This window comes from Melitaea cinxia, chromosome 15, assembly GCF_905220565.1.
Source record: "Melitaea cinxia chromosome 15, ilMelCinx1.1, whole genome shotgun sequence".
Taxonomy (NCBI): Eukaryota; Metazoa; Arthropoda; class Insecta; order Lepidoptera; family Nymphalidae; genus Melitaea; species Melitaea cinxia.
The window spans coordinates 944,908-1,016,996 of NC_059408.1; the positions used below are offsets into that span (position 1 = coordinate 944,908).

The 72,089-nt window shown below is 35.0% G+C and overlaps 5 protein-coding genes across 5 annotated transcripts; 3 read left to right on the plus strand and 2 right to left on the minus strand.

The window, feature by feature from the left end:
• The first annotated feature begins 1,250 nt into the window (after window positions 1-1,250).
• On the plus strand, window positions 1,251-7,494 carry LOC123660282 (U5 small nuclear ribonucleoprotein 40 kDa protein). The gene is made up of 6 exons (XM_045595377.1): window positions 1,251-1,451; window positions 1,744-1,870; window positions 2,174-2,377; window positions 2,676-2,918; window positions 4,129-4,307; window positions 7,256-7,494. The coding sequence occupies exons 1-6, from the start codon at window positions 1,335-1,337 to the stop codon at window positions 7,433-7,435; spliced, it is 1,050 nt and encodes a 349-aa protein (XP_045451333.1). The 5' UTR covers window positions 1,251-1,334; the 3' UTR covers window positions 7,436-7,494.
• A 774-nt stretch (window positions 7,495-8,268) lies between these two features.
• LOC123660280 lies at window positions 8,269-9,453 on the minus strand. Its single transcript, XM_045595375.1, has 2 exons — window positions 9,167-9,453; window positions 8,269-8,991 (listed from the first exon to the last, which is right to left on the minus strand). Exons 1-2 carry the CDS (start codon window positions 9,258-9,260, stop codon window positions 8,345-8,347), a joined length of 741 nt encoding a protein of 246 aa, XP_045451331.1. The 5' UTR covers window positions 9,261-9,453; the 3' UTR covers window positions 8,269-8,344.
• Window positions 9,454-13,115: 3,662 nt separating this feature from the next.
• Window positions 13,116-22,513, plus strand: LOC123660555 (stimulator of interferon genes protein-like). Its single transcript, XM_045595611.1, has 7 exons — window positions 13,116-13,371; window positions 15,789-15,830; window positions 16,162-16,400; window positions 17,708-17,968; window positions 20,139-20,307; window positions 21,592-21,705; window positions 22,422-22,513. The coding sequence occupies exons 1-7, from the start codon at window positions 13,302-13,304 to the stop codon at window positions 22,511-22,513; spliced, it is 987 nt and encodes a 328-aa protein (XP_045451567.1). The 5' UTR covers window positions 13,116-13,301.
• A 14,443-nt stretch (window positions 22,514-36,956) lies between these two features.
• On the plus strand, window positions 36,957-44,401 carry LOC123660444. Its single transcript, XM_045595525.1, has 3 exons — window positions 36,957-37,251; window positions 38,440-43,141; window positions 43,320-44,401. The coding sequence occupies exons 1-3, from the start codon at window positions 37,047-37,049 to the stop codon at window positions 44,335-44,337; spliced, it is 5,925 nt and encodes a 1,974-aa protein (XP_045451481.1). The 5' UTR covers window positions 36,957-37,046; the 3' UTR covers window positions 44,338-44,401.
• A 21,658-nt stretch (window positions 44,402-66,059) lies between these two features.
• On the minus strand, window positions 66,060-67,781 carry LOC123660556. The gene has a single exon (XM_045595613.1). The coding sequence runs from the start codon at window positions 67,779-67,781 to the stop codon at window positions 66,060-66,062; it is 1,722 nt and encodes a 573-aa protein (XP_045451569.1).
• Between the last annotated feature and the right edge of the window lie 4,308 nt (window positions 67,782-72,089).

Here is a 72,089-nt window from a genome sequence, read left to right on the forward strand (position 1 = left end):
GGAAGTTTACAACCTCATAGCACAATACTCTGATAAGTTCAAACAAGTTTACACAGATGGATCAAAAAATGATATAAATGTTTCCATGGCCTATTATGTACCTCATCTGAAGTTTGGCCAAGGCGTCAGATTGAAAAAGGAGATATCAATATTTACAGCTGAAGCTCTAGCAATTACTGCTGCCCTAGAATTCATTAAAAAACAAACTAATCAATATTGGCTGATCATTACTGACAGTATGAGCGTTCTAAAGGCTTTAGATAATTATCAATTCAGTGCTAATACAAACTTCATCATTTTAGAAATAAGACATCTCCTTTATCAACTATCCAGAAGAAACTACAACATCAAATTATTGTGGACACCTTCACATATAGGAGTAAGGGGAAATGAACATGTGGACTTTCTGGCACGTTCAATTGCTGACAGTGACAGCGGCAGCCCTGTTGATGAGAATGTTGCCGTACCATACACTGATCTATTAGTTGCTATTAAATCAAAAATCCTATCTGATTGGCGTGATCTTTGGCGACAAACCTTGTTAAGAAAAGGATCTTGGTATGCTCAGATAAATCAAGATATTGGAAAAAGTCCTTGGTTTACTAAATCGCATCAACATAGAAGCAGAAAATATTATACAATACTATGCCGCTTGAGATTTGGACATTGCAGATTTAATGCACATTTGAATCGTATGCGTATCATCTCATCGCCCGTTTGCCCACATTGCACCAACAACTCTACACAGTCTTTAGATCACATATTTTTTGAATGCTCCGCTTTTAATCTGGAACGCCTCTTATTTATAGCCAACTTGTTATCAACTTCTGGACCAAAAAATGTCCCGCGCAATACACAAGATTTATTGACTAATTTGGATAACTATACTAGTATATTTGAATTTATTTGCAATACTATCAATGATATTTGAAACAGGATCAGGACCTTCATTCATCGGATGTGAAATTTTATTTTGATATTTCAGGCTTCGGCCTATTACAGACTTGGTTTCGACCTCGCCTATCACTTATAGACAAAGAAGAGTAGACGAAAATATGAAATTTCAGACTTGGTTTCGGCCTTACTCTACCAGTCATCGAATCAGAAGAACAATAAAGTTACTTCAGACTTGGCTCCGGCCTTTTGATATATCAGAACGAAACTTACAAATTCAGACTAGGCTGTATGGATTATAGTCCTTTGCCTTTCCCTATTGGGGATAAATTTTAAAACAACAACATTAAAGAGTTGAACCACAAGTCAAAACAAGCCGCATTTCGCCTATTCAGTAACTGCTGTTTATTTAGATATTTTGTTATAGAATATAAATAAAAATGCCCGAAATGGAGATAAAACGAAAAGGGGAAGAATATTCCGTGGTTCCAGCGAAAAAAACACGCCATGAAATAACAGTTGTCGGTACGAGAGAAAAGGCTGTAGTCACATCCTCGGTAAGATGAATCAAATAACGTAATATTACCGGCTGTTAATACCTAACTATCTTATTCAAAAGTTTCTTACCATTTTACGAAGAAGGATTGAAGCATAAACCATGAGTACTACCTCGAAATGGCAGATATACATGTCCAAAAAAATTGCAAATATTCATCACCATTCTTCATCGCTAGCATAAGATAAACGCTAACTAGCCAACTTTTAATTAAAATTTATAATTCAGTCTTACTAGCCCTAATTCGAACCCACAATATGTTGATTTTATCTCCTAAATTCTTGTATATACAGGTGCCGAGAACATCAAATCTCTACGCACCCATTATGTTACTAGAAGGTCACCAAGGAGAAGTATTCACAGCTAAGTTTCACCCTGAAGGAAAACATTTGGCATCTGCTGGTTTTGATCGACAGATATGTAAGCATTTAAACTTTTACTGATGCTATTTAACTCAAATCAAATTAAAAAATTTACAAGGTGCTTTTATATGTTCATTTTACAGATTAATTATTTATTATTTAATTTGTTTGCGTAATTTTTCTATTTTATTTAATTAAATGGGAATCTACCGCCATAGTACTACACAATCTGTCTGTTTCAGTTAAAATGTCTATTTTTATATTATTTTTATATTATAATATTTATTGATCTAAAAACTCTTCTATCTCTACTTCTTGCAAAAAATAAAATCCTATAAACAATTTTGTATCATTATTTCAGTTCTTTGGAATGTCTATGGGCAATGCGATAATGTTATGGTGATGAAAGGCCATACGGGAGCTATAATGGAGCTATGTTTTTCCCCCGACGGAGCCCATTTGTACACGTGTGCGACGGACAACACCGTGGCCGTGTGGGATGTACCCACTGGTATCAGAATTAAGAAATTGAAGGGACATGCTAGCTTTGTTAATTCTGTATCAGGTATTTCTATTTTTATTTTAGTTCACTTCTTAACGTTTACCAACAATTATAGTAACTTTGTAACAACTACTTAAAGGCTACAAATTCTAATAAAAAATAACAACATTTACAACTCAGTAAATGCAAGGAGACTTGATAACTCAACCAATGAAAAAAAGAGAAAATTTTATCAAAAGGGAGATATTTATGGTACGCGATTAACAAATATTAATTTTATTAAACATAATTATATTGTATACTTTGTAAGTTTTACTTCAATCGTGTGGTCTAAAGCACACTCGTTATTTAATTATTACAGGAGCAAGACGAGGTCCAGAACTCCTAGTATCAGCATCGGATGACAACACAATAAAGTTATGGGATGCGAGGAAGAGGAACCCCGTAGCCTCGTTCGACAGTACATACCCTGTCACATCAGTGCTGTTCAATGATACAGCAGAGAAAATTATATCCGGTGGCATTGATAATGTGATCAAAGTGTGGGATATCAGAAATAATCAGATATCATACAAAATAAAAGGACATACAGATACTGTGACTGGTAGGTCTGTTAATTGTTAACTGACTTATTACAAGGAGGTTCCTAATTTGACTATATTTTTTTTTAATGTTTTCATTATAAATATAACACATTTCAACTTATATACAAATCTAAGATGCAAACGAAATAACAAATAACATTAAAACATTATTAGTTACAAACAAACGGCAAATACACAGTACAACAATAACCAAGTAAATGGGGTTCTCAATTCGACTGTATTTTTTTTGTGTGTACGTTACGCCATAACTTTTTAGTGGGTATAACGATTTTGATGTTTCTTTTTTTTTTTAATTAAAACCTTGTGCATATCAGGTGGTCCCTAATATAACTAAGGCAGTCAAAACTCCTAGGGTACGCTGTATTGACAACAGGTGGTCCTAGTATTGTAAGTGACTATAGACTGCAATGACCGCTTTCCAAACATCAAAGACAAAAATTACTTTATTCAAGTAGGCTGCAAAATCACTTTTGTCGTCAATTTGCAAAAAATAGTTATAATTAATTTTATAGTTAAAAGTGAAGCTACCACCGACGTGGAATGTTGATTCTGATTGAAAGAATGGGCAAGAGACTACAGTTACTCTTTAAAAAAAAACGAGTGTGCTTTAGACCAGACGACTAAATTAAAACTCCTTTAGCAATAGACCTGCACTCTCTTAGATATACGAAACGTAACTGGCTATGAGAGTGAGAGAGAAAGAAAATGTGACCTCGCACCTCTCTCTCTTGCTCCGTTCGCCTCGCCCGATCACACTTTTCGTAACGCTCTCGTCATACATTCACCAGCTTACTCTCTAAGTCAAGCGTGTGTAAAGATTTACTTCAAAATCGTGTTTATTATAAATTAATGCAATCTTCAATGAAAAATATGGAGCAGCTCGACTGGGGTAGTACCTCGACCTTACAGAAGATCACAGCTAAATAATACTGCGTTCAAGCAGTATTGCGTTCCTGTGGTGAGTAAGGTGACCAGAGCTCCTGGGGCGATTGGGGATTGGGTCGGCAACGCGCTTGCGATGCTTCTGGTGTTGCAGGCGTCTATAAGCTACGGTAATCGCTTACCATCAGGTGAGCCGTACGCTTGTTTGCCGACCTAGTGACATAAAAAAAAATACACACATCTTTATCATTATTATAACTCTGAACCAAACAATATGTTTTAGCTGAGAAATTCTTTATATAAACATTTGATTTTTGTTGTGACCAGGTATGGCACTATCATACGACGGTTCATACTTGCTATCAAATTCAATGGACAACACACTGAGGATATGGGACGTGAGGCCGTTCGCACCGTCTGAGAGATGCGTTAAATTGATGTCTGGCCACCAACATAACTTTGAGAAGAATTTACTGAGGTGTGCCTGGTCACCGGATGGATCTAAGGTAACAACCTTAATGTTAATCTATTCATATGAAATAGTTGTATATTTATAGTAATTAACTATTAACTGACTTAATTTAAAGAAAATAAAATGAAAGACATGTAACCGATTTGGAGACTTTAATGTCTCTGCTTAACTACTACAGTCTTGGGCCCAACGGATGTCAGGGGGGCCGACCAGACGCTGAGTTTGTATCTTATTCTATGTACCTTATTCTATGTATCTTAATCTATTTATAATATATAAGGCGGATGGATGAGTCGTAATTATAACTATGTTGTGTGTGTGTGTCAAATAAATGGTAGTGTGTGTAATATTTTTTATTGATTAATTTTTTATGCATAATTTAAAAAAATATATATTAATAATCTGCACTCCTCTATATAAACTATAAGTGTGCGAAATTTCATACTCCGCCGTCCGCGTAATTTTCGTAAAAAGGGATACAAAGTTTTTGCTTCACTTATTAATAAATTACTAGTGGTCGCCCAGCGGTCGAAATTCGACCATAATTAAAACTTTAAAATACAAAAACCCAATAATTGTGTTTGCTCGCAAACGACAAAAAAAAACCGACTTCAATTACATCGACAAGTAATACTACGTAGATTGACGAAAAAATAGTCAAGCAACTACGCGTATCAGATCTCGATAAAATTTATATGTGACCATATGATAAACATCAGCTTTCGATTAAATTAAAAATTATTAAAATCGGTACACCCAGTAAAAAGTTATTACGGATTTTCGAGAGTTTCCCTCGATTTCTCTGGGATCCCATCATCAGATCCTGGTTTCCTTATCACGGTACCAAACTAGGGATATCCCCTTTCCAACAAAAAAAGAATTATCAAAATCGGTACATCCAGTAGAAAGTTATGCGGTATAATAATACAACGTAGGTCGACGAAAAAAGCGTCAAGTAAAAACGCATTATTAGATATAACTCGAAAAGTAGTTGTTAGATCTCAAATAAATTTAAATGGGACCAATTGGCACACACCACCTTTCGATTAAAACAAAATTTGTCGAAATCGGTCTACCCGGTCAAAAGTTCTGATGTAACATACATAAAAAAAAAAATACAGTCGAATTGAGAACCTCCTCCTTTTTTGGAAGTCGGTTAAAAAATAATGAAAATAAATAACCTTTTTTAATTTTTCAATTTCACTACAGACTGACAATCAACAAAATAGCTAGGTAAGCAACTTAACACATTGAACGCCTGGGGGACACCAGTTGGGCCTCACTTGTTTAGTCAATGGGGTCAGTTTAGGAGGGGTACTCCTTATTTACAAAATTTTTATGATAAGATTTTATTGTACTACCATACCCCATTCTTAAAGGTCTTATTTATTTTTTCTTCCACTATAGAACATATTTTTCTAAGACATATTTTTTTATGTTGACTCTGGCTCGGGGTCATGTGGTATCCCCCATGGTGACAACATAGTGTACCCCATGGCCCAAACAGAAAAACTAAAAAATCTAATACTTTTTTTTATTCTAAATACTTTTTTTATAAGAATAGATAGAAATATGACATATATAAATACAAATATTACACCCAGACTAAGGCGTAAATCGAACCCACAACCTATTGAACAGAAAACACTACAAACTGCGCCAACGAGCTAGTCAAATACAATACGACACACAATAAGAGCTAGTCATATAAAATTTGTAATATTGTTTTAATATGTTTCGAATTCATCACTCATCATCATCACTTCAGCCACTCACACATCACTTAATAAAGTCCACTGCTGGACATAGGCCTCCACCAGTCCGCGCCAAAAATGGCGTAAACTCGTGTGTTGCCCATATTCACCACACTGGGCAGGCGGGTTGATGACCGCAGGGCTGGCTTTGTCGCACCGAAGACGCTGCTGCCCATCTTCGGCCTGTGTGTTTCAAAGCCAGCAGTTGGATCGACATCCCACCATCGGTCGGCTTCTTAAGTGCCAAGGTGGTAGTGAAACTGCGTTATCCCTTAGTCGCCTCTTACGACACCCACGGGAAGAGAGGGGCTGGCTATATTCTTACTGCCGTAATCACACAGCAATTTTTCGAATTACAAAGCTATAAACTTGAAAGGAAATGAAGGTAGATCTGTCTCGCTCAACGTCTCTGAGTACTCGGTCTACTGTGGGCTTTAGTGGGCAATGTTGACACAAGTAAACATAATTTATGATATCGACAATTTATTATGACACAGGAATCACTTAACAGATGGGTAACGCAGCACGGAACGCGCTATAGTTATTAGTTAACGAGGGGAAAACGAACTTCATTGCATTCGATGGATACACCATGCGGGTGCCGAATCCATCGTGTGGCAGAGGGAGTAACTCAGAGCAGTGCCAAGACTTGCGACCCAGGTGTAGGTTTAAGCCTTAAACTTTAAGGAGATCCCCTTTGAGATGTACATCAACGCTCACCTTCACTGCTCGAGTTGTCCGCCCTAATATGTAACAATTAATAAAAAGTAAATAAATAAATAAGGCTAACGCTAAGAATATGTCTGCCAATTTTAAGTGTAGCAACCGCTCTGGTGTAGTAGTTTCGTTTGGATGGATCTTTGTATTTGTGTAAATATTTCTTTCCGAATTGGAGGCCTGTCCTTGTGGATCTCCCCAGCGTGCTTCGAAGAGCACGTTAAGCTATCGATCAAAGTTATCATAAATACCTGAAAGCGATCTTTACTCATAGTAGGAATATATCCGCCAATCCGCACTGGAGCAGCGTGGTGGATTAAGCTCCGACCTTCTCCTGCATGAAGAAAGAGGCCTATGTAGTAGGCCTCAGTAGTGGGATTTACAAACTGAATCGGTTTGTAATATTAAATTGTGAAATTTCCTGTCATTGTCTTCATGCGCAGTTGAGAGATATAAAAACTCCTTATAAGCTATGTGAAAATAAAAATTAATATTTTTTCTTAAACTCCAGGTGGCAGCGGGCTCCGCAGATAGATTCCTTTACATCTGGGACACAACTTCCCGTCGTGTGCTATACAAACTACCGGGACACAACGGCTCAGTCAACGACGTCCACTTCCACCGCTCAGAACCAATTGTACTCTCAGCATCTAGCGACAAACAGATATACTTAGGGGAAATAGATAATTGAGATATTGTAATTAGTTTTAATTTTGTGAATAATAAATAAATAAATATTTGTAATTTTTATGAGATTTTTTTTTTCGGGTGAAGCCAACAGATGGCTGGATAACCGTCCAAATGCTGACTTTGAAATACATAGTCCGAAGAAGGCAGCGTCTTCGGTGCCACAAAGCCAGCCATGACTATGGGCAAAACTCATGAGTATGTGCCTAAAATTTCGGATCATAGTTCCGACAGCCCTATTCCTGGCTATTTTGGGGGCGGAATGTTTGGGGCGATCTTGTGGACGCCTATGTCCAGCAGTAGACTGCAATAGGCTGATGTGTATGTCTGTGTATATGAGATTTTTTTTTATCTAAATGTAATTAATGCAAGTGTAACATGTATATTGAGGTAAGGGCACAGCTCTTAAAATCTGGAGCAGCCCGACCAAGGAAGTACATCAAACTTATAGTAGATCTCAGCTAATTAAATACTGCTTTCAAATAGTGTTGTTTCTGTGGTGAGTAAGGTCCAACCAAAGTAACGGTAGGTCCTGGTGACGGTCAAGGGTGACATAGCTCTTGTGACGCCTCTGGTTTTGCAGACATCTATAAACTATGGTAATCACTTACCATCTGGTGGACTGTGTGCTCATTTGCCAACTTAGTTGTATGAAAAAAAATGTGTTGACCAATGTGGCTGATAAAGCTTCTAACTCCTTAAGTAAGGTTTAAATTTAAGGAATAAATAAGCAGGAAAGTTAGACAAATGCATCTAACCAGTCTGTTTCAAATATCTCCCAAAATATGGAGGAAGACCACTTTGTAGATAATGATAAATAAAAATAGAATTCAACATTTGCAACAATCAATTTCATTTACTAACAATCTGACATAATTTTATCCACTTAAAAACTAATAACTATATGAAATATTTACACACAAAGACTCTTAGGAGGAGGAAGTTCGGGTATAAAACCTAATTTAAATTCTAAGCTTTCAAAAGCCTCAAGATCACTTTTGGACAAATCCTCCGCCTTACTATAAACATCTTCATCATTGTTGTTTTCGTCAAAATTCATAGGAACACCAAACGGGTTTGATGTCTGTTTGTCAGATATATGGAAAACATTTTGTTGTGTTTGTTGTGTAAATGGTGAACTATGTTGTAGATTAAATGGATCTCTCGGCAAATTTTGAGCTGCAGTAGCAAATACACTAGCAGCAGTGTCTTTAGACTGATAAATATTTCCGCTTTGAGCAGGGCCAAATATATTTTGAGTTGCTTGAGCAAATATTGATTTAGCTTGATCTGGCCGAGTTTGAAATACATTTCTGGGCTGTGAAGGTTGTCCAAACACACTCTGATTAGCTTGAGCAAATATTGATTTAGCTTGGTTATTCTGAAAACCTCCAGAATTTTGTGGTGGTCCTAATCTATCGAAAACAGATACCCTCATCTGAGGATTTTGTTGAAAAGTCGAATTGTTTGATGCGTTGTTATGTACTGAAGCATTTTGTACTGCACTCCTGAATAATGACGATGCCACATTACTGGAACTTTCATTTTGTGTTTGAGGTGCTGAACAAGAAATAAATATTAAAATAATTTTTCAGTTCTACATATAAATTCCAGAGTTTTCATTTTGTTATTATGTGTTTATAAAATAACAAAAAAATATTTGTATTCGATAAGAGTTTTGTGTAATGATTATCAAATCTTTATTTGATATTGATAAATAAACTAAGAATCTCACCTCGATATGAATATTTTGTACCATAAATATGTTCAAATCTACAACTTTGTCCGTAGCGGCAGTATCCGTTTTGAAAAAACTTACAAACGACCATCTTTACTTATTTTGAGTTTAGTATAACTGAAATTCCATCAAAATCCGTTTATTATCACAATAACATTCATTAACTTCAGTAACAATTATGGTTTATTTTATGTTTTATAAAATATTATATTAAACTATAATAGTAACAAGACAACCATAAGTTTTTTTCCAATCACATTATTGATATTTAAATTCCATAACTAAAAACTAGCATCCTATTGAACATCTGTGAACTCGATTTACTAACTCGAGCTGACTCGACTTGAGCTTCACTCGTTGGGCTTAGCCATAGAGCAACACGGAGGAGAGTAGCCATGTACATGCGTTCCCCTCTGTCAAGGTATAAGTTCAAATGGTTCTACGCCTACAATAAAACTAGTTGCAGCCGCACTGGTCACTAGACTAAATCTAGTTGCGCGATCGAATAAACGTCCTTGAAAAATGCTGAATTGTTCTGTTTTTTCTGCAAAAAGAGATCTGCCACGTCAAATTTACTAAAAGATGTCGTTACCTTTCATATGTAAGTATTTTTTAATTACTTTATTATTGTCTACTTCTTTTAAACCTTTTTTAAACTTAAAAATTACAAATTTTATCGGTCGTGTTGTTTCGGAATTGTTTACTTTAGAGGTACGAAGAATCACGTCGGGGTCACTAGGGAGGATCCTCCGGCCAGACGGGAGTTGATATATAAGAACTCGAAAACAACCGTCGTCGGGGCGTTAGCACGCCAGACACAACACCCGTCTGGTCGGAGGATCCTCCCTTTTCAATGGTGGATGAGGGACTTCACACCATGTTCCTCACACACTACAGACCGTTCCGGCGGGGATCGAACCTGCATCTCCGACTGACCGTGTCGGTGCTCTAGCCAATTAAGCTATGGAACGCTTAAACCGAATAGAAAATCATTACCGTAGTGGCACCAATGACCGACAAGAACCAATAACCGACACTTTATACTTTGATTCAATAAAATAAGAGTAGGAAAACGATTTCTTAATATAGCAAAACTGTACCATAGATAGCACACTTTTGATTGGCTCCCAGTGACTTTTGAGCGATATCCGTCTTTTTTTTGATAATGACGGTGTGACAACTGATTGCGCCTGGAGTACCGGTGAAAATTACAACATTTCTTAGTGAAATCCTTAAGGAAGTGAGTACATTTTTTTTTTATTAATTATACTAATGTAGTCTAACATATTTGGATTTTATGTTTTTCACGGGTTATTATAAGAACTATAAGATCGATTTTTGTTCTAACGAAAGTTTAAGTTTATTTTGATATTAGTATAATGTTGGTGTCGATCACTGGTTTTCATAAACTGACTTTTACCAATAATCGACACAGGTCGATAATAATTTTTTGAAAACATTTTTCATTTGACAAGCGAATATAGTTCTTCTTACTTTGCGTATTTGGTAGATATTTGAAGTAAACTAAACAAAGTCGAGAGACCAGTAATCGACAAGTGTCGATTATTGGGAAATAATGTGTCGATGACTGGTTCTTACAGATGGTTCCGAGAAAAAATTATACTCCCAACCAGTTAGAAAAAACCTTAGAAGCTGTAAAAAAAATGGCGAAAAGATTGCAGTCGCATAGCATTCTTGGCGCGAACTTGTGGAGGCATATGCCCAGCAGTAGACTGCAATAGGCTGAAATGATGATGATGATGAAACTTTTTGATAATTGTTTGTTAATTATATTGACCCTTTTTATTATAATTTACATAAGTCTGTTAGTGTGTAATCTGTGTTTTTTTTTATGCTTAATACACTTCAGAAAGAATAATTGTGTTTGCAGGCAAACGAAGAAAAGCCGACTTCAATTATATCGACAAGTAATACAACGTAGGTAGACGAAAAATTAGTCAAGTAAATACACATTATCAAAGATTACTCAAAAAGTTGTAATCAGATCTCGATGAAATTTAAATGTGACCACATGATAAACATCGGCTTTCGATTAAATTAAAAATCATTAAAATCGGTACACCCAGTAAAAGTTATGCGGATTTTCGAGAGTTTCCCTCGATTTCTCTGGGATCCCATCATCAGATCCTGCTTTCCTTATCATGGCACCAAACTATGGATATCCTTTCCAACAAAAAAAAAGAATTATCAAAATCGGTTCATAAACGACGGAGTTATCCCCGAACATACATAAATAATACGTAATTGGTAACTGTCGATTACTGGGGTGTCGATTACTGGAGATTCGGTGTCGATGATTGGAGATTTATACACTTTTTCCATTTTTAGGATTTTTTTCTCCTATATCCTATTCTTATATCAAGAATATACCTTACCATACTCAATCGTTACTTTTGGTTGAAAGATGACTAAATGACCTTTAATTTCATAAAGAAGTCCACTATCTCCTTAAAGTGTCGACGATTGGTGCCACTACGTTATATCAAAAATTTCGATCTAGCGGATACATCGTCGGAACGGTCGATTTTTGATATTAAAAAATGATGTGATAGTAAAAAATGTAAAGAATTTTACATTAAAGTCATACTTTATTTAACATGATTGACGATTTCATTGATTGAGTAAAGTGCCCTGTGCATATCAAACAACCACAGACTATGAAACAGTTCTTAAAATACAATAAATCGATCATATGATAAAAATAATTTGACATCGTGTAATTATTGTTTCTATAAATTTTATAATTAAGGAAATAAAAATAGTATCTATGACTCTAAGATTTATTATTTGCAACGATTTAAGTCGAAATCTTGGAATTTAATTTCAAACCAAGAGTAAAGAACAATAACTCTGTTCATTCAATTATTTATTTTTTGATAGCTGCCTTAAAATGTACGCGTTAGTGAAATTTTACTTTAAAATTTAGCAAACAGCTTATTTGGCGTTCTCGATGACAGGTTCTTTGAACAATACGAGAAAGACATTTAGAAAAATAAAATCAACGAAAGTCACTTACAAATATTGTTAAAAAACCAGACTAGTGTCATAGAAGCACAGTCTTTTATTTTACGTAGAAATGAATACATAATGAACAAACACTTTGGTGTTATTCAGGATTATATTAAAAATATGTTATTAACTTTGAATGGTGTTCAGTTACATAATAGAAATGAATTGTATATTTTATCTTCTTTTAGCTGTTCAAATAATTATATCAAATATTAAGTGTTCAACAAAATTTGATTAATACTGTAACCGATATTTGACATTTAATATGTATCTATTTTATTTTAATCCGTGTCTTCTCTTATTTCCTTTTTGGAGTGGGAAGTATGTACAGAGTATATACATACATACTCTGTCCATTCAATTTATTTCAATATATATATTTTTATGTTCTTTGTCTACTAAGCGTTTCATATACATTGTGTATTGACGTGTATTAATATGAATAAACTAGCGTAAAAACAGCACTCGTGGAGTAAAGTCATTTCGCACCTTAACTCCTCCTATATTATTGTATATATATTATATATATATATATATATATATATATATATATATATATATATATATATATATATATTGTATATATATATTGTATATATGTGTTATACGTGTACAAACAGTTCCGTACAGGCGCGGTTAATAAAATCTAAATCAAGTTTATTTTAAGAGTTATGAGTACTTACTTACTTAGTTATACTACTTATTTATTTAACAAATCAACTAATAAACGAATAATTAATATTTTTAGACTAAAATATTTCTCTAAGTCGATTGAAAATTTTTCTTAAATAAAATCGATTATTGTTTCAAATCGAATTGGTAACGTCAACGTGTGAGGGAGTAACTTATAATTTGAAATTTTCTTAAACTGTCAAGTGTCAACAACGACAACAACAAAACAACAATAAATAAATGGACAATATTGGACAATGCGGTGTAATAATTTTAAAATTTTTAGGTTATGACAAACAAACTTAATAAGAAATTATATAGAGTGATAAGTAGTGATCATAATGGAAATATATGTAAAATTACCAAAAGTAATATTATTGTTTTGATGGAATAAGTTACAATTGTGAAACACTAAAATATTTTTTTCAAAATGGCATTAAAAAATGATCAACTTTATATCTACGTGTTACAAATTCTGTTCGCTTGTGGATTAGCATTTGGTATGTTATTCAACTATCAATTGTTACATTAAATTTAGCCAAATTAAAGAAATAGACAAATAGTATAATACATAGATATAGCAGAAAAATAATGGGCTGTACATAAGAGATATTTAGTATAAAAATCATGGCTGAGGATATTCGGGCACTAGCGTGACTCTAGTGGTAATCTAGCGTGACTGGTACTTCTCAAAAAAAAAAAAAACTAACCTAACCTCAAAATTGAACCGTTCATCGACATAATTTCGTAATTTCGTTCCGTGACGTCTCCGGCTTCTAAAGAACACTAGGGGTAAAACAGACCCAGAATAGATTTCAAATTGTATCTACTTCGTGCCAGTCACACTAGTCACGCTAAATTACTGCTGGAGTCACTCTAGTATCCAAATATCCTTATCATAGAATCATATCATTCATGTTTTCATTAAATTAATAGAAGCATGACTAGTGCTTATTTATTTTTATTAATAAATATTAATACAGATATTTTTTTAAATTCTTCAAAAAATTATACTTGTAATGTCCATTTATAATGTTTCTTTTTTCTTGTTTTTAATATTATTTTGACTAGTATAAGCTTATATACATCATACCAACCATAAGATTTTTAAGACTTTTTACATTAAGTATATTTTGTTTACATTTTACTGGTGTATGTAATATTTTATTTTTATATGTTATATAACTAAATACAGTAATACTAAGTAATACCAAATACAGACTACAAAAAAAAAACTGGTTTTAGGGTTTTTTTTTTGTCTATTTGTTCCCACGTCAAGAGAAATCGTAGATGTCTAACATTTAAACACAGTGTAAGTAACTTTTTACCCAAGCGTAAGTTACATCATCCTGTTAAGTTAGGGCACGGAAAGAAAAATCTTTTTCAAAATTTACACCTCAATGGAACCTCACTCTTACAAGAAATTAGAATTAGTAGATTTTTTTTCCTATAGCGTAGAGTGGGTAGAGTTCCTCAGAAGGGTTGGTGCTAGAATATGCAATATATTTGCAGTTTTTCCGATATTGCAGTCATCTACAGGCTATTGTAACTTCTAACTATCAGGTGGCTGTACGGTTGTTTGCTGCCCGTAGTTCCAAAAAATTATTGAAAATAAAAATTATTTTCAACCTATAAATCCAGCAATTGTAATTTATATACTCAAGGTAAGATATACCTTAAAAAATATCCTCCTGCTAATAAACTCGCTGATAAATTGTACTTCACAGTCTGTAAATGTTTTTAAATGTGTTTATTGTTTCAAATGTAGTTGTGGTGTACAATAAAGTATAAATAATAAACTACCATCAACCTTAAATTTCTTTTATTAATAATATAATACAGGATGTAATATTATAACTATGTAGACTGGCAGTCAATAAAAAAATGTGAACAGTACTCCTTTATCATTTCTTAGAAGTATGTTTATGAACGCTCCCTTTGAGTTGCAGTGTTCCTCAGTTGTATGTTGTAAACAAACTGACTTTATAACAATACTTGTTTGTACTAGTAAAATGAATAAGGGCCTGTTTCACCAGTTGTGCTATCCAACTGATAAAATTTTATGATTACGCTATTCTTTTTTTACCATCGAATTCCACTATTTTGATCTCATATTGTGAAATTAATTTGAATTAATTAATTAACAATTGTGATTCTAAATTTGTAGTTTCCTTTTTTAGTTTGTAATGGCCTGTTCTACCTGCTGCTCTTAAAGTCTATTCGTAACTTATTTGGATAAACTTTATCCGACTCTCACTACAGCGTATCACAGTCCACTGCTGGACATAGGCCTCCCCAAGCACCAAACATTCAGATTTTCCGCAATCCTCATCCAGCCTACACCGGCAATCTTACATAGATCGTCGGTCCAACGGGCCGGAGGATGTCCCACACTGCGTTTGTCAACACGCGGTCTCCACTCTAGGACACTGCTCCAGCGGTTTTACGACACAGGTGATCAGGCCACTGCCACTTCAACTTGCTAATTCTGTGGACTATGTCAGTTACTTTCGTTTCATTTCTGATCCTATCTTTGAGTCAGACCCCAAGCATTGCCCGTTCCATTGCACGTTGAGGGATTTTAAATTTGTGGACTAGTACCCTCCTCGAACTTTATTATAATCCACAATCGGTGGAACCGGCCAATAGAGTCGTAAGCGTAGGAGTGCAATGTTTTGTTTATCTTTATGTTTCTTGGGAGTGTTTATAATTCATCGTTTATGTAAGCAAACGTATTAGTGCAGAGTGCTTAGTTCCTTTCCTAGTAATCGTTGTTTAGGCGTTTGTTAATAAAACAATTCAAAGATTCACTAGCTAGTAACTCAGTACTGTAATAGTCACTCGCAAGTCAGGACCATTTCTGTATGCAGAGCCGCAACTATGTCAGAAGAAATTATTTCTTGTTTTTCATTTCTAGGTTCAAATTTTGAAACTATGCACAAATGGCCGACGATAATATGTGAGTTTTTATTATTTTTTATATATGTTGAACTTTTTTTTTCGTTGTTTTTTCTTGTTTAAGAGAGAATTCTTATTTTTTAATTTATAGTAACAGAAGGACACTGATAGTTATTTTAGTTTTTTATAAAATAACTAGCTTATTTTGGTCGTACCAACTCAGAAACCTTTGTTGACTCATGCACAACACTTTGCTGAAGATCATGACATGATCAAATGCATAGTTTACGATTCTATAAAGGACATACAGACAAACATTCATTATATATATATTTATGAAATTTATTATATAACTTCTATTTATTATAACATTTTTGTTTATTTGTTTTCAGGCCGCTTTTTCGTTTACGTAATATTAACAAAATCGTTGCAAGGGTTAAGTTACCTGGCCTACAATAATTTTCAAAAAGGAAATAAATTAGATGTACTCAAGGAGATTCATCAGTGCAAGATATACTTAATCATATTCACGGCATCCGTGGCTTATTTAATTTACACAAAGGAAAGAATTCTCGGCGAGGACTTTGTTTTGCTGTTCTTCGTTATCCTCGTCACGAGGTATCCTGAAATGGTAAGGGGTAATGATATAAATTTTTTATACAACTAGGTCGGCAAACAAGCGTAAGGGTCACCGGTCACTTGACGGTAAGCGATTACGTCGTACAAGCGTGTGTGGCCTAAAATATGAAATGTTCCAAAGCCTATGAAATCTTTTTCAATATAGCTCTATGTTCTTGCCCCCAGTGTTGTCATACTTATTACAATGTTTTAATATTAATAATTATATTAATTTTTTTTTTTTTAATTTAAATGTATTAAATATATTTAAGACGCCGCGTTGGCGCAACGGTCACAGCCATGGATTGTACCTATTGCGCTGGCGGTTGCGGGTTCGATCCCCACACATGACAAACATTTGTATTGGCCATACAGGTGTTTGCCGTGGTCTGGGTGTTTGTGCAGTCCTTGTGGGTCTCCCCACCGTGCCTCGGAGAGCACGTTAAGCCGTCGGTCCCGGTTGTTATCATGTACACCTGATAGCGATCGTTACTCATAGTAGGGAATATATCCGCCAACCCGCATTGGAGCAGCGTGGTGGATTAAGCTCTGATCCTTCTCCTACATAGGGAAAGAGGCCTATGCCCAGTAGTGGGATATTACAGGCTGAAGCGTAAATATTTTTAAGACTACTTTTAATATAATCTAGCTATATTTCGCGGTTTCATCCACGCGATCTACCCAAAAATAGAAAATAATTTCATTAAAGTCCCCAAAATTATCGCGTTTACCAACCTATCTTTAACTTTATAATTTCCTAAATGAGTGTCTGTAACCAGTCATCGAAAAGACTCAATACCACGAGTATATTCTATACTAATAAGAAAATATAAAATATAAAAATAAGAATATATAAAATAAAGCTGAAAAGTTTGTTTGAAGGTGCCAATCTACTACTACTAATTCGAATTGAAAAATTAATTTTGTGTTGAATAGCCAATTTATCTGCGATAACTTAAAAATAAATAAATAAATATCACATAACATACACATCCGGTCATCTGTTCCTGTGGTAAGCAACTTAATGCTTGTTTTATAAGTAACAGCCGATTGATATCACTAAATATATGTTTTTTGATAAATATACATAGTAATAATACACACATATATATATATATATATATAATATACAATATAAATAAATACAAAATATTATACCCATAATTAGACCAGAATCGAACCCACAAACCAGCGGAACAGAAAGCAGGGCCAATACAAAGTGCGCCAACGGGCTTATAAGATACATAATATTAATTTGAAGTAGATTTTTTCACATGTATATGAAATGAAATTAGTATTGATATGATATTATTAATACAGGAGCAGGAATCTAAAACAATCAACTACGGAGTGGGAATGGCGTGCAGCTACTTCGAGGGATACCTTGCCCACATCATTCCCAGCGATGGGGCTAGGTTCGTGGGCTTCGAAGAGAACATCAACATATACGAAGCGAAGCAGGGCGTCGTTTTCCCAGTGAAACGACTCTTCATCGTGATAACTAAGTCGCTGTACTGCCCGCCTGATCTTAAACAATTTAATAAGAAAAACAAGAAAATACCGTATCTCGAAGCTTGTCAGGTAAGTCTAGTTTTAGATTCCACTATTTATTTATTTATTTACACTTTATTTATACTTTATTGTACATTACAAATATATTACAAACCAAGCATAAAGATAGTTAGAGACAGTGAAGTACAATGGGCGGACTTATGGCGTAATTAGCCATTCATTCCAGACAACCCAGAAGTAAAAAGGAAACTTATTAACTAAATTAACTATTTATATTTTCGTTATTTATATTAAAAGTATTATTAGCAAGCAGTTTTAAATGTTAGTATTTTTTTTTGAAGTAAAACTTTACGCACAGTCGACTTGTGATAGGGAGTAAGCTGGTGAATGCGTGACGAGAGCGTTACGAAAAGTGTGGTCGTGAAGTTGAGAGGCAGATACAAGTTGATGGACCTAAAGAAGTTTTACTTTAATCGTGTGGTCTAAAAAATAAGTCTGTAAAATCACAATGCTGGACAAAGTTTGTCACTCAAACCCTGCTTGATTTTTTAGTCTAGCTTATGAACGAGTACGACTACTGTCTAATCAAATTAATCGAGCCAATCGAATAGATAACGGCGATAGTATTATTAAATTTTAGTAATGGTTTTGATATGTGCTTGATGTCTTTTAGAGTTACTGTCGAGTTTCTTGCCGATTCTTCTCTGCTGAAACTACATTCTAAATCGATGTTGGCTTCATTTTTAACTATAATTAATACATTAAAACTAATATTATTTTAATTTGTAAAATGGTGACTCACAGGTGCTTTGGAAGCCGATTTGAATAAAATATTTTTTTGATTTGATTGTTCGCTTTGCTGTTCTAATTTTCCAAATGCAATCTATCATATCTGCAAAAGTAATTTTCCTTAACGCCTAAACGGGTTGGTAACGTTTAACACTTCAGAATTCTCGCTCGGATTGTTAAGCCGGCGTTTCGCAAGGTGGCATATTTTCTCCCCTCTTGTTGTCTGTTTTTATGAACACTACATTTCATTACATCTATTCTCTATCATTTGTATTCAGATAACCTTTAAGTATACATAATAAAAATTTCATTTCATAAAAAGTTTTTATGATTTCGTGGCTACACTTATACGGCATATCGCGTTTGTCATGTTGAAACCACTGATATTTCGGCGATGCTACAGATGCAATGGTAGTATCAGTATGACGTCTGCAACGAAATATCTGGAATGTAATGGAAATATCTTTCAGAATGAGACTTTCAGAATGACGATCGCGATAAGTCGCGTTGCGTGTATAAGTAAACTGATTAATAACAACATGAAAAATATTACTAATTCTTCTAATTCCTTTGTTACAAGTAAATCCATAAAAAACTCGAGCGTTTATTGGTGGCATCAATCAATGACGTCACGTATCTCTTTTAAGGGTCTACCGACCGTAAACTTTGACGGAGTTGATGTACCGCTAAGTGCTAGTACTTTAGGAATTACTTCTGATCAGTATCTCTCTTTCGCTCAACGGTAAGTGTAATAAATAAATTAAAGAAACGCTCGATTACGCGGATACCTCTTATCTTGATCTTCAAAGTTATCCTATTCTTTATAGTATTCTGCTTAATTGTCCATTATGGCGACCGACGGAAGTCTTTTTGAAAACAATTTCTATTTATTTTTCATTTGAAAATAATCAATCAATTTAATTGAAAAATAATTAAGTTGATGAGTATAATTTAATTGTTCCCGCATTCCATGCATTCTTCCATTGTAAGCTGAATTCTTTTGTTATGGCATAGTAACTCGAGTAACGGTGATGTTTTAACGGAAGTCATCCGAGCTTTGAGCGGTACTGAGAAACATGAACGAATTTCTCTAGTCGAAATATTGATGTAGAGGTTTTGCAGAAGGTCAAATTTAATGATCAGTTGTTCTGGTAAGTGTGGATAGCATGTATCCGCATACTTCATGATTGAAAGCAATAGTAGCGATATTTTAGTCTAGATGGGTTGAAATTTTTTTTGGTTGCCAAAATTCATCGACTAATTGCGCAATTTATAGACCCCAAGAAAAAAAACTGTATCAAAAATAACCTCACTGTCAACAATAACCGCTCTGCCATTAATAACCCCTTTGTCAACAATAACCCCTCTGTCAACAATAACCCCTCTGTTAACAATAACCCATCTGTCAACAATAACCAAATAGTGTATCGTTCACGTTTATCGTGTGTAGTCGCTGGAGGACGTTGAGAAGGACGTGGCGGGCGTCAAGAACCGCACATATCGTAACTCTGCATATAAGATCTACCGACCTGGTCTACCGCCCGTCTACCTCACCGCCGAGTGCGCCACGCCGCTTCACACACTGCACCGCGTGCTTGAGAAGAAAGCGCTCTATGAAGGTTTAAATAGTATAAATACATAGTATATATAAATTTAACTGAGGTACGGTCAGCAGGAAATTTCCTAAACATTTTTTAATATATAAAAAATCGACCGTTCCGGCGGGAATCGAACCTGCATCTCCGACTGACCGTGTCGGCGCTCTAGCCAATTAAGCTATGGAACAATGTACCCGCTAGATCGTAATTTTTGATATGGTGATTTTATATTCGGTTTAAGTGAACCGTGGCGCCGTCTATAGTTAGTTCTTTACAGAAACCCGTAACTATTCAAAGTTTCATATTACAATGAAAATCTTTGACAGGAGATGACACCATGCTATTTTTAATTTGTACGATTTTATTTTTGTGTTACCCACACATTAGAAAATTCTAAACATTTTTTAATATCATATCAAAAATCGACCGTTCCAGCGGGGATCGAACCTGCATCTCTGACTGACCGTGTCGGTGCTCGAGCCAATTAAGCTATGGAACGATGTACCCGTTAAATCGTAATTTTTGATGTGATGATTTCATATTCGGTTTAAGCGAAGCTGACTGAAGCGACTGGGATAGTACATCGAACTTAAAGAAGATCGGCGTTGGAAACGGTGTTGTTTTCCTGCTGGTGAGTAAGGTGACCAGAGCTCCTGGGGAATTAGGAATAGGGTGGACAATGCGCTTGCGATGCTTGTGGTGTTTCAGGCGTCTATAAGCTACGGTAATCTCTTACCATCAGGTGAGCCGTACGCTTGTTTGCTGACCTACTTATATATTAAAAAAAACTCATACAATATTAACCACAGGAACATCACACTACCTGAGGGAGCAGTGCTATTTGGCTGTGATCTTCTGTATGGTTGTGGTGTTCTTCCTCTGTCGGGTTGCTTGATATTTATAGCAAGATATTTCTTGCTGTACCCCACCCGATGCGGACGACATACATTGATTACTACTTTAAGGAAAATAAATTCTCAGCACTCTTCCCTTCCAGCCTAGATGTTACGGTCTGAATATGAAGTCATTGGCAGGAAGATGTCTGTTATTTTTATTGTAAACCTTCGGGGCTGCCGGTTTTGCCAAATGTAGCCAAATGTGTCACGCACGATTATCAACCCTTAATCAACCTTTGCCCCTCCTCTCTCCTCTCTCTAGCTCTGGCTACCTTATCAACCACGATGACAGAACACTACTTGAGAACAATATTGTGTGGCTGTGATCTTCCGTACGGTAGTGTTTCCCCTATCGGGCCGCTCGAAATTTAGACATTTCCAATATATAGCAAATAATATATGTTACCAGAACTGTCGGACGTAGACCCCCAAGAGATAGTATCTGACTTCTGCGAAATGCTCCGCAAGGTGATCAAGAAGTCTCCAGACTGTCAGGACAAGTGTGAATTAGTCTATTATGATGGTAAGTTCTCAATTAGTTTGTACAGTGATTGATCGTAAACAAAAATGTCTTAGACCCCTGTACGATGCGCAAACCAATCCCCACTTCGCTGTCGAGCGATATCCGAAGCCCATGCGATTCATGTATAATTTTAATTATTAAAAAAAAAAAAAAACTTAGAGAACTAAAGAAATCATTCTTGTGTTATAAGTAACGAATGCTATTAGTACTGGTGGTAGCAATTTTGTCATATATAAAGTCATAAAGTCAACGAAATTATTATTTTTTAGTTGAGGTTATAATAATTAGTCAGTACCAAAGGTTTAACGTTTGCTGTGTGGCTACGGCACTAAAGAATTTAGCCACCCCCTCTCTTCCCGTGGGTGTCGTAAGAGGCGACTAAGGGATAACAAGGTTCCACAACCACCTTGGAACTTAAGAAGCCGACCGATGGCGGGATAACCATCCAATTACTGGCTTTGAAATACACAGGCCGAAGACGGGCAGCAGCGTCTTCGGTGCGACAAAGCCAGTACTGCGGTCACCAACCCGCCTGCCCAGCGTGGTGACTATGGGCAAAATACATGACTTCACGTTATTTTTGGCGTAAACTTGTGGAGGCCTATGTCCAGCAGTGGACTGTATAGGCTGTAATGATGAAAGGTTTAACGCCCCTGAACCAAAGATAAAAAAAAACCAATCACGACGAGCATTTATTTTCATGTTTTCAGACAAAGATCCTAGTCAAAATTTAGCTGACGTACTACTCGCCAAGATAAAGGATATTGAACCGGATTTTGAAAATATCATCACAAGCGAAGCTCAGTGAATTACATTCAATATTTTTAAATATATATATTTTTATAAGATAAATATTGCGTCTACACAGGGTGTTATTTAATACATTAAAGGCCAGTTACACCGCTTGTGGATAATTTTTTTATCACGCACATAAGTTTTGAATATAATTTAAAAGCAGGAGGTAAAACAGGAACAGGTGATTGGGACTTGTTTTTCCTCAATAAACTACAACTTGTAGATTCATATTTTTAAATAGAAAATCTCATTAATATAGTGGATTTTGATGATAAAAAGACTAGTACAAACTTTTATCTGTTTGATACCGTTATCCGTCAAATAGCATTATCCACAAACGGTGAAACGGGCCCTAAAGAAAGCATTTTTAAAATTTTAGGTACAAGACTGAGTCTTTGATAAAAATTAGTTTTATATGAAAAATAATCTGCTTATTCTAAACTAAGCGTACCAAAAATGTGTAAAATTAGTTTTAATAATAGTCACAATAATTGTATGGCAGTCAGAACTCCTAGGGTGCACTGTATTGGCAACAGCCTGTGGTCCTAGTATTGTAAGTGACTATAGGCTACGGTATCAACCGCTCTGGTGTAGTGGTACGAGTAATCTCCTAAAACGCCGACGGTTTGCGGGTTCGAATCCCGCTCGGGATGGATATTCGTATTTATATACCTTCAGGACACCCCATCGTGCCTCGGAGAGCATATTAAGCTGTCGGTCCTGGTTGTAATCATAAATACCTGATAGCGATCGTTACTCATAGTAGGGAATATATCCGCCAACCCGCATTGTAGCAGCGTTGTGGATTAAGCTCTAATCGTTATCTATCCATCACCAAACTATATCTATCCATAGCTATAATCTTCTAATTTAAAAATAGTTTGTTACAAACTAATTTACTTGTAGATGTTATCTTAAATGGGGTTTTGGTAACATAGACTTGACTAGTTATTATTATTCTTGAAATAAAAATATCCTCTCCTATATTATTACATTATAACAGTAAATTAACAATTTTAATGTTATTTATATTTTAAACTTATTGATTACTAGCCGACCCGTGCCCACTTCATTGGGCGTTAGTTATTTTTGTGATGTAAATATAATTATAGTAAAGTTTTTATCTCGCTCGCATTTCTCCGGTTTGATTTACATATACTATTATTTTTCATTGAATTTTTGGACAATAACAATAAAATATACCCTATGTCACTCCTGAATAGTGTAGCTTTCTGTTAGTGAAAGAATTTTCGCGATCGGATCAGTATTTGGGAAGATTACCCCCTACAAACAAACAAATTTAGAAACTTTACCTCTTTATAATATTAATTTAGATTATAGGTTGTTCAATTTATTGAATTGCGCTTCAATACTATTTGAGAATTTCCTTTCACCATAGCCTGGTAGTTTGAGATTATTCAAAATTAAAATTTTAGTCATAGAAATTAATAGTTTTGTAAAATGTAATAAACATAATTATGTTTGCGATGCTGTATTTAATATAATCGTTAATGATGGTTTATAAAGACTTTTTAAAATTTTATCACTATTTGAATTTGTTTACAATGGCAAATATAAATAAAAAAATTAATGACAATTAAAAAAATATATATAGTTAAGGGTCTAATTTTTATTACAACTTATATAAAATAAAAAGTTAATGAGCATTTGATGTTCGTAAAAAATTGTAAATTGTATTAATTAATTTGTGTTTGTATTCAGTATGCTGCAAACTGTGTTGCCATTAAAAATACTTAATTTTTTTTAATTATTTTTTTTTTATTATCTTTATAAAAAGTAATTATAATGCTATCGTGTAAGGATAAAATCCTTTTTATGTGATTTTAATAAATGATTATTATTTATAATTACGACTTTTATGACTTTTTATTATTTCTGAAATATTTAGAAATGTCTTTACTTTGTAATTAAATCAATTAATACTTTGTACATAATGCTTTTTATTTGATGTTTTTAAAATTTTAAATGTTTTTATTTAATTATGATTAGAATTATTGAAGTTATACTTCTTTTGGAACGTTAGGGAAAAATGATGAGAGTACATTTTTACGATGCGCGCGCACGCCGACACTAAAAACTGATACCCTGAACTAAGCTAGCCAGTAGACAATGAAGTATAACTTCTTACGTGCGTACATAAGTACACACACACTTTTTTAAATGATTCCGGTTTATTATGTTTTTCCTTTCAGAATATTTTAGTATTAAGTTCTTAATCGTAAGTCATGTGATGACAAGTTGATAAAAATGTTTTGTTAATAAAGTTATTTTTTAATGAACATAGTTTTAGTTTTCTTTCACACATATACTTATTGAATTTATTTTTAACGAATTTAATTTTGATACACGTAATTCTTAATTTTTGGCCTTTGGCTGACTGTCTTAAGTTCAACAATTATGGTGAGTTTTTTTTTTAAATATTACAATTTTTTCATTGTAAGCTTCTATAATATATTTTTTCATACTACTATGTTTTTTTTTAATATTACAGTAAATGCTTATCGTCGGGTGAGCCGTACGCTTGTTTTCCGTCCTAGTAATACAAAAAACCAGCTTTCGGTTAAAAAGAATCATCAAAATCGGTACACCCATTTAAAGTTAACACAAATTAAAACACAAATTAAATTAACACAAATTAAACACCTTTTTAGAGCAGTAGCAGCCATAGAGTGTCTTGTTATCTTGTAGATGTGATGCCTACATTTGGAACTATTTTCAGTCGCATTTTTATATTTTGGTGATAACAACTCTTTAAGACACTAATTGTGTGGTGTAAAGGATTATCATTAAACGTATGAAATTGATCAACTCTGAATTATATAAATGTGACTCTTTAACCTACTTATTAATAACTTATTTTAATTATTTGCTGCGCCACGCGTTACAACCTGCATCATTTCCGATTCCATTGAAATGTCGGAATAAAAGTAGCCTGTGTGTTATTTTAGATTTACATTTATCTAGTTACCAAATTTCATTAAAATCGGTTCAGTAGTTTGTGACTGAAAGAGTAACAAACAAACATATACATACATCCACCCTCACAACCTTTCGCATTTATAATATTAATACGATAGGATTATTATGACGACAAACATCAATCTTGTTTGGTAAGATAGATGTGACGTGCTTATTACAAAATTACGCCAAAACGACAAAGCTAAAAGACTCCGGATGAAATTTTGGAACAGAAATAGAGGAAAAGAGAGGAAATGGACGTTTCTCCCAGAAGAGATTTCCACACGTGATTGAGGTCATAGGCAATAGCTAGTTATGTTTCATGTATATCTATAATAGATACAATTTTTTTAAGTGGAAGAAAGTTGTAATGTATAAATGGAACTTAGGCTGTATAACATCACGGTATGAATCATAGATTACGACAATACTGACAAAGTATTGTCTTTATACTGAAAAAAAGACAAAGTAAACGTAAGAAAATCCTTAAAGAACAATGACACAAAAAAATCTATGGAAAACATATTAAAGTTATATTAACTAGTAGCTGTGCCCGCGACTTCGTCCGCGCGGAATAAATATCTAAATATAAATATCTACACTACACTACTTACATCAGCTAGATATCTGCCTGTGAAAATCCCGTCAAAATCGGTCCAGCCGTTTCAGAGATTAGCCGGGCAACAGACAGACAAAAAGTGTAAAAATTATTATTTTGGTATATGTAACATGTATACATCCATTCCATTCAGTAAAAAGTGGTTATTTTAATATTACAAATAGACACACCAATTTTATTTATTTGTATATACCTAGATGTGTTTTAGGAAATGCAAATTTTACATAGAATGTTGTTGCCACTAAAATTATCATTAAGAAGCGGCGTTTCTATAAAAATCTAGAAATTAAGAAGTTTAGCAAATTAAAATTTGTTATTATTTTTTTTTTGTTGTTAATTTTTTGATAATTTCTTAACATTTTTTTGTTAATTCATCATCATCACCACAGCCCATACAGTCCACTGCTGGACATAGGCCTCCACAAGTTCACGCCAAAAATAACGTGAACTCATGTGTTTTGCCCATAGTCACCACGCTGGGCAGGCGGGTTGGTGACCGCAGGGCTGGCTTTGTCGCAACGAAGACGCTGCTGCCCGTCTTCGGCCTGTGAATTTCAAAGCCAGCAGTTGGATGGTTATCCCGCCACCGGTCGGTTTTTTAAGCTCCAAGGTGGTAGTGGAACTGTGTTATCCCTTAGTCGCCTCTTACGACACCCACGGGAAGAGAGGGGGTGGCTATATTCTTTAGTACCGTAGCCACACAGTACAGTTTTTGTTAATTACTTTACTTAAAATTACCTATAGGCATTCTATAGTCATACAAGTTGTTATATCAAGTGAATTGAATAGTTTTTACATAACTTACATTTTACCTACCCCACCTCAGCCTGCAAAATAATGATATTTGTAATAAAAAAATACTTATCGATAGATTTTTAATAGCTCAATTCAACTACGTTGTCCTTTTAAATTGTTCATCTTAAATTATTTAATTAAAAATCGTTGAAAAATATTCATTTATCAATAATTTCAAACTCCTATATCTTTTGATGTATACAATATTTTAAACTGAGATTTTAAATTGCTTAAAGTGTTAAAAAACTGTACAAGTTGCATTAATAATTGTTCAAGTACAGTTTGGAACAGCTTCACTTTCTTTAATTTTTAAATAAATAATATAAATAGTTTGAACAAATAAAATAATGACATTTGTAAAAAAAAATACTAATCGATAGATTTTCAATAGCTCAATTCAACTACGTTGTCCTTTTAAATTGTTCACCTTAAACTATTTAATAAAAAATCAATAAAGTCGTTATAAAAAATTATTTAACAATATTTTCAAACTCATATCTTTTGATGTAAACAATATTTTAAATTGCTCAAAGTGTTAAAGAACTGCTCAACTTGCACCACTTTCCTTAATTTTAAATAAATATAAATAGTTCGAACAAATTTAACGTTTATATCATACGACAGGAGAGCGCTGCGGATGCGCATAGACAATGATGGGAAGCCAAAAAAATGCGGACATTCGTAATAAAAAAGATACTAATCGTTAGATTATCAATATTAATAGCTCAATTCAACTACGTTGTCTTTTTAAATCGCTCGCCTTAAACTATTTAATTAAAAATTAATAAGTCGTTGAAAAAAAAAATAATTTATCAATATTTTCAAACTCTTATCTTATCTATATCTTTTGATATATACAATATTTTAAATTGCTCAAAGTGTTAAAGAACTGCTCAAGTTGCATTTATAATTGCTCAAGTACAGTTTGGAACAACTCCACTTTCCTTAATTGAGATTTAGTAAGATTTGCCTGGACGTGAGGTTGGTGTGAATTTAATAGAGATTTACAGGAAATAATAAGCTGTTCAAGTATACTCTAGTTAATTTATTAAAATGAAATAAAATTCAAAGCAAAAACTAAATGATTTTAACAGCCAAGAGATTTATTTTAGCGCGCAAGTTGATCTGAGATTTTTGATTATCTCCTCCTTGGTTTAAATGAGATTTGGTGAGATTTCATTGGACCTCCTCCCCCCCGATCTGAGCTCACGTAATTAATGGATGTCCCCCTAAGGCCCATGGTTGTCGCGAGCCATCGCTTGACATCATAGATGACGTCACTGTTCGCGATCACATCGCCCGCATAATATTGGTGGATCAAAGTTGGCTCTCATCAAAACGTGGCGAGAATTTAAAAAAAACAACTGTCAATGTCAAATTGTGAATGTTATCTCTCATTAGATTCTGCAAAAACGCAACGATGAATTCCCGGCAATCCATGTCGAATTAAGTTTTATTCCAATCCATGCGAAATGTTCACTCACAGCCCCCACATGTATGTTTTCACCATGCGGATATATTGCAAGTACACAGCTGTCACCTGACACTCGATAGCGACCAAATATGCGTTCCACAATCCCCATATAAAATTTGCCCACAGCGCCTGCGTTCGTGGTCGATGGCGTTGTGGGCCATAGGTGAAATACGTTATGCGCCCTTCGAAAATATCAGAAAAATACTTTCCCAAATTTATTTGGTTGTTATCTATTATATATATAAATGACATGTGTAAAATAGGTATCTACTTGTCAACTCCCAATTCATTTCCCAATTATATGTTATTTCCAAGAACCTTATAGGTATAAAACTGTTTTTTGTGTGTTTATTTATCACTACATAGTGTAAAACAAAGTCGCTTTCTCTGTCCCTATGTCCCTGTCCCTATGTATGCTTAAATCTTTAAAACTACGCAACGGATTTTGATGCGGTTTTTTTTTAATAGATTGAGTGATTGAAGAGGAAGGTTTATATGTATAATAACATCCATTAAATAGTGGAGAAATACTGTATTTTTGTTGTTTCTAATGTGATGTCGTAAATAATTACATTTTTTCCGCTTACATTGCAAACGCAGCCTGAACCCTAGGAATTTATCAAAATAATGTACTAAGTATTGGACACATTCAAAAGGTCTACAGAAAACTCCGCTATGGTATATGTCTATCTCTTATGAATAATGGCTAATTTCCAAAGCGATTTTGACCAATACAGCACTAATCCTTATCTAATTAAATACCTTAAATACATTGTTGATTTAATATAAATCTATATGGCTCTTTACAGCATATGATCAGTACAATTGAGTGTGTTACTGATTATATACAAGTGTTATTGTTTGTGACGACTTTTATTAACTCTGAGAAAACCTACGAGTACCTACATATTAGTGAATAACAACAAACAGTAAAATATTAGTTTTTTGTATCAGTGAAACCAACTGTTGAATGTGAAGTTCCTAAATATTTAACAACGTGCTATTTTTCAAAACTTTATCAAACCATTTTCAGTGCTATTTTAAAAGGTCAAACCTTTTAATGGCTGTTGCGAAAAAATTTAAATGGTTGGACTTTGGACTGTCAACGCTATGTAACAACTAACGCCAACTTCACCATACGAGTGACGAATAGGTGAAATAAGAACTACGCTACTTCCCACCAGACGGCGCTGTTAGTGTTGCCAGTATAAAAATTACGGCCTTTTAGTGGTAAATTACAACTACGGAATCACATAATATTAAATCATCTCTGAGTTTTGAAAAACTTATTTTTGAAAAGCTAAATACAATTCCCTATATTATATTAGAACATATAACATATATAATAGTTATCTGTTGCGATCGTCAATTTTATTTATAGCTGCCTAGACGTATATAGTACAGAGTGACTGTGAGATTGTTGGATAATTGTATCGAACATGCTTCGTACTCCTCCTAAAGATGGTGAGTCGAGTATACTGTCAAGTGTACAATCAGAACCTAATATTCCCGTGGCTCTGGTTGGTACACCGAGCAAATGCAACGTAAATGTAAGACCAAAACGCCCTCGCATGGACTGCTCCCCGGACACGGTTATTCGTCACTCTATCTCGAAGGAACATCTTGATATAATTCGCCAAGAGATACGGGCAGTTATAGTATCAGAGATCTCAGCTAATATCAAGACATCAATCAACGAGGAGCTACGGGAGATTAAAGAAGTGTTTCGTGAGCTGAAAGACTCCGTCAATTTTATGAGTGATGAATTTGATCGCATAAAGACTGAGCTTGACATATGTAAGAGTGACAACAAGAATCTTCATAAGGAAAACGAGGCCCTCAAAACCACTGTCGTCGATCTGTCTATGCGTATGAACCTGATAGAACAACACTCGCGTCAGCAAAATATAGAAATCAACGGCATTCTAGAAAACAAAGCTGAAAATCTGGTGAAGACTATCGTACAACTGGGAAACATAGTATCTAACACAATTAAGGATGATGACATCTTATCGGCAGTGCGTGTCAGAAAATTAGATGCAGAAAACAAGAACCCTAGGGCAGTTATTGTCAAATTACGGAGTGCACTTCTAAGAGATACCATTCTAACATCCGTCATGCAATTTAATAAGTCACATCCCAAGGAAAAATTAAATACACAACACCTGGGCTATGGGGACCCTGTCAGACCGATCTTCGTGTCAGAACATTTGTCACCTTTGAATAAAAAAATTCACGCAGCAACAAGAAAAGCAGCACGAGAAAAGGGTTACTTGTACGTTTGGGTGCGTGACGGTAAAGTTCTCGTCAGGAAAGCTGATGGTCAACAAGCGAAACATGTGAAAAGTTTAGAAGCCGTTGAGACACTTTAATTTTCACTCACTAAAACAGACGCAATAAATCCCGTGCTGCGAGTAGTAAAATTCACAATTTATTATCAGAACTTTAGAGGTCTTAAGGGTTAACAACATACTAAAATTCAAAATTTTTGGCTGTATAGTTTCGGAGATATAAATTTTTAAAAATTTGGGGTGTGCATGTGGGGGTGCAACCCCTGGCCCAATCTCGTCGGAAACCATTTTTAAGAATTGTACATATTTAAATTAGTATAATAAATTGTTTGTAGATTTCTAAAATAAGTTTTTAAAAATTTTATGAACATTTTGCTTTAAAAAACCAGGTTTTTTCAACCCTAAAAATCGGGGGTTGTTCTAAAAAATTTATAGATATTAGATTCAGATTGTAGGCGCTAAGACAAATCAAACGAGCCCAAGAACGGGTATTTTCGGCCAATTCTGACGGTTTTTAATTATAAATTGTGACAAGGTGGCCATATTGGCGGCCATCTTGAAAAATTAAAAACTTGTAAAACTCCCGTTCTAAGAGTCGGAGAGAGTCGGGACTTTCACTGTTGTGTCAGTCGCGATCTTCTCCGTCTGCCGGTGGGGCTCTGGACTCTGGGTAGAGTTGACCCCTCAGAATTGAAATCCGAGACCAGGAGGTCAAAGATCTTGAAAGGCCCGACACGGAGAGCCGTCGCACGCTGTTCTGCGGCCGGGGGTTCCCGAGATATCGAATTTCTGTTTTTTGAAGAAGTAGGCAGAGGTATTTAGAGCGCGGAATACTAAAATTAGAAGATTGGATATCTCCGGAACCACTGGTCGTAGCGGGGCGCGGTTTTCACCGTTGACAGGCTCTCTGGAAGAGCTACAACGCTGACTGTGGGTGGTGACTCTACATAGAGTCCTTGACGAAAAGGTAGAGTTTTCTCTACATTTTCTTAGTTTTAGTTTAGTTTTAGGATATAGAGACACTAGGGTATATTTACCCGCTATTATATTGTAAATAGAGACTGCCATCGTAGAGAATAGTAATAATTAGGATAGAAAATATTAGGAAAATTTTGCAACTGACAGGAGCAGTTTCTGCTTTAGTCTTATTTACAACTCGCTATTGCGAGAATTAATTATATAAATTATACAGTTTTATTCCTATTTGACCTTTTAAAATCGACGTAGCCACCGATAAAAAATTTGACAATGTTCCGGACCCCGAAAAAAGATAAAAAGGAGACTAACCCTCTCTCTAAAACCCCCCCTAAAGCAACAAGTAAATCACCGCGACCTAGCCTGGAGATAGTGGAGGGGACAGCACATGAGCAAATTCTCAAAATGACGCAGGCTACCCCTTCCACCTCCAAGGCTGGAGTAAACATGACAGGAAAAACTCCAGACAGTCCCAAAAAGCGGGGATTGACATACATCATGTCGCCAGGAGTGACGGACAGGGTGCAGAAAGCAAAAGCGCTGGCGTCTAATGCAAGGACTGCACTCAATGAGTCCAAGAACCTAAAAAAAGAACTAAAAAACACATTGGAGCAAAATATAGAAGCGCTGCTTCAATTGGTAGAAGAAGAAGACTCAGCGCTAAAGGTCGACAGGGCTCGGAACGGGGACGGGGGCCTCGCGGGCGCGGAATCGGTGTACAAAAACACCGCTGAAGTACCTGCGGTGTCTACGGACTCTGGACTGAGCGAAAAAATCGACAAGCAATCAGAAATCCTTCTGGAGCACAACAAGAGGCTGGTGGATATTCAGGAGCGCCTGACACGCTACGGCGAAGCCGTGGAGGCCGCCAGCCTGAGAAGCTACGCCAGCGTGGCCGCTGCGAAGCCGCAACAACCCTCAAAACGTGCGGCCCTCCACTCAGTAATTATCTCGTCTCAAGACGAGAAAGAAACGAGCGAGGAGGTCCTGGGCAAGATCAGAAAGTCCATTGACGCCAAAGAGGGATGGGTTCAGATTGAAAGGGTCCGGAAAGCCAGGGACAGACGTATTGTCATGGGCTTCGGGTCCACCGAGGAAAGGAACAAGGCAAAGAACAGGCTGGGGAAGGAAGGAACGGGCCTCGTGGTCGAGGACGTCAAGAACCGGGACCCGCTTGTGGTTCTCAGAGGAGTTTTGAACGCTCACACGGATGATGACGTGATAAAGGCTTTGAGGAACCAGAACTCCGACATTTTTGGCGGCCTCGGCGCCGAGGATGACCGCCTCCAGATTAAATATAGAAGAAGGGCGAGGAATCCGCACCAGGCCAATATTGTCCTTAGTACGTCGCCCGCCCTCTGGGGGAGGATAACTGGCATGGGCTTAGTTAGAATCGACCTCCAGAGGGTGAGAGCGGAAGACCAGTCGCCGTTGGTGCAGTGCACACGGTGCCTGGGGTACGGCCACGGGCGGAGGTTCTGTAAGGACCCGGCTGACCTGTGCAGCCACTGCGGCGGCCCGCACCTGAGGTCGGGATGCCCGGACGAGCGGTATTGCGGTATTGGCACGGAAACATGGTTGGATGATGGCGTGAACGATGGTGAACTCTTCGACACTGGGTATTGGGTGTACAGGCGTGACAGGTCGTCAACTGTTCTGGGAAATAAAAAAGGTGGAGGAGTTCTTATTGCAGTATCTAAGACTATTAATTCCGAACGATTAACAAAATGGGAATCAGACATAGAAGACCTTTGGGTCAGGCTTAAGGTAACCGAAGGAAAGAGTCAGAAAATATTAAACATTTGTGCCATATATCTGCCACCACCAGTTCAACAAATTACACTTGATAAATTCTTGGACGGTGTGTCGGCTTTGATTGATTCCGGGGGAGGGGATACAATTATAGCAGGCGACTTTAACCTCAGTTTCATCGGTTGGAATGTGGATGAAAATCTCGGTCACACACTATGTACAACTGCAACAAATTATGCAAATAGTCTAGGCTATTATTTAATTGATTTTATGTCTGAGAACAATATGTTGCAATTAAATACTGTTAAAAATTGTTACAATAAAACTTTAGACCTTATTTTGTCCAATTTCTACGGTGGATGTGTTAACGAGTGTAGTAGTCCGATGTCTAAAGTAGATCTGTATCACCCACCCCTAGTAATTACTATCAGTAACATTACGCCACATTTCTTAACAAGTAAAAATAAATCGAGGCATAATTTCAGACTGGCTAACTACACACTAATCAATATGAAACTACGGGACATAGATTGGATTGGGGAATTTTCAGGATTAACAGACGTTGATGATATGGTGCGGGTACTGTATTCGCGCATATACAGTCTGATCGAGGAGTTTGTTCCGGTCTCAAGAGCACAAGATAGTAGATTTCCATTTTGGTTTTCTAGGTCACTCATCAGGCTTTTGAAAGAGAAAGAAAAAATTAGAAAACGTTATAAAAAGTTTAAGAATCCTAGGGATCACTACGAATATAAACTATTAGACGACCGTGCTAGGATAGCGATTAGAGATTGTTACAAAACGTACATATCTAACACCGAAAAAAACATCACCAAAAACCCCAAACTTTTTTGGTCCTTTGTGAAAGCCAGAAAATCTAAATCTAGTGATATTCCATCCACTATGTACTTGGGAGAAAATGTTGCAACATCGGGAGAGGAGATTAGCAAACAATTTGCTGCACACTTCTCGTCCAATTTCATGCCGTCCGTTTGTCAAAATTCTGTACGAACTAGCTCATTCAGTTAATACTCTCAATTCAGTCTAGCCAAAATTACTTTCACTGAAAGAGAGGTACTAAAGTTGCTAAGTAATTTAGATGCATGTAAGAGCCCAGGACCTGTTGGCCTACCTCCATTATTCATAAAAAAGTGCTCAGCTAGTTTATCTCTTCCCCTAAAAATTATTTTCAACCACTCAATTGCATCTTCTAAATTCCCATCGGAATGGAAAGTCGCTAACGTTGTCCCGATTTTTAAAAAAGGAGAAGCAAATATTAGTTCAAATTATCGCTCTATATCTCTTCTTTCCATCTTTGCAAAACTATTTGAGGCTGCTGTTTGTCCTATTATTACTTTTCACATAAAACCTCAGTTGGCTGCTCAACAGCACGGATTTTGTGCCAGCAGATCTCCTACTACTAATTTGTTGCAGTATGTCAATGACATTAGCAAATCTTTAGATTCTCGAGTACAGGTTGACTCCATCTACACAGACTTCAGTAGTGCCTTCGACAAGGTTAATCACAGACTACTAATATCAAAACTGGAGCAGTTTGGCATATTTGGTCCCTTGCTTAAATGGTTTGTATCTTACCTATCAGAGAGGAAACAAAGAGTGATATTAAAAGGTTATGACTCGCCGCCGTATTTGTCTACCTCTGGGGTACCACAGGGATCTTACCTGGGGCCTATTTTATTCGTGATTTTCGTAAATGATATTGTATACTCCACAAAGCACTGCAAGTGTTCCTTGTATGCAGATGATTTAAAGGTATATAGGGAGATTAAATCGGATTTGGATGTCATTCTTCTCCAAAAAGACTTGAACGCAATTCAGAATTGGTGTCAGGACAACTTGATGTCTCTCAATGCATGTAAATGCTATCATATGACTTTCACTCGTAACAGGAATGTACGATCATCAACATATCATCTAAATGGTGTTTCTCTGCAGAAAGTTGATACTATCCGTGACTTAGGTGTACAACTTGATAGGAAACTTAGTTTCATGAACCATATCGATTCGATAGTAGCCAAAGCATCAAAAATGGTTGGTTTTGTAAAGAGAGCTTGTTCTGAGTTTCGATCAGTGTCAACCCTTAAATTATTATACAATACCCTAGTCAGAAGTATCTTGGAGTACGCGTCCCCAGTCTGGAATCCCTCGTATCGTGTTCACGTTAATAGAATAGAACGCGTACAAAAAAGCTTCACCATGTTTCTACGTTTTAAATGTCCTGGATGTCCTTATGGTGCTGATTATTCAGTTAGATTAAGCTATTTCAGCATGACATCATTAGAACAACGTAGAAACTCATCTGATCGGATTATGCTTTATAAAATCATAAACAATTTAATTAATGTACCCGACTTGCTCTCCGAAATTAATATATGTGTACCTCGACAAAGCTTGGTGAGACCGAAACGCAAAGTAAACACTTTCACAACAAGCTCATCTAAGACCAAACTTGGTCAAAATGCACCCATGAATAGATTAATTACCAGCTACAATAAACTGGACAGTTGCTGTGGCATTGACATCTTTGCAGACACTTTAGTCCAATTTGCCAAAAAGTCATTGACTGGTTCTGAAGAACAATTGTAATTGTTAATTCTGCGTATGTATCATTTTATTGTTTTTAATTTTAATTTTTTTATCCTTGGTATTTTGTTTTTATTTTTTAATCAAACTTTTGCAATGCACTCGTTAACTACATTTTTAAGTTATTCTAATTAAGTAGTTTTGCTGTTTCTTTGGTGTTGGATTTGTTTGTTAATATTTTATTGATGTAACGATAGAACAAAGTTATTTTTTGTAAGTGTTGTGTACTTCTGTAAGTGACAAGTTCACCATAAACTTATTTTTACGAATATTATATCCTGTATTGTTAATAGTGAATAAGTCGTTGAAGTACCTTTATAAGAATAAATAAATAAATAAATAAATGATTTAAATGAATATTTTCGAAGATATTACAGATTTAAAAATTGCGGTACGTAGCGTTTGCGGCGATTCTGGCCGGCAGTAATGAATAAATCAAAACTACTGGGTCGATTTTAATCATTTTTTCAGTGAATGACATAGGCTAAAATTATATTTTATACCCGTGCGAAGCCGGAGCGGGTTGCTAGTTTTTGTATAAGCTTCTTGGTTATTTCACAAACTTCAAGCAGTGCTGTCAACTTTGGGGATATTCCCCTAAATTTAGGGATATTTTGCAAATAGCGGGAAAGTTTTAGGGGATAAAAAATTTTAGGGTATTTTTTGGGAATTTTTAATTCGTCAGAACGCTATATATTTTTATATAAAAAAACCAATGAAAATAATTCCTCAATAATCCATTTTTAAAAGAACGTTTAATGAATGTAGTAAAGCAAAGCATACAAAATAATTTATTTTCTATTTTAAAACTGTTTCAAAAATAAAAACGAATAAAAAAATATTCTGATTGATTTTTAAATAATTTCAATTTTAGGTTTAGGGGGTTTTGTTTTTAATTTAAAGACTTTTGTTAAATGATTTGGGGAAAAAAAATTTCAAGAGTTGACAGCACTGACAGTTTATGTCAAAACAAACACACGTGTGATACTGTAGTCTCGCACTTAACATTATTCTATTATAAATATTTTATAAATGATTTTGTAATTTATAAATCAAAATGGGTAAGAGAAAATACGAAAGTGAGTCCAACGAAGTGAGTAAAAAGAGCAAAAATGATAGTGAAATAGCTGATACGGAGTGTGATACGGAACAACCTCAAAATGAAAATAGTAAAACTGTAAATACAAAATCGTTAAAATCTAATTTGTTCGATATTAAGCATTTTAGGAAGGAGTTAGCTGAAAAGCAAGGCCAAACAATGGGTATGTATATTATTTTGTATTATATATTCACGTTTACATACAACACACGCTTCAGCCTGTAATATGCTCACTACTGGGCATATTACAGACTTTCCCCATGTAGGAGAAGGATCAGAGCATAATCCACCACGCTGCTCCAATGCGAGTTGGTGGATATATTCCCTACTATGAGTAACGATCGCCATCAGGTGTACATGATAACAACCGGGACCGACGGCTTAACGTGCTCTCCGAGGCACGGTGGGGAGACCCACTAAGACTGCACAAACACCCAGACCACAGCAAACACCTGTATGGCCAATATAAATGTTTGTTATGTGTGGGGATCGAACCCGCAACCGCCAGCGCAACAGGTACAATCCATGGCTGTGACCGCTGCGCCAACGTGACGTCACATACAATACGTTTATTGTTTTTTGAGGTCCCTATATTAATCTATAATTAATATTATAAAGAGGTAAAGTTTCTTACTTTGTTAGTTTGTAGGGGGTAATAAAATAACGTGATAAGCACCCGAACAAATGCAAATTTAAATATGAAAAGTGACCGCATTAGCTTAAAACAATACATGTACATATTAGTATTTTAGTAATAACACATGCTAAAATTTGTCACAAATGTGTACAATTTTTGATTGAAATTTCGTCTTCTTTATCTGTGATAATGCAAAATTAAATCATCTTAATATATATAAATTAGGCGCCACGCTATTTGTCCGCAAGACTCCTAACACACTGTGTGTAATTTGATTCAATTTGAAAGATAGGCTATATTTTATTAACTATATGTTATTATTATATTCAAGAAAGAAATAAGGCGATACGAAGTTGACCAAGTCACCTAGCAATATATATGTATATACAGTTATTTTCATGGCACTATATAGAAGTTTGAATTCAATAAATAATATAGATAAATGAGAAATTTTTTTCAAAAAAATCTATGAATCCATTGTTAATATCTGTTGTATGTATTGTTTACTTTGATTTATATTTAAAATGGGATCTTTACCCTGTTTGTTGTTGGTCATTTTGATTTTCTGACATCCTGGCACTATAGGAAAGCACCATGTTCCCCATGGTGCGAGACATGGTTAATATGTAATTCGTAGTGTTAGTGGCCATGAATGCTTAAAAACCTACATTACTTACTTCTATTCAATTAAAATTTTTTTTTTTAATGTTTCAGCTTTGACGCAGTTCCTCCAAGTTTGCCTTAACCCTGACAGTGATGAAGATTACATGTTGAAATATTTGAAGATTGGAGGCAATTCTCATGAGATATTACGGCAAATCACACAAGACAACAAAAAGAACTTGACACTAGCGACACCTACTTTCCATCTATTCCACTTAATAATACTAAAGGTGCAGTCCTCGCTACCTCATATGATAAATATAACTGAGGAGGCTTGTCGGTTCTTCCTTAACACTTTTGTACCAACAATTGAAGTGATGATTAGTGAAAATTCAGGTCCAAAGCACAGAAAAGTTGTCTTAAACCTACTGACGTCAATGGTGACATTGAACTCGGAATTAGGAGTAGAAATCCTTAACCAATTGCCGTTGACTCCAAAAAACTTACAGCACCTTGTCGAAAAAGCAAATTATAAAGAAAAGGACAATGTTAGAACAGCGTTCGTACATTTCATGACGTCATTCCTGGTCGATGGTCACTTGCCTCTAATAAAAGCTTTACTTGAAAAGCAAGGATTATTGTCATTGATTATACCAGGTCTAGTTCAAGATGAAGCAGATGCCGTGTTGATGTTTTTAAATATATTAAAAAAGAATGTTATTGATAATGCGTTAATATCAAAAACATTGAAATTAAAAACATTTAGTCACCAAGTTTTGCATAGCATGTTCAGACTATTTACTTGGAAGGGACCTCCAGAGTTAAATGAAAATAAAGATGAATCTAGAAATGAGATAATAACGTTGCTAACTAATATAGTTTTGACGTTATTTACCTCTCATAAACAAGGAATTTACTTTCTGGATCCAACAGTAGGGACGAGTGACGCAAATAAGAATCAAAATCTTTACAAAGCTCTACAATCATTAAAACGCCCCTGGGATAATGAATATCAATGTGAAGTCGTTCTTCAGATAGTTTACAAGTGTCCCGATCTTCACAGGGCATTGATTAATGTTATCGAGCAGAGCTTTCAACCCCAACATTCACCAATTTGGGAGAAAGCTACGGATTTTGTTGTAAAACTTCTAGATAAATTAAAACCAGAGGAAATGATCACAAGATTGAACAATCTCAATCCTCAGCAGATGGCAAATTTTGTAAGATTTGTCACATTACCTGTCCCATTATTGAAATTAATGAACACAGGTATAGGCAAGGATCAGACAATCTCATTATATTGTATTAAAGTTCTTGTAAAAATGTTGCAAACGTTAAAAAAGTACATGCAGATATTAGAACTCAATGATTCTGACGCAAGGATTACAGAACTGAAAAATAAGTTAGAAATTTTTTTACCCAAACATATGCCAGCTCCAAATGTTGTCGTAGCATTGATTAATGATATCATTGATGAAAAAGCTACCGTGGAAGAGAAACAAGATTACAAATTACCAGTGATTAATAAAGCTGATTCACTTTTGACATTAATAGAGTTATTGCTGCTATACAATTACCTTTACCCGGCTTCTATTGAAGCAATTGAAGGCACTATTGATATGAAGAAAATTCTCCAGGTCTCCACCACACTATCAACTGGTCATATATCTCTTTTAAAATTAAAAATAGTCTCTCTTTGGCTTACACTAGACAGCTCAGTTTCAACGCTACAAAACCCGATGTTCAAAGACTTATTTTTAATAATGTTAGATGTATTTACAAGTGATGGTGATGAAACTTGGATGGAAGCAAAAGATACATTGCATATATTTTTTAAAAATACTGAAATATTTGAAGCTGATGAGGACGAAATTCATTTAATGCTGTACACACTGAGAAACAGTAAAGTTAACCCAGCATCCTTAATAGGAGATGTAATCGAACATGTGCTGGCTAAAGGACCTGAAATAACTGAATATGTAAAGAATCAAATGGTTAATTTTCAGGTTCCTAATGAGAATAGCGTAACAAATTTAGATAAACTATTCAATGATTTGATGCATGGTAAAAATACAGAAGATAGCACCTTCCTTGAAAACAAAATACCCTCTGCGTTTATTGTAGGATGTATGCAGTTCATACAAAGTAACAAAGAAGCTAAAAAGCAAATGAAATCTTTTCTCTGTCTGTATGTAGTTAACTTGCTACATAATAATTGCTCGCCAGAGCTCACGGAGGTTCTTATAGGGGATTCTAAGTTAGATGTTAGAAGTTATGTCGCTGATTGGATGGTCAATCCTATTTCGATCCCTGAAACTACAAGTAATGATGAAACTTTAAAAAATATCTCGAAGTCTATAATTAATAACGAGGATATTCCTTTGATGGAGATATTTCCAGCGTTAATTGAATCATCAAACGAATATGATTTAAGTGTGATAGGTGTTACATACAGAATAGATGTCACAAAACATGTAAATAGCTCCGATTTATACATATGGGCAAAATATTTAATGTTTTGTATAGTGAGATTGACGAGCATGGATAAGTTTTTACAAGTACAGAAAGACAAAATTTTGAATTATTTCAAGATTATTATTTCACTAGGCAAACGAAACCTTATGTTGAATACTTGCAGAAGTATCCTTCTAAACATGTACAAGAATGCGCATTTCCTTAAAATATACCAACCTATAGACTTGAATAAAAACGCATCAAATGTTTTGGCTACAGAATTACTAGTCGATATTATAGAAAAAAACAGAGACATAATAAATTATCTGAATAAAAAACACTTTATCTTGAAATCGTATCAACGTAAAAATTTGAATGAAATATATAAATGTTTTATAAAGATTAAAAAACGAAAGAACGTTAACAGTGAACTGACTATTAGAGTATTAGAAAAGGTTGGTTTAGCGGAAAGCGATGACATGCAAGTTTTCAACCATATATTTTCCGTAGATCCAAAATTTTGCTATAAAGAAGACAAGGAACCAAGTTTAATATTGGATTTATTACGAGTGTTAATAAACAACTATTCCAATTCAGTTTCTACAGATTTATCTCAAGAATTGTTAAAGAAATCCATGGATTTATATGTAAAATTGTTAACCTTAAAAGAAACTACACCCAATTTAACAAACTTAGAAGAAACATTGGTGAAATTTTTCGAAAATAAGCCTCATCAAGTAATTTACGTTACTGAGGAACAATTTAAACACTTTTTCAATGCCAATACAGTAAGGAAATCAACGTCGAATTTAGCTCATACAATTTTAAAATACAATAACAAACTCTGTAATATTTTTGCAGAAGAATTAAATAGAGATGAAATACTAAGTCAGAGGGAGATAACTTTGCCACTAGGTAACGCTATAATAAATCACAGCCAATACTTTTTAGGAAATAAAGATATTCTTACCAATATTTATAATGAATATAAGTCAAATATTATAAAATTTTGTGAAAAACCGCACAAAGCTGGTCAAGTGTATTTAAAATCTTGGAGATTTATTAAAAAACTCGTAATTGAATGTATGGAGGTAAACGATTGCAAGAAACTATTTTCCAAAAGTCATAAATTCGAAATAGTTGATTTTAGTCATATTAATTTGATTCAAACTGTGTTTTTGAAGATTTGCATTTCAAAAGATGAACTAAAAACCGAACATTTCGTAAATTACTTTTTGTCTATGTTAAACACAACGACGCTAGCTGTAAAGGAGAATAAGGATACGAATATTATTAATGCTTTAGTATTTAATATATACCAGGTGATATCAGTGTGTCAAAAGAACGAAAATTTCCAAACAGATAAAAAAGAACAATTCAAAAAGTTAACCGAAAGTGCAATTTGGCAAAACTTCTGCAAAGTCGTCCTCAAAGAGTCCTTGAAAATCAGAACAGCTGATCAAGAGAATGTAAGTGGACCAAAGCTTCTATCGTTATTATCGTCCCTTGTAAAATTGTGTTACCCAAGTAATCATGAAGATATAGTGATGCTTTTTGACATGGTAACCTCACATTCGGAGTTCCTTAACGTGATGCTCAGTTATCATAGTCCAAACATAAAGTCGCGTTTGTTAGAATTTCTATTCGTCCTAATGTCAACGAATAAATCCGTTATGAAGACACCACAGATACCTGTGTATTTGAGCGCGTACCATGCCACAATGAACCCAAGTGACAGGCTTATCTTAAAAATTCTCCAGTTTTACGAAATAAACGAATTACCAGTAAACGAGTATAAGCCCTACATCTGGGGTGATTCAGCCGCTAATCATTATGCAATAAGAAAAAACAGAACATCAACATTATGGAGTCATCCAACACCTAACCAAGTTATGAATTTATTGGATAAAGAAATTATAGAGAAAACTGTTAGATTGTTTCCGGTTAATCAAAAATTGGAATACAATTACGAATTACCTCACCTATATTGTAATAGTTCAATAAAGAGTTATATAGAAAAAAAAGCATGCGACATCAAAGCTAAAGCTAAAGATAATGAAGAAAACCTTAAAGACTTGTTACTACAAGATGAATACAACAGAATATTCGCTATGGTGAAACAAACAGACGTTGTATCAGTATCGCATAATAAAGATGACGAAGGAATTTACGACGCTTGTTTCTTGTTTCCTCTGTTGAGTCACCTCTTGGCTCCAGGTTCTGTGGCGTCATGTTTCAAACTGTTAAGGACTGGTCTCTTGTCTGTTCCTGTGATGGGGCTGAGTTCCCACTGTCCTTTGATGCGAGCGGCAGCGTATCACGTTCTGCACAGGTTCTGCTTGTTATTGGAGACGGAAACGTGAGTTATCTTAATTTTTTAATTAGTTAGAAATATTGTTATTGTTTGCATTGTAGTATATGTTGATCATTACTTTGTAAGATTTCGAATAGCTTTTAACTTTATATAGCAAAAGTCAAACATTAAGTGTAACCTACCTTGCCATTGAAATTAACTATTTAATTGTATTTGTTTTCAGGAAACACAAAAATGATAAAATTTTGCTCATGGATTTTGTGACTACATTGCGTCAAAGTTTATCCACCGCTATTGATTCCGCAGCTAACGAAGGAGAATTGAAGGACATTAAAAATCCAAAATTACCCGCAATCGGCGCTTTATACTTGGCGAGAGTTCTGTTAGTGGTCACTTCACCGTCCGAACCTCTGTACAAACCAGTCAACAATTTCCTAATAGCAAAACAATTTGTAGATTTTACCGTCGTACCAGATTTTCTAAGTCTGTTTCATGATAGCGACGTTGAAGCGGTAGATAGACGGAATTGGATATTAGACATTATAAGAGATGGAACAAAAACCATGTTAGATATTAATGTTGTGTTCAAAACTATGTGTCTTAAAATGATAATGGACTTTTATAATACAGTTTTATGTGATAGGAAGACAAAGGTAAAAATTTTAGGGGCGCTAAATTCTATCGTTTCAGTGCCAAGGGCTTTCGAAATTTTGGTCGAGGCCTACGGTTTTATGTCCTGGTTGCATTATGTTGTACGTAATATTAAAAAAGACGAAAAAGCTATTGTTAAAGAAATGTTTGTATTGATAAGAAACATGATTCATAGTTTGGGTATAAATCTTTTTGCCAAATATTGTTCTAAATTCAACGCGACTAGCAACATTCAAAGTTTATGTGATTTCAAAGTTAAAAGTGATCTGGAGTACGAAATGTTGAGCATTTTGTACGAACTGTTACCTCACACGGAATTTTTAGACCATGATGATATACTTTCATATATCAAAATTTATAATTTAATTACAAAAAGGACTATTAAGTTCATGACTAAAAAGCAGACACATAACATTGTGACAAAGTGCAGCGAATATTGTAAGAACAACGAAAGTGTCAAATTAATAAATAAGGCGGTAGTTTTAAATAATTCGTTAATTTTAAATAGTAAAATTATTACTAACGAAGTTATTCCTGAGAGCAATCTAATCGAAGAGCTCGTGAATCTTGTACAAACGTATGTCACATAAATGTATAAAAGATTATATTAAGAATATTAAAATATTAATAAAATATATACTTAAGTTAAATTTATTTTGTGTTTTATTACATTTTGTTCCTTTTTTTACGTGGAAAAAATCCATCATGGATACGACTGGCGCCGAAGGGTTATGTCAGACTCCTACTGACTAAAAAACCACCCCGTGTGAGCAGTCGTCCTGACGCAATCAATCTTAAAATTAATTTTGTATACTGTAGAAGTCGTTGTTTACTACACAGACACTATGTTTGTATTCTATATTAGCTGGATTTGGATATGGATTTTACTCCACCGTACAAGATAATCGTGTCATGATGTCTACAATAAAAGGTACAAGTTAATTAATATATGGATGTGGATCGAGTGATGCTAATTTTAAACTATTTATCTAGATCAAGAATAGCTTTTTCAATTGTATGTGTCCGGATTAAACATACACACTAATAAACATTTGTAAATGTAACTTTCTTTCTTTCTAAATGTGTCTAGATAAGTTTATTATTTTTAGTTCCTCGATGACGCCTGGATGGCGTTAGATTTATGTAAATTTCTGAATCGCGCGATGGTTTGGTTATGTCAGAAAGTATAAGTTATTTAAGAATTATTATTTTGAGAATCTCTCTCATATAAACGCTTACATTGTGTGTCGCCTGGGTGGGCGAGGTGGTGTCGCGCTAGCATTCGCCACCTCGCCCCGGCGATTACATTTTGGTTCTACCTTAGGTGACTGGATGACTTTCAAATTTAAGTATATAATTATGTTAATTGCCTGTTTCACGATTTGTGGATAACACTATTTGACGAATGAAAATACAAATAAACTGACAGCGGGAAGTAGAATAGGCCAGTAGGGCTGTTCCTCCTCAATAAACTGCTTTCACAATTGTGGATAACACTTATTGACGGATGACAATACAAATAAACTTTGACAGCGGGAAGTAAACTAGGCCAGTAGGGCCTGTTCCTCCTCAATAAACTGCAACTTTAAGGTTAATAAACATTTTTTAATATCATATCAAAAATTGACCGGTCCAGCGGGGTTCGAACCCGCGTCACCGACTGACCGTGTCGGCGCTCTAGCCAATTAAGCTATGGAACGATGTACCCACTGGATCGAAACTTTTGATATGATAATTTTTATATTCGGTTTAAGCGAACCATGGTTTGATATGATATTCAAAAATGTTTAGAATCCCAAGTGTGGGTAACACAAAAATAAAAATTGTAGATGTTATTATTTTACATCCAGTCAACCATTATAAGTTCTGTCATATACCTACCTACTTGCATGAAATTCAGAGGCACTAAACTATAATATACATAACTTGAGGTGATCAACGTAAATAGCCTAAATTGATTGTTATAGGCTATGGTCATTATTTGTACCTACTACATACATAATAACATTTATTTTCATTTTTTTTATGGATACATAATATAAAATTAATCTCAGAATAAAGTTAGCAAAAGAACGCACCTACTATACTTACAACAACCTACTATACTATATACCTACTATACTACTATACTTAATATACATAAAATAAAAAAAAAATAAAAAACAATGTTGTTCTCCTGATATAAGTATTTTGGAAAAGCTTGTAAAAACATCGTTAGGCGCCAGTTATATCACGTCAGAGCACTATAACTAAAGAGAAAGAGATATATGTACATAATTTGTATAATACCTAGGTCACGTAAATAATAAAATTTAATTAAAATTAATTTGCACATACACAAATTTCTCCGAATTCTCACTTATAACCTGAAATGAATGTCGCCCTAGGGACTATAACTCCTCTTATATTAAAACTGGTCTGGTTAAGGATATGAGATCGAGGTAATGAAGATGAAGCCTCCACGTCTGAATATGTTGCAACGTATATAAATACAAGATAACCCTGTGGTTTTGCTCACGCTGACCTTCTAGACATACGACTACAGTGATCATTATTGGTAAATTCAAAGTATGGCCGAATTTTCGGGAGGCATTGAGATTATAACAAATCAAAATATTAAAACCGGCCAAGTGCGAGACGGACTCGCGCACGAAGGGTTTCATACCATTGACTAGGTAAAAGTAGGTACACAAATTTCATACTGTAACTAGCTCACCTTGCTTCTTGACGTTGTTGCTACCCGAGCGATCGTTGCCTAGCCGCGCGCTGCGCCGTCTGCGCTCCCGCAACAGTTTACAAACTAAATATAAAAAAAAATTAAAATAATAACAGTTGTGTTTTGTGCCAATTCTTCGCAGAAAAACCTACTCTTCTCAATACCTATAATTAACTACAATTCAAAAATTATTTTGAAGCTATGGTTAAAAAAATATTTTTTAAAACAATAATAAACAAGACGCAGATTTCACTCAATAACACTAACCAATGGCTGGTAAACAAGATAATTCTATTAGTTCGTGACACAAAGATTGAAGAGAATCGTGAAGGAACCGACGTTAGTATACAGCGGCGTGGACTGGGGGCCAGATTATTTACTGTTTTACAATAAATCTCACGTCACGATTTCGTAAAATGTTATGTAGCTTGTCAACTGCACAAGCCTCCCAAAAGAGAAGAGAGCACAGGAAAATAGGAAAAATTTGTACATTTCATATAATAATTTATTTTATAATTTACTATTTAAAATTTATATTAATATTACAAAGTATAAGTTAAGAGTTTTTTTTTTATATTTATTCGCGCTATATTCGTAAAAGATTAAAAAAAAAATTGCATCAGTCAATCTGAAAAATGAAAACGGTTAAAACTTTGATTCATCAACAACCGCTCTGGTGTATTAAAGTGTGTTTAGTCGCCTAAACTCGGGCAGTAGCGGATTCAATTTCCCTTCTGGACGGATGTATATTTCTACAAATATTAGTTTCAAGTTTTTGTGTAGATATGTTTTTTTTTATCTCCTCCTGTGTCTCGGAGAGCACATTAATCTGTCGCTCCCGGTAGTTACCATAAACACTTGAAGGCAATCGTTTCTCTTAGAGAAATTAACCGCTAGTCTTAATTTAAATAAAAAAAAATAAACAATGAAAGTCTTAAATTCTAAGTAATTTCAACATTATTTGCGGCAAAAATGAAGACAGAAAAAAATAATAATTTGGGTTTAGTCTCGATTAATGACTCAAAAAATGTTTTTTTTTTTTTTACAAAATATCACCAAAATGGACAGGACTCAACCTGTTATAGTTTTACTAAAATTAGAGAAAAAATAATCTATCTATAAAACAATGTACAATATCTTCGAACATTAGATAAGTCGAATGTGAAGTAAGAAGTGAACTTATCTTTTATGATAGCGGCTAAAAGCCTTGACAGGTAGGATGTAAAACCTAGTCTAGATTACTAAGATAAGGATACCTACACTAACTCGGTTTCAAGCGCAATGTTAAATAACAGGTTCCCTTACTCCGAACATGGGTTAAATTCTAAAAATACAATAGAACTAACTGACATGGCGAAATTCGTACCAACATACCTTTGTTGGGTCAATATATCGAGTTTTTTAAGTTACTTTTTTTACAAAAATCTTTCATTTTCAAAAATTCAGATTTCAAAAAAGGAGGAGGTAACTCAATTCGACCGTGTATATATATATTTAAAATGTATTTTCGGGGATAACTTCGTCGTTTATGAACCGATTTGGATAATTCTTTTTTTGTTGGAAAGGAGATATTTAAGATGTGGTACCACGATAAGGGAACCAGGATCTAATGATGGAATCCCAGAAAAATCAAAGGAAACCCCTGAAAATCGTAGTGAAGATCTTAATAATCATGATCTTATTTTTTTTCTCTATTTGAAGCCGGTTTTTTTCGTTTGCGAGCAATCACAATTATTAAAATTATTTTTTAAATACATAGATTATTACTAAACTGTGGCTTAAAATTGCACCAGACAACTTATTAATAACAATTATTCAAAGACTAAACGCAGACTAATCCGCAAAAATGTCTGGTACCTTATAACATTGTCATAAAGTTAATTTTATAAATCCACTCGGCACTTAAAAATCGCGACAATATCGCGATACTCTGACATTTTATAAAAACAAAAAATAATTATTATTTCATTAATAAACTAACCGACATTTTGAAAGGTTCTTGTAATATTAATATGGTTATAATCGCTATCGCTCTCCAAGGTGTCGAATGCCAGTTGCGAACCTGTCGACACTGATACGTGAACTCGCAGCACTAATGTCGACTGACAGGCTTTCCGTGTAATGGATGAGATGACGAGGCGATGAATTTTTCTTTTGCATTTGCGTTTTAATGTCTGAGCGTTGGCACTTGGAGTTAAACGATAGCAGAAACCTCTTTTAAAAGCATTGTGAGTAATTTATAATTGAAAAGTGACGAAATGTAATACGAAAGGGTGAGACATTATTATTATTTTTAGGTTAAAAATGATTCTTAGATAATTTAAATAAGTAAAATTTAGACTGATACAATTGCTTAGAAATTAATTATGTTATTTTGATTTATTGATTTACAGTTTTAAGGTCTGTTTCACTACTTGATGATATTTATCTCACACATAAGTTACTGATAGGCGTTGTCAGTAGTGCTAATAAAGTGTAGTTTTATTTAATCAATTAAATCAATTTGATCGATCAGTCGAAGTTCCGAAAAATATAAAAGAAGTGGAGTTTTATTAGTATTTGTGTGGTCTGTGAGTTTAATCAAAAGAAAAAACACACTGTCACTGTGTGTGTGTCAGATAGCTTTATCCGAAATTATTATATTTTTTTTAAATATTACCTTTAATCTTAAAATTAGAAAACTTTATTTTTTATAATGAATACTATAATAATAAATAAGAATTTATTCTATTATGTAAGAATAAATAAATTGAACTCAGCTGAACGACCACAGAACTCATTAGCGGACTCAGTCAACGATTGAAACTATTTTCTGAAATATTATAAGCAATATTTCAGATTATAGAAAGTTATTTTGCGGTGAAACCTATTTAAATTATGGAAAGTATTGATTTTTCCTGTTGTTTATTTAACTTTTTATATACAACCACAGAAGTATTAGGATTTTGTATTTTAAAATTAAATTCAGGTACAGGTACTTTTGATGCGAATGTAAGTTGGAATGTTGATATGTAAATATTTTTTCTTTTATTAAGTGTTCTTAAGTTTGACGTGACAACGGCTAATAAATCGATGACCGCCGGCGGCATCCACGAAAAATTATGACTAATTGTAGGGTTACGCTCATTGTAGCGTTACGCTCAGTGATAGTAATGGAATATATCTTCCACTCGATTGGCCTATGCGTCCGACGAAGTGTTTTGTTATGACGCTGTCACGTTAAACTATCGTCCGTAAACCAACTTACCAGACAACCAGTTTTTTTTTGTGGTTCCATAAATATTACTCTGTTATCTTCACATTTTTTTTAATGAACCATTTCGTCAATTTTTTACTGCGATCTCATTTAAGCGCATTAAAGGTAGTAGGCAGTGAATTTACAGAATACAATCATCCCTACTAATATCATAGATGTGAATATAAGTTTGTTTGCTACGTTTTCACGCGAAAACTACTTAAACGATCATCATGAAACTTTGTAGTTCGTACACATATTCTTGGAGGTATTAGAAGTAGCATATGATACTTTTTATTTAAAAAAATTCAATGCGAGCGAAGCCGCGGCTAAAAGCTAGTTCTCAATATAATAATTAAAATAATGATTCACGATATTATACCAAAATTTATTCCGTTTTTGTTAGAAAAATGTTGTCTAGGTAAACAAATATGCTTTCATGAATCAAATTTATATCTTTATTTTTAAGTATGTTTTACTCTGTTTATATAATATTTTACTTCTTGACTATTTGTCAACCAGATAAGCTAATGTCATAAAAATATACCAGGAGACAAAGCCAGCAAACCAGATTAACTGAGGTAGGGAACAGCAGGAATTTCCTGCTCAAAATATGAAGCAGCTCGACTGGGGTACTACCTCGACCTTACAGAAGATCACAGAAAAATAATACTGTTTTCAAGCAGTATTGTGTTCCTGTTGGTGAGTAAGGTGACCAGAGCTCCTGGGGGGATTGGGGATTGGGTCGGCAACGCGCTTGCGATGCTTCTGGTGTTGCAGACGTCTATAAGCTACGGTAATCGCTTACCATCAGGTGAGCCGTACGCTTGTTTGCCGACCTAAACACATAAAAAAAAACCAGGAGACAAAGTCGTTCGTGAGTGACTATTTAACTACAAAATTTTTTTTAAAAAAAATTGTCCACTTGGTTTATGTTACTCTGTACAGCTTAAGAGACATCTCAATAAGCTTCACCGCAAAGCGATACGGAATAAAGACATCGCGTGCGCCATGTACAAACACTGCAGTAATGTCACGATGTCACGCGACGTCGCTGATGTATTGGTACTGAACACGTAATCATGATGTAATCTGTTCGATAACTATGGGAACTAATTTTGGAATTCGATCGATTTTTCCATGAATTGCGATGAAACAATTTGGAGTGTTGTTATAAGTATAACAAATTTTAATGGTAGTCTACAGATTAACATCATTATAAGAACGTTTTGAGAGCGACACTAAAAATTATGTTTAATAATTAAGTTAACTAGTGGTCACCCAGAGGTCGATATCCGACCATAATTAATAATTAAAATTTAAAAAAAAAAACAAAAAATTATGAAAATAAAGTTACCTTTAAAAAACCTTTAAACATTTTTTTTAAATTTAAACCGTTATAAACCTTTTTTTTTTAATTTTCAATTTGACTACAGACTGACTATCAACAAAAGAGTATAATATGCGTGTGTGTGTGTGTGTGTGTGTGTGTGTGTGTGTGTGTGTGTCAAATACATGGTATTTTTATGCATAATTAAAAAAAAAATAGCATTCTGCACTTCTCTATATAAACTAAGTGTACAAAGTTTCACATTCCTCTATCCGCGCAATTTTCGTATAAAGGGGTACAAAGTTTTTGCTTCACGTCTTTTAATATAAGTAATAATAATAATAATAATCAACATTTATTCATACTCACACACATACATCGATATACAGACAAGACAAAAAATAAAAATCACAACATAACAATTCTATTAAAATATAACAATATAGATATAGACACAGTATACGCACCATTATACCAGAGCGGCCCTCGAAATAATCCTACTTCATTATAAAAAAAATTGCACTATAAATAAATATAAACTTAAACTCAGAAAACAATTTCATATATTTATATTATCGAGAAATTTATTTTCTACGATAAATAAATATCGATATACGGCTAATCGCAACGATCGGATAGCTCGTGATGCGCCTTTTAGGGTAGCTTCGGCCGGGTATTGAACCCGGTCCATCGACGAAGTTGTAATTAAGTACTCGCTCTTTTGTTTTATGTAGTCACGTTTTTTTTATAAAGGGCTTGACATCTTTACCTTATTTTTATGTTACCTAATATTTAAGTATAGTAAATAAGATGGGTGCATGTTATTTATATGGCAAAATTTTCGCCAACATTTAAATAAATATCAAGTTTTTTTTTTCTGTCGCGTATTTCCCGACCCATAGTATACTTACATAATTATATCACATGATAGTTACGTAACAAAGACTGTGAATATCGGTGAGAAATTCTTGTCAGTAATAAAAGTAAATAAGACAATATATAGATATTTTAATAAATAACTACAAAATTGCTATATATATAGACATACATATATATATTCATTCTCTATAAAAATTATAAAATAAGACTGATTTTTTTTTGTTTTAAATAAATATATAAATAAATATCTTATAAAATTCACACACAGTCGTCTGTTCCTAAGGTAAGCAACTTAATGCTTGTGTGTATAGGTAACAGCCGGCTGATGTAACTAAATATTTTTTTTATAAATATACATGGAAATAATACATATATAAATACAAATAATACACCCAAACTCTAATAAAAATATCGAATAAAAAAATCGAACCCACAACCGTGGAGCAGAAAGCATACAAACTGCTCCAACGGGCTAGTATAGTTTTAAAACATTAACTTATGATTCGAATTGTGTTTTGTTATAAATTAAAAAGTATTTATGAATCTATTTGGACATATCGATACGAATATTAAGAAAATAAAACAATACTTCAAACATACGAATAGATAACCTCCCTTCCTTTAAAGTCGGTTAAAAGGGATCAATTTCCAATAGAAACTCAGTATCTCATAGATAGTATTGCTTAATAGTGTATTCAACAAGCTCACCCCCTGTAACTCGACCCTGAAGCCAGCTAATCTCTTAACAGACAGGTAGATAAACAGACAGATTATCTGTCTAATAGTTAGTATAGTATCATAGGGTTTCGGTATAGCTTACTTTTTAATTATTTATTTATTAGACTGGCTCGTAGGCTCCGTTGGTATTGACAATGTATTTATTTATTTATTAAACTTTATTGCACACACAAAAAATAAGATACATTTTAGAACGATTAGGTACAAAAACAAATAATGTATGCAAAGGCGGCCTTATCGCTTATAGCGATCTCTTCCAGGCAACCTTTAATAAAAGTAGTATAAGAGAAATATGTCGGTAGTAGTGCTGTGTGGCTACGGCACTAAAGAATTTAGTCACCCCCTCTCTTCCCGTGGGTGTCGTAAGAGGCGACTAAGGGATAACAAGGTTCCACAACCACCTTGGAACTTAAGAAGCCGACCGATGGCGGGATAACCATCCAACTGCTGGCTTTGAAATACACAGGCCTAAGACGGGCAGCAGCGTCTTCGGTGCGACAAAGCCAGTACTGCGGTCACCAACCCGCCTGCCCAGCGTGGTGACTATGGGCAAAACACATGAGTTCACGTTATTTTTGGCGTAAACTTGTGGAGGCCTATGTCCAGCAGTGGACTGTATAGGCTGTAATGATGAGTGCGCAATCAACAACGCAAGTTTAACACATATAATTAAATTAATTTACAATACATTTAAACGGTATATACCTACATAAACATATACATTCTGTTCCGAAGTTGCAGGTTCGACATCCGTCTCGAGGGTAGGTGTGTTATTAACCCATATTTTTGAAGTTATACTTCCTTTGGTTATATTTCTTTTGGAAACCGACACCCTGAAGTTAGCTAGTCAACGAAGAAGAAGTTAGCAAAGCTAGTCAATGAAATATAACATTCTTTTCAGTTCAGTTCAGCCTATGGCAGTCCACTGCTGGACGTGGGCCTCCCGAAGTTCGCGCCAGACATTCCGGTTTTCCGCAATCCTCATCCAGCCTACACCGACAATCTTACGTAGATCGTCGGTCCAACGGGCCGGAGGACGTCCCACACTGCGTTTGCCAAGACGCGGTCTCCACTCCAGGACCCGTCTGCTCCAACGGCCATCGGTCCTGCGACACAAATGACCAGCCCACTGCCACTTCAACTTGCTAATTCTGTGGGCTATGTCGGTTACTTTTTTTCTCTTGCGGATTGTCTCAATTCTAATCATCTTTGAGAGAAATCCATTGCACGCTGAGTGACTTTAAGCTTGTGGATTCTCGTCTATAACTTTCTTACGTTGCGTAAAGTACACACACTTTTTTATGTACCTATGTTACCTCATTTTTACTTGGTGTTTTAATTTAACTGAATCTGTTTTTTATTCGAAAGCTTGTCCTTGCCATATGTGTCCGTTTAAATTTAAGTGTGATCCTACGAGTAGTTTTTGAGCTATTCCTAATAATACGTATGAAATAAATTGAAATTGTTTTTTTTTTTTTGGCTTGAGAACGAAGACAATTTGTATAAATCTAATGTTGTGATGATATTCTGTAAATATATTTGAAAAATATAGAAAACGTTTCAAACTTATTTGGACCATGAGATGCTTATTGAGTAAACACAAAATAAATATATTTTTTTTGTTCCCATACATTTGTTAAGACATTAGTTTATACTTTGTTTATTATAAAATATATTATTATAAGAAACCTGGAGTTGATTTAAGGATGACACTTAAGGAGGATATTTTATTTATTAGATTATTTTAATGTCTTATGCGCTAGCTATGATTAGTTACTTACCATGAGACAGATTGTACTATTTTATTTGCACCTTTACACTTTAAAAAAATTAGGAAGGTGTGAGATTAGCCCACCACGTTCCTCCTGTTTTTGTAGGGTATAATTTTCCTACCATTATAGTAAAGTAAAGACAATATAACAAATAAGATCGACGATTTTACGTGGTATCCGAGGCATGGAAGGGATAACCACAGAGACAAATATTTAGACCGGAAACATTATTACAATCACAAACATCCGCTTTTACAGTGATTTGAACCCGTTTCTCGTCCAATCAATGAAACCAATGAAACTTCAAAACAGCGTCAAAGAAAATTAACATAATCAACAAAATTATCAAAAACAAATTTGTCTCCGATTAATCGCTAAACAAGTTAATTAAGCGATAAGTCATTATGTTAAAACGAGTCGCAAATTGAACGGACGATAGAAATATCTCGTATTAATTGATCAATTGAAACTGTTAATTATTTTGTTCGATAGATCTTGTACTGGAACGATTTATGTACACATTAGGTTTAGGGCTGGCGGTACTATAATCTATAATCTATAATCTATAATCTATAATCTATATAAAAGCGAAAGGTCACTCACTCATCACGAAATCTCCGAAACTATTACACCTACAAACTTGAAATTTGGCAGGTAGGTTCCTTATAAGACGTAGGCATCCGCTAAGAACGGATTTTACGAAATTCGACCCCTAAGGGGGTAAAACGGGGGTTGGAAGTTTGTATGAAAGTCCTATGTTTTTGAAGTAAGAGACTTGAAATTTAAAATGTAAGTTCTATAGATGGTGAAAAGGTGTCCAAATAATGTATCTTTAGAAATTTGGGGTTAAAACGGGGGATGGTAGGCTGACCCACTCATCGCGAAATCTCCGAAACTATAATAGTTACAAACTTGAAATTTGGTAGGTAGGTTCCTTATGGGGCGTAAACATCCGCTAATTACTGATTTTACGAAAACCGACTCCTAAGGGGATAAAACGGGGGTCGGAAGTTTGTATGAAAGTCTTTGAAGTAAGAGACTTGAAATTTAAAATATATGCTCTATAGATGGTGAGGAAGTGTCCAAATAATGCACCGTAATCTATATATATAAAAGAGAAAGGTCACTGACTCACTTATCACGAGAACTCAAAAACCTCTGGATGGTCTATCCATCCAGGTTGGACAAAGATAAAGTTTGGCCGGGATGTAGATTATAGTTACCAGACGTCAGCTAAGAACGGATTTTGCGATATTCCATCGCTAAGGGGGTTTAATTGGGGTTGATAGTTTGTATGAAACATATATAGCCTGAAAATAAAACCAAAAATGTGGTGTATAGAGAGGTTTTATAAAAATAACTATTAAATTATACTAAATTGTGCCTTTTAAAAAGTTACTCAGTTTGATAAGCATTTCAAGTGACTGAAATAAAAAAATAATTTGCGTTAAACATGTTAATAGTATGTATGTAGTGTATCTTCATAACCACGAGGACGTAATCGCGGGCAACAGTTAGTGTATTATAAACAAAGTCCCCAAAAGTGTATGTGATCGATTCGCTCAAAATTTACTGAACGGATTTTCATGCGGTTTAACCATTGTAGAGGGCTCCACCATTGGCAAGAGGAAGGTTTACGGAACGGTTAAGCCGATTTTGATGAGAGTTTCACTGGAAGTTTGCCAGCAAAACTTTGTGCCACACTAATTTCAACGCGGACGAAGCCGCGGGCACAGCTAGTATTTGTATATTTTTAGGAAGCTAGTGTAACAACTTTGGATGTAATATACCCGTAACTAAGTAATAATGCTCTCAAATAGTTGTTTTCCTGTGGTGAGTAAGTTGGCCAGATCGCTCCTGGGGAGGGACGGCAACGCGCTTGCTTTGATGCTACTGGGTGTTACAGGCATCTGTAGGCTACGCGTACCATCAGTTAGGGCGTACGTTTGTTTGCCGACGTGGTCGTATAAAAAAAAGATAGTAACTTTACCAATGTGTAGGAAATAATTAATTTGTAAACGTAAATAAACTTAGCAACTAAAGTTATAACCCTAAAGATTACGTGAAAGGCGTGGGCGGTGAATCTGTTTTTATTACAATACAGGTCTCAGTGTCAAGCGATGCGACATAATATTTAAGTTTGTTGTGGGTTCCATTATGACAATGGCCATCAATAATGTTCTAACAAGTTAGGAATTTTCGTGGGAGTTGGTTATTTTTAATGCTTTAGAAATTATATAATGATTAATAGTGAATGTGTGTATATATTTGTTTTCAAATTCATATGTATTGTCATACATTTATGTATTATTATTATTATATATATTTGATTTTTTCATGTCCTTTGTTAGAGGTTGTCAATAAGAGCCCGCTCTTTTATTCTTCTTTCATTATTTTATATAGAAAATTTCTTTTGTTTTTATTTGATCTATACATTTTAGCCCCAAAAATATGCAGACATGTATTATTAACTGAAATCAAATGCAAGAATTTCCTAACTTGAAGCTCTTTAAAAAGAAAACGTCCTTCAATTTTACTTGAATTGTTTGCAATAAATATTTCATAATTTATAATATATATAATCTATGCAATTCTCCCAGCTGTCACTTCATCATGGCGGCCATGACGGCCCATACATGTCTCTGTGACGAATTGAGTTTGTCCGTTCGTCGACCCCGGGCATTGAAATACTTTTTGCTTAGCATTCGCGACATTTCTCTTTTATATTTCATGAACACTTAATTATTGAACTGCTTATTAGTTTGATGTTTATTTTTCAAAAAGATAATGCCATAGTTAAATTGTGGTTGGGGGCACTACTACTCTCTTCCGCTGTTCTCTACCTCAATGAAATTTACAAATTTGGTTAAGTTTAGGCTAGTGTGACGATTTCATGAGATGGAAGTCTGCCTGTTTACAGTTAATTTCCGTAAAGAAATAATCTTAAAAAGTTATTACTACTACTATTTTTCTATAAGCACCGTAAAAACCTATACCAATACCTATACTATTTTTACTTCTAAATCCAGCAACATGTTCCATATGCATACATTTAGGCATAGTAGTTACAAATTTCGTAACAGAAACGATGCAATTTCTGCGTTTTGCAATGAAAGAAATATTTTTTACATTCAAACGTGCGCAAATTAACATTATTAAATAAGTAGTAATGTAGCGATGAAAACAAATACATATATATTATTTTGAAGATATACATATGTATCACGTCAATCCGTTTAATTTAAATCACAGACCATATAGGTAAATCCGAAAAGAATTTATAACTTGGAATGGTGACAAGAATGCAACAAACTATTTCCCATTGAATAGCAAATAGTATATATGTTTCATAAATATATTTATATATAATGAACAACTATTTTTGGTTTTAAACTTTCACGGCATAATGAATACTTTTCATTGTACAGGATTTTTTGTAATTTTGAAATTCCCTGTATTTCGGCGACATTTCAGATGACATTGCCACGAACGACTAAAATAGGGGTAATTCCCGTATAAGTAAAAGTGTTGCTAGTGACCGTGAGCCTACCTAGTGAGCTTAAAAACCTATAATATAAGTGTGGTATAATAATAATTATATAAAAAAAAACCAATTTTATTCCATTTATATCAGGACTTCAGAATTAATGTATATTCTGTTTCTGCAATCCAATGACGGAGACATGTTAGTACTAGTTTAGTACCTATTCGTCGCAGACGAACTGACACTTGGAGACGTCAATCGTCAAAATGGCAGACCAATTTACGATACAACATGAGAGAGTCGCATGCTAATAGATTTCATAAATCTGTCTGTACGTAAATCTAGCTAATCTACCTTTATTTTGTTTACATACGAATGTAGTTCTTGGTTCTATTAGTGTTCCAACAGGGTTCAACGTTAAATATATATTCAACGCAAAAATAGTTTACCGAGTTCAGTTCAGCCTATTGCAGTCCACTGTTGGTCATAGGCCATATATTATAATGAACACAACTATTTTGTATCAGCGACCCTTGTGCGATGCTTATAGCGATCCCTAATCTGTCGCCGAGCGCTCAATATCCTTGCCGCTATCTGTACCAGGATAGAAATTTAGTTCAGATACTTCGTGCATGTTGAATGCAATAGTTATTTATCAATGACAATAAAAACGTATAAAAAATGAATTAACTTAATACGTTTAATTTGATTTACGACGCGTTAGCGCAACGGTCACAGATCCCCGCACCTGGCGTACGCCATTTGTATTGACCATACTGATGCTCGTTGTGGTCTGGGCATTTGTGCATTGTGTATGTTTCCGGACCCCCCCACAGGAGTAGATCCTAGTGGGGGCCGGTGAGTGTTAGGCGTTCATTTATTATATTTGTTTCAAAATAACAGACAGTAAAATTTACCTATACTATATGTAGATATGACTGGTGCAACCAGTTCTAAATGTACCCATTGTTTTACATTTCTTCCCTGTCATTCCAATTATTAGAAAACACAAACTCAATATATGGGCAATGACTATTACATATTTGGTACGATTCATTACTTTGAACGGCTTATGGACACAGCAATGTATTACAAATAAAAGAAATGCTTGGAATTTAAAAATTACTCGAGGATTAAGTGGTAGAGGACAGCCTGCGGCGATGTGTCTTGGTTTATAAAGTCGAACGAGAAAATCAGTAGTTATAAGTGATAGGCTGCAGCGTTTTTTTTTTTTTGTGTTAACAGAAGGATGTTAAGCTTGTTTTGATAAAATATAGAAAAAAATATAATTTTTTTAAATATCATATCAAAAATCGACCGTTACAGGGGGATCGAACCTGCATCTCCGACTGACCTTGTCGGTGCTTTAGCCAATTAAGCTATGGAACGATGTACCCGTTAGATCGAAATTTTTGATATGATGATTTTATATTCGGTTGTAAGCGATGTGCTGAATGTTTAAGTAACACAAAAAAAAATCGTAGGAATAATAGAATTATAAATTATAGTTGTATAGGATTTGATGATTATGTTAAGGATAAGGAAATAATTAAAAGGTATATTGACAGACCCATCTTAAATGAAAACTTTTATGTGCCCTTAATACGTAACATAAGTATGTAATGTGATTACAATAACAAAGTAAACATTAATAAACACTTTTGATTCTCAAGTCTTGCCGCGATTGTTATTTTTAAACTCAAAACTAAACTTTCGGCGACGTTGCAGGCGCCATTTTGCGGGTCGGACTTGACATGGCGACTGCAACATCACCGAAGAATCAGGGGTCTCTAAACAAAAATGGCGGTAAGTCCCGTAGAATGAAAATTGTTCATCGTGATCTTGAATGTTTAAAAACGCATAAATATTAATAAACCCGCCTTAGTTTATGACTTAAACCATACAATAATAGGCTATTAGTACGATCCAAGGATATTTGCCGATGGACACATTAAAGGGGAGGGCAGGCTCCCAGGAATGTGATTATTGCATATCCCCACTGTATTCCCAACAGTCACTCTCCACTGCCTTGATAGAGATATTACTTTCTTTTGAAAGTATTTTATTAGACTACGTAAGTTACGTACGTTTTCTTCTTTTATGAATAAACTTAAAGAAGAAATTTTTTCCAGAGTTTTATTTTCACAGATGTGTAATATTGCTTACTGTTGAGTTTTTATTATCATATTAACAACATCCACGGGCTCTTAGTTGTTCATGCCATTTGGACTATATAAAATGTTTGATTTATTATCGGCGTGCATTTTTTACAATAGTTTCACTTCAGGCCAGTAGTTCTAAAACTGTGTAGAATTGCTGGGATGGTCCGACACTGGCAGCTTTTTGCTGTTATAAATATATTAAATAAAATATAAATAAAAATTAATATTGCTAAGCCCATAACTCGAGAATGGCTCGACCTATTCGGCTAATTTATTTTTTGTACGTTCCTTAAAGCCCATGGAAGTTTTTGATACAAAAATAAAAAAAATCAATTGTAACTATTAACTTTTGACAGAACGAAGTTGTTCGGGTAGCTAGTCTATATAAATAAAAACGAATGTTGTTAAGCGCATAACTCGAGAATATCTCGACCAATTCGGCTAAATTTTTTTTTGTATGTAACTTAAGGCCCACCTAAGGTTTTAATACTAAAAAAATGGAAAAAAAATTAACTTTTGACAGAACGAAGTTTGCCGGGCCAGATAGCATTAAATAATTATATAAAAATATAGTTTGTTAATTTATTTTTTTAATTTATCGACATATATGTATACACACGTACATATTTCAAGTGTATATCACACTTACAATGGAGTTATAAAGTAGTGTGCCTGCAAACTCACCTGTGTGTCTTACAATAACTTTTTACCTGACAGCCAAAAAAGGTTAATTAGAGTAACCAGGTTTTTATAAATCAGTTCGAATGTTTGTTAGGCAATATACCTAAAAATAAATGTATCTCATTATCGTTGCAAGACATGTTGTAAATTCTGGGGTATAGAGATCTAATGTTGACATAATTGTTGTACGTATTAATTGTTATTTTCAATATTCATTTAGTGGTTTGTCATATAAGAAGAGTGGCAGACTGAGTTCTAACCCACAGCCCCTCTTCTGCATAAAAAAAGAATGCATAATAATGATAATAATAAGCTACAAAATGGTCTTAATTTAGAAACAACGTAACCCCCAATGATCATGTAATACGTACACAAATACACTCATTTCCGTCTGACAGTGAGACGGACAGACAATAAGACGTCTAACGAGGAACTAGTTTAACAAGCCACATTGTCACAGAAGTAATAGCAGTAGTGCTTGACAATTCTATATCATAGTAATTTTCTTTGTTAGAACTACGTATATTCAAATTATATAAATAACAGGACGACGTGTTGGCGCAACGTTCACAGCACTGATTTGTGGCCGTTGCGCTGGCGGTTGCAGGTTCGATCCTCGCACATGACGAACATTTATATTGGCTATACAGATGTTTGCCATGGTCTGGGTGTTTGCGCAGTGCTTGTGGGTCCCCCCCACCGTGCCTCGGAGAGCACGTTAAGCCATCGGTCCCGGTTGTTATTATGTAGGTACACCTGATAACGATCGTTACTCGTAGTAGTGAAGATATCTGACGACCTGCATTGGAGCAGCGTGGTGGATTAAGCTCTGATCCTTCTCTTACATGGGGAAAGAGGCATATGCTTAGCAGTCAGATATTACACGCTGAAGCGTAAATAACAGATATCAAATAAGAAACGAAACTACTACGAAAACGGTTTACTGTAATACGTACTCGCATATAATACTAGAGTTGATCTTAAAAAAAGTGTAGCGTTAACTCGGACGCACGACTGGAGTTTACTCAGATTTACTGTCTAAATAGGCACAAAAAGGCTTACTAGTCTAAGAAAAAGATTAATACCATATCAAATGGTAAATAAACGAATCAAATGTCATTCGTTCAGTACGTATTACTCCTCTATTTTTTTTTTTTACCGAGGGCTTATATGAAAATCGATTCTTAAGGAGATATCTCTAAAAGTATTACAGTCGAAAACTTGGGGACTGTGATGTTCTTTATTTATCAGTTTAGATTATTATTATATATAACTAGCTGATCCCGCAAACGTTGGTTTGCCATATTTTTTATTAACCTTCTCAATCTCCCCCCCCCCCCCCCCACACCTCACCCCTTATAACTTAGGGGAATGAAAAATATATAGCGATTCTCAGACCTACCCGATATACGCACAAAATTTCATAGTATTTTGTTAAGCCTCTTAACCTTTATTTATTTTGTTTCAGACATAAGTAGTCCATATCTTAATGTTAGTATTACAAAAACAACTTATATCTAATGTTAGTAAATCAATATAAATATGAATAGAAGTAAATAAAGATATCAAATAACAAATAAAATCAATAAAAATCAATAACACACAATACCAATATGCACACAAAATTTCATGAGAATCGGTCAAGCCGTTTCGGAGGAGTTTAACTACAAACGCCGCGACACGAGATTTTTATATATTAGATTATAGATGGACAAATGTGTATATGGATGTGCAAGATCCATGAGAAGATACTTAAGAGTCAGTTATGTGTAAATATAACTCCGTTACTCGATCGTTTCACGCAAGCACTTGAGGAAATTGTCCCAACACTCGGTAAGGTATAATTACCTTAGCACCAGTTTTTCGCGCAGACACCAAGTAAAGTCTAATGCTTGACGCACGCTTATAACGACACAACGTTCACTGTAGAAATGGCGGATAATTGAAATAATTTTTGAATAAATTAATATGATTTTGTTATTAAAACAATTAACAAATTGGTATTATTAAAATAATCTTATTAGATTTCCGTGTTTGTACAAAAGCTCTAAATAAACTGTGATAACTTTAACTTAAGTTATAACTTGTCCGTTGTGTGGGTTTTATTTGTTATTTCAAACTTACTTTCTTGGTCTTACGATATTTATTTATTTACTTCGTAAATGCATTAAAAATATACGCTTCAGCCTGTAATATTCCACTACTGGGCATAGGACTCTTTCCCCATGTAGGAGAAGGATCAGAGCTTAATTCACCACGCTGCTCTAATACGGGTTGGCAGATAATATATTCCCTACTATTTGTAACGATCGCTATCAGGTAGGTGTACATGATAACAACCGGGACTGACGGCTTAACGTGCTCTCCGAGCCACGGTGGGGAGACCCACAAGGACTGCACAAAATATAGATTAATATTTAATTTTGTGTGTCCCAAACAAATATAGTCCTGTTCTCATAATTTTCTATTTAAATTCGCAAATAATCTTGACTTGTACACATAAAAATATAAAGTACAGTTATTCTTTCGTTTGTAAAACTATTTAATTTTCCTTAGCATACGACTTGTCTAAGTAATGGACTGGTTGCTCCGTCCGAGGGCGTGGTCGGCTGTGACACATGTCAAATATGATGTGTAACGAACGGGAGACCGTAAGAATCTGTACTAAAGATTAATCACTACATTTTAGATATATTTTGATAGTATGGTCATAATTCGGCCATTCTCCGATTAGCAAATTTTTCGTGTCCGGGCTTGTTTAAACCGTAATATCAATCATGCACTTTTTTATATATTTTAGATAGCATCCGTACCTAGCTGTTAAAAAAAATATTGGCTTCTGTTTTAAGTAATTAAGACTAAATTAATTTAACTTATGTTCAAAACCCTCTGTTCTCTAATTACCGTGGCGTGTCCGCACACCAACTTAATCTTAAAACTTGCTTGTAATTTTTATTGCGTATAGATTTACTTTGATCCATTCAACGTTTTAAACGATATTAAGCAGCGTGTATCGCATAACAAAATATCAACTCAATAGAACCAGTCTACAAATAATTATTATGAAGTAATCGTATGTCCAATGGAAACTTCTAATTGCCGTAACATCTGCTGTTCTCGAGTGCACATCCCTAAATAAAAGTATTTGGCACATCACTACCGTACGCATCGCGTCTCCTCAGTGTGTACCGAGGTCCATCAGCAGTTGTATGACTCTCATGTTAGTGTACCGCCAATGAAGCACGTGAGTATATAATTACCGTAGCCTTGGTTAAAAACTTTTCTAATTACCGTTGTTCTTATTTTAATACTAGATTTTTAAGATAGACCCAAGTTGATCATGTAAATGGAGACAGTACTTTGGCCTCCGTACGTTGTAATAAGCTAGAATTTGTATACTGTGTCGGTTTTAAACATTTTTATGAAAATTTATCGTTTTCTAATTACGGTATACTAATTACCATATGTTTATAATTACCGTTGTATGAAAAAGTAATACTTGTTTACCGCGGTTTTCGTAAATTATTATTATTATTGTCCGTAAATATGTCTATATTATATGCTGTCCATTCATCAAATTATTTAATTTATAGGATAGGAAAACCTAAAAAGACCAAAGAGGAAGTTAAAGAAAATAGAAGGCTTGCCGCGCGACAATGCCGAGAACGAATTAAATATGCCCCTTTTTGTATTAGCAATCAAAAAAAAAAAATAAAAGAAAAGAAGGTTAGAGTAAAAAAAATAAAAAAATACTGCCTATCTGTGAAATGTCACCAAAAGCCGGAAGAAAACTCAAAAAAGAAGTAGAGAAAATTTCAGAGCTTACTATAAAAGACAAAAGGAAAAGGGAAAATTGAAAACAATCGAGGAAGAAGTGACCTTAGATATAGAGGTGCTTAATAACAATATAACAGATCCTCTTGAAACTTTGTCACACTACATCTCAATGATTTATCATACTCGCTGCGCTAAAAAGTACACTAAAAGAGTACAAAATTGTCCCGAAAATCCCAAATCAAAAAAAGAAGATAATCAGCAAGACGAATTTTTTCTGCAGTCGACTTTTTTTGAAAAAGAATTAGTTCCCTTGAAAAAGACACCAAATTTTAAACCTTCTTTAACCACATCAACGCCGCGTCCATCTAGTGCTCTGTCATCATCTTCTACTGAAAGTATGTTGTTTTATAATTAATCAATAATGAGCATTTGACCGAAAATAAAGATACAAGTGTGAATATTACGGAACGAGCGTCTTCCTTGTGTTCAACACCAACTTCACCATCTTCAAAGATAACTGTCGAGAAACCGATACGTAAAAAATCTCACTCTTATTGTTATTTAGAAGGCATGTATAGAAAACAAATAAAGAAATGTCATATTTGAGACAAAACAATAGAGCTAAGAAGAGCAAAAGAAAAGTACAGGAAGCAAGCATTAAGACTGAGATATAAAACACGCTACATCCAAAACCAAAACAAAGTCATGATAAAGAAATAGAACCAAAGTATTTACATAATAATAATATAGGGACTACTGTAGAGAAAACCAAACAAGACGTCCAAATTTTTGTAGAGCAAGATGAGATCAGTCGCATTTGTCCTGGCAAGAGAGAATATATTTTAAGAAAAACGTGGCGTGAACTCATGTGTCTTGTCTTGTCTTGCCCATAGTCACCACGCTGGGCAGGCGGATGGAGACCGCAGGGCTGGCTTTGTTGCACCTAAGACGCTGCTGCCCGTCTTCGGCCTGTGTATTTCAAAACCAGTAGTTGGATGATTTTTTTTTTTTTTTTTTTTTTTTTTAAATCCTACGCCTCCGATTTTTATTTTTCGGAGTCCTTTTTTACAAATTTACTATATTACTTAAGCTAGTCCTCTTTGTCATACTTCTCGCTTTTATTCCACAGACATTCTGCATACCAATTTCTTCTTTCATCCGTCCACATTCATTCATTATGGGGTATTTCCCCTCAATACAAATAAGGCAAATCTAAATCTAAACTATTCGCACTGTGTGCAACACACCAGGGGGGAGTGACATAGGGAGGGAGCATATATATATTTATTTATGTATTCTTTTTTTTTTTTTTTCCCTTATTGCTACAATATTATATTTTTTACAATTAAACTTATACATACATGCTTAACACTATGGAGACCGTTTATGTCTATTTACAAATTTTCAATTAGGCATCGATTTTTACAAATCAATTTTTTAATAATTACAAAACTTATAACTATTCCTTATATTACTTATACTAACTATAACTATATGTTTATGTAAATATATGTACAATATTTAAAAAACATAATTTTTTAAGTCCTATTTCTATTATTTACAAGTACAGCAATTTCTTTGCAAAACTGCAGGAACAGTTTTCTGCTATTTTCTTCTTCTAATAGTTTTGGTAATATATTTTTGCTCAGTTTTATTCCCAATTGACACTCGACACGCAGTCTCTCGTAAGCCAGGGCTGGGCAGTCCAGGAGGACGTGGAGGACAGATTCCGAACACTCAGGGTCGCAGACGCACGATGGACTCTCCTTGCACTTGAAGCGGTACAAGTACTCGGAGAATCCGCCGTGCCCCGTCAACACCTGAGTGACAAACCTGTCCACCTTTATTTTACCTATGATCCTGTGTGCGGCCGTCGCGTCAGGGAAGAAGACCCTGGTGACGCCAGCCGTTTCGCCGGCCCGATACCGCTGGTTCCATTCATCAAGCGACTGCATGCGAATGCTCCGCTTGATGAACGAAACCGGGCAGCTGTCGTAGTCAAACGCGCGTTTGGACTTCAGCGCAGCCTCCTTGGCCAGATGGTCGGCACGCTCGTTCCCCTCTAGCCCTGCGTGGGCTTTGATCCAGAACAATTCTATATGTTTGTCCTGGAGCAGAGCCCTTCGCAGGTGTTCCCTTGCCTCTACGGCCAGGGGATGGAGGGCTTTTGGATTCTTGAGTGTGAGCAGTGCCGACAGGGAGTCAGAGTATATCCCGACTGATCCGGCCAAGTTGTCTGCGGCCATCCGCGCCGCCCGGCATATCGCCAAGAGTTCCGCCTGGTACACCGTGCAATAGGACGGCAAAGCAAGCTTGAGGGTTCTAGCTTCGGCGGCGCCAGTCCATACGGACAGGGCTGCCCCCACCTTGCCCTCAATCTTGCTGCCGTCCGTAAAGATGTTAACTTCGTGTTCGCTATTTGCAATGAACTGTTCTCGGTCGACCAGGCACTTGAACTCGAGGTCGACATGACAGGCGGGATGCGGAGACCGCAGAGCCGAGGACATCCGCTCCACCTCCCGATCCCCTATCACCCGCTGGGGCACCCCCCTCCGCGCCTCGTATAAAGTCGCCGCTTCGCGAACGCGGAGGTCGAGGGGGAGTATTCCAGCGAGCAACAGTGCGGAGTTCAGGGAGGTGGTTCGGTATGCCCTGCAAAGCTTCTGTGCGAAGCCCCGTTGGACCACGTTCAGCTGTTTGCGTATACCGAGCTTAGACACGGCCGGCGACCAGACGGCGGCCGCATACAAGATCACAGGTTCGACCACCGCTCTGTAAATAGTGCGGATCACTTCAGGATGGAGACCCCAGCTGGCCCTAGCCGCTCGGGCCAGCTGGTGGTAGAAGGCGACCGCGCGTTTGCAGACGTTCGCGACGTGGGCGTTGAAGGTTAGTTTATGGTCTATGACGACCCCCAGCAGCTTGATTTCGCTCAACAAGACAACGTCGATCCCGCCCATGCGAAGACGTGGGGTGTCATACTTCAGTTTGCGCGTCACAAGCATAGCATTGGTCTTGTGAGGCGCAAACCGAAGTTTATTTGACTGGCCCCACGCCCTCACGCGTTCGAGGGCGGCATTGGCTCGCCGTTCGATCTCGAGGGCCGTCTCACCCTCAAACAGCAACACCACATCGTCGGCGAAGGCCTGCGCGTAGTCGCCTTTGGCCTCCATCTCCTGGAGCAGTGGATCCAGGAGCAGGTTCCACAATATCGGCCCACCGATAGACCCCTGCACGCAGCCCTTCCCAGTATCTCTCATGTGCTCCTCCCCCAAGTACCAATGGGTAATACAACGTAGATCGACGAAAAAACAGTCAAGTAAATACGCATTATCAAAGATTACTCCAAAAGTTGTATCAGATCTCGATGATATTTAAACGATAAACATCGGATTTCGATTAAATTAAAAATTATCAAAATCGGTTCACCCAGTAAAAAGTTGCAGATTTTCGAGCGTTTCCCTCGATTTCTATGGAATCCCATCATCAGATCTTGGTTTTCTTATCATGGTACCACACTTAGGATATCTCCTTTCCAACAAAAAAAGAATTATCAAAATTGGTTCATAAACGACGGAGTTATCCCCGAACATACATATATATATATATATATATATATATATATATACTAGCTGTGCCCGCGACTTCGTCCGTATGGAATTTAACAAAAAAAGTTATTGTTCAGTTCGCCGAGTTATAAAATAAATAAATTTATAAAATAAAAGTAGCCTAAGACACTCCTTGCTATATTAGGTATCTGCCAGTGAATGTCCTGTCAAAATCGGTCCAGCCGTATCAGAGATTAGCTGGAATAAACAGACGGACAGACAGACAAAAATTGTAAAATATGTTATTTTGGTATATTTACCGTGTATACATACATATGCATTTAGTATGAAGCGGTTATTTTAATATTACAAACAGACTCCAATTTTATTTATTTCTTGTTTATTTATTTGTTAATTATCGTCTAAATGATGTAGTAAAAGACAAAGTTTAATAAATCTATTCGTTCTATCGTATTATCAATTTTTATTGTATTTATGGTTCATTGTTTTGGCGATAATAGCTCACTCATAAAAGATAGATCGCGGACTTTTTTGTAGGACTAATTCAGATAAACAATTCTCTTATACATGTATTTAAACTCCACAGTTTTTGCAGCGTACGCTAGAATAAATAGCTCGCAGATGGCATATTTTTTTCCGACTTACTTGACAATTATGGTTATATTTTGGACACTTCATACACTACCTCAAAAAATTATAGTCTGTGTGTTATTCTAATGTATAAGCTATATTACTGTTAACTTTCATTAAAATCCATTCCGTAGTATTTGCGTGAAAGAGGAACAAACATCCATACATCTATACATCCATACATACAAACTTTCGCATTTATAATATTAGTAGGATATATACGGTCGAATTGAGTAACCAACTTCTTTTTTGAAGTCGGTTAAAAAAGACGACGTATAGGGGAAGGTTAATGAGGTAAAACCCGATGAAAGTCATGTGCGATTGTTGTATATTTGATTGTCATCATGTTACAGATTTTAGCCTGTATAGTTGTATTATGTTGTCAACATTTTGTGTGTAAAGCTCTAAGCTACCTTAAAAAAAAATCGCGATAATATTATAGTATCTGCTGTAGGGTATCTGATATGGGTCAATCTGACGTGGAGTATCTGCTTTGAAAAGAAATGAAAAAAATAAAATAGTATCGAAAGTAACAACACAGTTTCAGCAACGCCATATCATTTGTCGAAAATTATAAATGAAACATGGAAATATAACACCATATTTCGTATCTACAAACTACATCTAATCAAAAATGTTAATAATTTTAAATATTTATCTAACTAACACTTCTTATTTTACTGCATTTTGAATACACACAAAATTATAACATCAATTACAAAAAATAAGGTAGAAATTGATCTGAGTTCACGGTGACTTATCGCTTAGTCACGGACATTAATATGGGAACAACGCAATGCCGGAAAGCACTGTGAATTATCATAGCTAATAATATAATTAAACCTTTCATATGTAAAGTGGAGCTCGATTGAAAGCGCTTTTAATTTATTTTTATGTGAGGCGACAGTAATGTTACGCAATCATCGAGCAGGCAGATAGTAGTTATTTTATGGTTTATTCGAGAGATAGGGATAGATATTTGAGACTGAGTACAGCAAGAAATAGCTTCGAATCTAGATAAGACAATTTTGGGAGTGCACAGAAGACTACAAGCAAATTGTATTGTCTTCAAGTTTCTTGTATTCCTATGATGAGGTATGTTGACAACTACGAATGGGTAATGCGCTTATGTTGCTCCTGATTTTGCAGGTTACAGTGATAGCTCTCACCTGTGTCGCAGGACCGATGGCCGTTGGTGTAGACGTGTCCTGGAGTGTAGACCGCGTCTTGGCAAACGCAGTGTGGGACGTACGTCCTCCTGCCTGTTGGACCGACAATCTACGTAAGATTGCCGGTGTAGGCTGGATGAGAAATGCGGAAAACCGGGATGTCTGGCGCGAACTTGGGGAGGTCTATGTCCAGCAGTTGACTGCAATAGACTGAACTAACTGAATGACTGATCAGCTTGTTTCATTTAATTTTAGAATGGGTGGAATCGGGTGGGTCGCTTTATTTGAAATATTTTAGGAATGTTGAGTTGATAGTTGCGTCTAACCTACAATTAGGTCCACCTGTTCAACCGTCGGGCCACTAATTATAGTAAGTTGGATTTCTTGCCCTCCGTAATCCAGCTCGCAATGATTATATTTAAGTGATATTTGGCTTTGAAATACACAGGCCGAAGACGGGCAACAGCGTCTTCGGTGCGACAAAGCCAGTACTGCGGTCACCAACCCGCCTGCCCAGCGTGCTGACTATGGGCAAAACACACGAGTTCACGTTATTTTTGGCGTAAACTTGTGGAGGCCTATGTCCAGCAATGGACTGTATAGGCTGTAATGATGAAGTGATATTTAAATTAAAATATTTCTAATATTACAATTGTTGTATATATATGTGGGAGTTGTATATGATGATGATTACTCAGTTTAAATAACAATATCTTAAGCTTTATCTATATTAATACGTGAAGTAAAAACTTTGTACCACTTTTTACGAAAATTGCATGGACGGAGGAGTATGAAATTTTGTACACTTATACTTTATATAGAGAAGGAGTGCATAATGCTAATATTTTTTTTAAATTATGCATAAAAATATGTTAAATCAATAAAAAAAAATATTACACACACTAACGTGTATTTGACATACACGCATATTATAGTCTTTTGTTGATTGTCAAAGTCTGTAGTCAAATTGCAAATTAAAAAAAAAGTGTAAAATAAAGATATTTTCATTGCTTTTTTTTTTTATTTAAATTTTTACTAGAACTAAACTAGTTCATGTTATTTTTTCACAACAACTATAATGTCTTAAGAAGCTGGACCGTATCTGCTTTTCGTACCCAACAAGACGAGGTGGTTAGGCCTACAAAGAAAAACACCTAGACCCAGCGATAAATATTTATGTGAACACAAATATTTGGTCCGATCGGGGAACGAGACTGTTACCGTTGGTACAAAATCTTATAACCACAAACTAAAATGGTTAACAAATTTCTAGTTAACTAGGGCATCTTAAAATAAGTATATATGATCTTTCTAGTTAACTACTGTGGTTATCTTAAAATATATATGATGATAACCCATTATTGAGATATAGCTATTATCAGTAATTGCGATCAAGTAACTGTTGCCGGAATTACTTTCTCCATTATATTGAAGTTCTTTTAACAATAACCAATCATTTTGGTCAAATTTGATTCTTTTCTTTTAGTTAGAAATGGATATGTTAATAAATGCAACACGCATAATTTTACTAGCATTAGTTTCTGTCTTATGCGTGTTAACTTGATGTTTTAAAGACTAATTATTAATAGTCGATAGGTTTGTCAATACAAAACGATTTATTTTCAAATTGATAGTTCAAAAAAATTATATTCCTTTGCAAGCGCGAGAAAATGCATTTATAAATAAATTTTCTTGCGATTTTTAGCCAGTTTTACCAGTTTTTTGGAATTTACTCAAAATTAGGTGCTGTAAAGACCAAACGGATATTAAATTCGGATTCAACCAATCGAAATACATAACCCTAGATGGGTCTGGTTAAAGGTACAGAGCTATTTTTTTTATGTGGGCCAGTGTAATCTATCAATCTCTGGTTCTGCCTACTAGCGATAGATTTTTCATACAATTTGTATGGAGCTAAGTCAAAATTCTATCTCTGTTAAGCAAGTTCAGACATATAGGCCGCTAGTTAACAACAAAGATTATACGCCTATTTAAGAAAAATGTAGGAAAATAACTACCTAAATGTTTTGGGATTAAGGTAGTGACTAAAGGAAGTTTTTGGAGTCATTCGGTTCTTAATCTTTAATAAACAATAAGAATCCTGTGTAGGCAGTAAAGAGTATATAGCCTCACCCTCTCTTCCCGTGGGTGTCATAAGAGGCGAACGGGGTAACACAGTTCCACTACCACCTTGGAACTT

Coding starts and splice junctions, on each gene's coding strand:
- LOC123660282 (XM_045595377.1), top strand. CDS start 1,335: ATGCCCGAAATGGAGATAAAACGAAAAGGGGAAGAATATTCCGTGGTT. Junction 1,871..2,173: donor TGGTTTTGATCGACAGATAT/GTAAGCATTTAA, acceptor TCATTATTTCAG/TTCTTTGGAATGTCTATGGG. Junction 2,378..2,675: donor CTTTGTTAATTCTGTATCAG/GTATTTCTATTT, acceptor TAATTATTACAG/GAGCAAGACGAGGTCCAGAA.
- LOC123660280 (XM_045595375.1), bottom strand. CDS start 9,260: ATGGTCGTTTGTAAGTTTTTTCAAAACGGATACTGCCGCTACGGACAA. Junction 8,992..9,166: donor TACAAAATATTCATATCGAG/GTGAGATTCTTA, acceptor TTTCTTGTTCAG/CACCTCAAACACAAAATGAA.
- LOC123660555 (XM_045595611.1), top strand. CDS start 13,302: ATGGCATTAAAAAATGATCAACTTTATATCTACGTGTTACAAATTCTG. Junction 13,372..15,788: donor CGCTTGTGGATTAGCATTTG/GTATGTTATTCA, acceptor TTTCATTTCTAG/GTTCAAATTTTGAAACTATG. Junction 21,706..22,421: donor TGAATTAGTCTATTATGATG/GTAAGTTCTCAA, acceptor TTTCAGACAAAG/ATCCTAGTCAAAATTTAGCT.
- LOC123660444 (XM_045595525.1), top strand. CDS start 37,047: ATGGGTAAGAGAAAATACGAAAGTGAGTCCAACGAAGTGAGTAAAAAG. Junction 37,252..38,439: donor AAAGCAAGGCCAAACAATGG/GTATGTATATTA, acceptor TTAATGTTTCAG/CTTTGACGCAGTTCCTCCAA. Junction 43,142..43,319: donor TTGTTATTGGAGACGGAAAC/GTGAGTTATCTT, acceptor ATTTGTTTTCAG/GAAACACAAAAATGATAAAA.
- LOC123660556 (XM_045595613.1), bottom strand. CDS start 67,781: ATGAGAGATACTGGGAAGGGCTGCGTGCAGGGGTCTATCGGTGGGCCG.